The sequence below is a fragment of the Antechinus flavipes genome, chromosome 2 (genome assembly GCF_016432865.1).
Source record: "Antechinus flavipes isolate AdamAnt ecotype Samford, QLD, Australia chromosome 2, AdamAnt_v2, whole genome shotgun sequence".
Taxonomy (NCBI): domain Eukaryota; kingdom Metazoa; phylum Chordata; class Mammalia; order Dasyuromorphia; family Dasyuridae; genus Antechinus; species Antechinus flavipes.
Window position 1 is genome coordinate 432,198,257 of NC_067399.1, and position 72,089 is coordinate 432,270,345.

The window sequence follows — 72,089 nt, forward strand, 5'->3', positions numbered from 1 at the left end:
GGAGACAGGGGAGGGGGGGAAGGGGTGCATGTGTGTGTGTGTGTGTGTGTGAGAGAGAGAGAGAGAGAAAAAGAGGGAGAGAGAAAAAGAGGGAGGGAGGGAGAGAGAGATGACTAAGGGAACCCTGAAACTTTAAAACTGCTTGAAGGACAAATTCTCCTTGAATCCTGCCACTGTAAAGACCCTACCTGAAGACAAACAGCTTCATTCTGTTATCTAGATGGGGCTGGCTGAGTCCTAAACTGGAGAATTCCAACCCTATTCAATTTTAAGATTTTCTATTCAATCCAGCTCAAGCTGAAACCCAGCTTGTAGATAAAAAGAGCCAATTTGGAACCACTCCTTGCAGAGGATCTAATATGCCATTCATGGCATATTAGAAAATTTTGCCCGCTGGAATATTGTCTTTCAGTGTTACCCTCTCTTTATCCTCACCTATTTCCCTAATGAGATTTTATATCTCTCTGTCAGGATTTCTCTACTAGAAACTTACTTCTCTGCCAGGAGTCCTCCACTAAGGAATTCAGCCTTTCTATTCATGCATAGCAAAGGCTGACTTCCAAATGCACCCTTCATCAAGACTAAGTTGTAAATTACTTGACACTTTCAGTCAACTAACAAGTATTTTTAACTAGGCTTAAATTTTCAAGCTGTTTGTTTAAATTGGAATTCTGATTTTGAAATTGTATGAGATAATTATTTAACTAGTATGCACTAAAATTGTAAACTTGATTATTCTGGTATAAGATTTTAGAAATATGTGTGCATTAATATTGAAGTATTGCTACTAAAATTTTAAATATATATTTGGTTTGATTTTAAGTTAAAATTTTTTGCTTCCCTGGTAACTTAAAGAGGTCACATGTTTGTAGTTTTTAATTAGACCATGTTGCTTTCTAAATTGTATATTGGGTAATTTGTAAAAATTCTATCAGCTGTGCTTTAACATTTTGTCAGTTCTGCTGAATATGTGGTTTAAATTTTGTGGAATTTGGTACAAGCTTATTTAGATATTATCTATATTCGAATCTTAAGATTTATCTTTGGCCCTTTAACAAAGAAGTAAAAGCAAGGAAATTTGGTATACTGGGATTTGTGTAATTGCAGAACAAATTGTAAGTTCTGTGTGTAAGATGTCTAAAGATAAATAAAAAGGCATTGAGGTGTCCCTCTAGAGGGAGGGAACCTGATTCTAAAATATTCAAGTTAGGTTTTAATGAAATGATACCAGTGAGGATGGGTGGAAGCTTTCCCCTCAGTTCTGCTGCTTTAAAGGGGTATAGTGGAATAACATTGGAAGAAATTGTACCTAACTATGGATGGGTATAGACTATTGATTCTGATAAAGGAACATATTTTACTTCTAAGGCTTTATAAGAAAAAATGAGGAGGTATTACAAATTGAGTGACCATTCCATATATTTGGACATCTACCCTCATCTGGACAAGTGGAAAGAATGAATCAGATTCTTAAGAAACTAATTGCTAAATTGATATTAGAGACCAAATTGCCTTGAATCAAATATTTGCCTATTGCTTTGTTAAAGAATTAGAACTGTCTCCAGAAGTGATTTGAAACTTTCCCCACATGTGACTGGTTTGTTTTATTTGAGAGAAAAACCCTTTATTAAAACAAAGGATAAGTTTTTAAGGAATTATACATTGGCAGTGATCTAATTCCTTTTAGCCCTTAGGAAACAAGGATTGTTGGCCAGTCAACATCTTTGGAGTTTGCTGTTCCAGGAGAATGGGTTCTTACTAGGTCCTGGAAGAAGCAGAGTGGGAAGGACTTTACCAGACATTACAAATGACTGAAACTACAGTCTGGAAGCTGAGAACAACACGGTTAAAGGACCTGTGGAGAAACCTTAAGAATGGACTGTTAAGGACAATTTATAACCCCTAAAATTGACTTTGCAATTAGGACTATTTTGGTGGGAGGTGGGAATGTTTGTGTTTAGAGGAATTTTAACAATATTGGAGTTGTACCTGTTTGTTATTTATATTTCCAGAAAAGTTTATAGACTTCTCTATTGGAGGAAGTTGAATTGATATTTTTTAGGATGAAGAAATTATTGATGTTAATTTTGATAGGGTTCTTTAATGTGAAATTAGGACAGAATAGTTTATATTCTGTGTGTTTTGATTGCATTTTAAAGCTGTTCCCATTGTTTAGGGAGAGTCTGAGAAAAGTAGTCTATGTCTTTGAACCTTTGAACATGGTTAATACCCAAACATGTTTTAATATAGATTGGTTATTGAGCATCTTCAAGTAAAATGATTTATGTAATGTTGAATTTAAAACCTATCTATTTAGATATGAAGATAAATTATGAATTTTCTAGGATGAATCTCTTACTGTTATTAATGTAAGATTATAGTTAATACTTATTTAGGATATGTGATCCTTCAGAGCTAAATTCACCTAAAGCTATGATTAATGAGACTTATTTTTTGAGATAATCTCTTGGGACTAGAGCTGATATTATTTGGAGTTTTTAATTCAGGTATGATTGTCTAATGGATCATCGAGCTAATAATTTACCCTGTGAAAGCTAATTAGAGGAATGTGATCCTAAATTGTCATAGGTAGAGGTTATTATGGGCAAGAGTTGGTAGGATAATTTTGTCCTCTGTTTAAAATGGGATTCTGCTGACTCAGTTTCTGTTATGGGCCAGAAATCTGAAACAGGGATTCTTACAAGGTATTTAAGTCAGTGGAATTGATAACACAATGGTTATCTAGTTTAGCATGGTGATTAATAGTTCTCTAGTTCAGTACATGTACTTAGTACTTAATATAGTTCCACAAGATTCACACCTATGATAATGTAATTATAACTGAGTATATAACAGCCAGCAGGAATGGGAGAACCAGATTCATTCATTTCATTTCACACCACAGTGGTGGCTGGCCTTCTGGACTTCCCCTACTGAGACCAAGGTCAGTTCAGAAAGCAGGCCTGGGCACCAGGCAAGGAAACTTGATTGTGAAGGAGATAATAAAGGATTTGGGCTTTAACACCTGGTTATTCTCGTGGTAATTACTGAACTGAAACGAAGGCTGGTCTTAAACCTCCAGAAAACCAACAAGAATACTACAAATTTCCCAGTGGTGTTCCTTGGACTAAGAACCCATCATATTATTCTTGAGTTAGGCTATAAAGTGGAATTGTTACTGCATAAAATTAGCTTTATTCTGTTATGTATGTGCTCTCAGGCTGAAACCTGAAGGACCAGTTTTAATGCTATTATAATCATTTCCCTGATTTTTTTCCTCTTATAGCAAATTTCTATAATTATAGTAAGTGTTCAGTCAATCTCACAATTTTCTATCTAAAAATATGTGGTCATTATATCCTAAATAAGTAGGTAAGTTAGTATTTGGCCTAGTCATCTATCTACATGCTACATGCAAATGTCTTTTTCTTTTAGCATTTCTGTTATTGCTGACTTTCCTGATAAACATCTTTATTTATTAAAAAAAAAATTACTACTCTAATTACTGAGGACACAAATAGAGTAAGTAATTTTTCACAAATAAAGATTGGGTTGGTTGGGGTGATAAATGGCCCCAGATGGGAGTTGGGGCTACAGAATCCCAATTTGTATGCAGAATAGACTCATTAGACTCCAGGCTATGGTCAAAATAATTACTAATCAGACAACAAAGGCACTGGATTTGTTAGTAGACCAGGCCACTCAGAATAGAGAAGCAGTACTCTGGCATAGATTGGTATTAGACTACTTGATGGCTGAAGAAGGTAGAGTTTGTGAGAAATTATATTTTTTCTGTGTGAAAATTGATATAATTAACAGATAGGAAAGAAATTGTCAAAGACATCAGAAAATTGGCCCATGTCCCATTCCAGACCTGGTCCTCACTGATGTGATCTATGGTGTGGAGTTTGTCACCAAATGATTACAGGAACCAAAAGTTGGGAATTCATGAAGAGAGAAAACGCCATTGTCTGACACATAAACAGAGTTAGCTAGAAGGAAGGCATTGTAAGGGAGAAAGAGTATCTTATAGTGGCCTTAGTCCTGAAGAGAATTTAGCAAAAATTTTCATCATAAACAGATTTTTTATGGGAGAATGTAGTGTTGAGATTATTGAGGTGCAAACTGAAGAGAGAGGGTCAGGGAGCCATGTAACTGACCAGATTCCACAACTGCCTAAAAATATGCCATCAAGATAGTCTGGGAAAGCTTAACTTCTTGATTTAAGATAATAAGACCTGGGAAGGCTAAATTCCCACTGAGATAGTCTCAAAGGTTGTTGTGTCTGTCTTCAAAAATGAGAAGTAGATTGGAGACAGAATGGAGGAATTAACAATGGATTACAGACATTACTAGTCAGGATGATAAAGATAGAACAACCTGAAGAGGGAAGTCCAAGGATGGACCTGAGTAGAGAAAAAGGACAAACCAAGTCCAGAAGAACTGGAGGTGGAGAACAAGATGTTTGAGGAAATATATCAAGAATGGTATGAAAGATCTTCAAAGGTTTATAAACAAAGAGGAGGAACTGGGTAGGTTAAACTGAATGAAGACCTCTCATAAGTATGTGGCTTTACTTATGCTCTAATTGTGACTTGAGACTTTGCAATAACAAATTAATCTATAGATAAAAAGCTGCAGGTATTCAATTGTCTTGGAGGAATATTTACTTCTTGTTCCCCTCCATCTCTTAGTTAGCATTTAAATACTTAATGGGTAAAGAATTTGTTATTTACTAGTATTCTTTTGTTTCTTGGATAGATTTCCACTTTTAGAGTGTAAACCTGGACTCCTGCAGACAATGGGAGGAAAAAAATGTTGGGGGGATGTCTGCATTTAGGGTGTATGTAATTTTGTGTTTTTCAGTTTCAGCTTTGCATTCGTCTACTAAAACTTGGTCTGTTGGAAGTTGCCTTTTTTTGTGATATCACAATAAATCATTTTTTTCTTGCTTTTTATCTTTTTTTTGTCTTTTTATTTATTTATTTTATGATTCAAGCTTTTTAGTTACAAAGCATATGCATGGGTAATTTTTCCAACACTGACCCTTGGAATAACCTTTTATTCCAAATTCTCCCCTCCTTCTCCACAACCCTTCCCTAGCTGACAGGCAGTCCAATACATGTTAAATATGTAGAAATATATTGGCTCTAACATGTATGTATATATATTTATACAGTTATCTTGTTGCACAAGAAAAGTCAGATCAAGAAGGAAGAAAAAGAAAAACTGAGAAAGAAAACAAAATGCAAGTAAATAACAACAGAGACAGTGAGAATGCTATATTGTGTTCCACACTCTGTTCCCATGGTTCTCTCTCGAGGTGTGGATGGCTCTCTTCATCACTGCATGAGTGGAACTGGTTTGAATCATCTCAATGGTGAAGAGAGCCATGTCCATCAGAATTGATCATCATATAGTCTTGTGGCTGTGTATAAAGATCTTGCTCTGCTCATTTCACTTAGCATCAGTTCATGTAGGTCTCTCCAATCCTCTCTGAAATCATCCTGCTGGTCATTTCTTACAGAACAATAGTATTCCATAGCACTCATATACATTAATTTATTCAGCCATTCTCCAATTGATGGGCATCCACTCAGTTTCCAGTTTCTTGCCATTACAAAGAGGGCTATCATAAACATTTTTGCACATGTGTGTCCCTTTCCCTCCTTTAAGATCTCTTTGGGATATAAGCCCAGTAGAAACACTGCTGGATCAATGAATATGTACAGTTTGATAACTTTTTGAGCATAGTTCCAAACTACTCTCCAGAATGGTTGGATCCATTCATAGTTCCACCAATAATGTATCAGGGTCCCAGTTTTCCTACGTACCCTCCAACATTCATCATTATTTTTTCTTGTCATTTTAACCAATCTGACAGGTGTGTAGTGGTATCTCAGAGTTGTCTTAATTTGCATTTTTCTGATCAATAATGTTTTGGAGCACCTTGGTTGGATCCATTCATAGTTCCACCAATAATGTATCAGGGTCCCAGTTTTCCTACGTACCCTCCAACATTCATCATTATTTTTTCTTGTCATTTTAACCAATCTGACAGGTGTGTAGTGGTATCTCAGAGTTGTCTTAATTTGCATTTTTCTGATCAATAATGTTTTGGAGCACCTTTTCATGTGACAACAAATAGTTTCAGTTTCTTCATCTGAAAATTGTTCATATCCTTTGATATGAACAATTGGAGAATGGTTTAAACTATTGTAAATTTGGTTCAATTCTCTATATATTTTAGAAATGAGGCCTTTATCAGAACCTTATGAATGTAAAAATATTTTCCCAGTTTGTTGCTTCCCTTGTAACTTTATCTGCATTAGTTTTGTTTCTACAAAAACCTTTTAACAATATAATAAAAATTATCTAATTTGTAATCAATAATTATGTCCTAATATATGGTCAATTTTTGTATAGGTTCCATGAACTGCCAAAAAGAAAGTGTTGTCCTTTCTGTCTCCATTCAATTTTCTCTAAATATCTGCCATACCTAACTTTTTTAGTATTCTATTTACTGCCTTAACTTCTTTCTTATTTATTTTGTGGTTCAATTTATCTAGTTCTGAGAGAGCAAGGTTGAGATCCCCCACTATTATAGTTTTGCTATTTATTTTGTCTTGCAGCTCTCTTAGCTTCTCCTTTAGGAATTTAGTTGCTATACCATTTGGTGCCTATATGTATATTAATTGATATACATGGTATCTATGGTACCCTTTAGGAAGATATAGTTTCCTTCCTTATGTCTTTTAATTAGATCCATTTTTGCTTTTGTTTGAGCTGGGATCATGATGGCTACCCTTACTTTTTTTTTTTTTTTTTTTTTTTTTTACTTTGACTGAAGGATAATAGATTCTGCTCCAGCCTTTTACCTTTACTCAGTATGTATCACTTTGCTTTAAATGTGTTTCATGTAAACACTATATTTTAGGATTCTGGCTGTAAATCCAGTGTGCTATCCCCTTCCATTTTATGGGAGAGTTTACCCCATTCACATTCACAGTTAAAATGAATAATTCTGTATTCCCCCCCCCCATCTTATTTACCCCAAATTATGTTTTTCTCTTTCCTTTCCCCCTTTCCCTCCTCCCTAGTATTTTGCTTATGAGTTCCACTTGCCTCAAGGAACTCTCCCTCTTTATAGCCCCTTCCTTTTTTTTTTATATCTTTCTTCTACTATTTCTCTTTGCCCTTCTGTTAGCCTCCCCCTTTTCTTTTCCTTTTCCTCCATAACTTTCCTATAAGGTGAGAGAAGTTTCTTTGCAAAACCAAATATGTCTAATGTTCTCTCTTTGAGCCAAATCTGATGAGAGTAAGATTCACACAATGTTCATCTCCCTCTCTTTTCCCCCTCAATTAATTTCCCTCATTTTACCTCCACTTTTTCCTTTTTCCAGGAGAATCCCCATTCTACTTCTAGTTGTTTTTTTTTTAATATTATAACAGTAAAATCAAATTATACATGCACCCTCTATGTGTACCCATAACAAAGAAATAGTTCTCAATAGTTCTTTTCTTTTTAATTTTTTTATGTTTCTCCTGAGTTCTATATTTGGAGGTCAAGTTTTTGTTCAGCTCTGGTCTTTTAATTATAAATAAATTAAATTCACCTGTTTCATTGAATGTTCTTCTTCTTCCCTGAAAGGAAATGCTCAGTTTAGTGGGGTAGTTTATTCATGGCTACATTCCAAGTTCCTTTGCCTTTTGGAATATCAGATTCCAAACTCTTCAGTCCTTTAAGGTGGAAGCTCCTACGTCTTTAAGAATCCTTATTGTGGCTCCTCAGTACTTTAATTGTTTCTTTCTGGCTGCTTGAAACATTTTTTCCTTGGTCAAATAGTTCTGAAATTTAGAAGTTTTCATTTTGGGCAGTTCTCTTTGATTACCTGTAAGATAATGTCAAGGTTCTTTTTTTTTTTTAATCATGGTTTTCAGAAAATCCAATAATCCTTTTTTTTTTTTTTTTTTTTTTTTTTTTGTCTCTCCTAGGTCTATTTTCCAGATCAGTTGTTTTCCCAAATAGGTATTTTACATTTTCTTTTTTTTTTTTCTTTTCCTTTTTTTTTTTTGGTTTCATTTAACTAATTCCTGATGTCTCATTGAGTCATTCATTTTCATTTGTTCGGTTCTGATTTTTAATGAATTATTTTCTTCATTTACCTCTTTTAGTTCTTTTTATATTTAGCCAATTGAATTTTTAGTGAGTTGTTTTGTTCTATTAATTTTTTTTCCACTTCACAAATTCTGTTTTTCAGGGATTTGTTTTCTTTTTCCATTTGACAAATTCTGTTTTTCATAGAGTTGTTTTCTTTTTCTATTTCTATTTTCCAATAGTCAAATCTATTTTCTAAATTATTATATGCTTTTTTCCATTTCACCAAATCTATTTTGTAAGGATTTTTCTTCAGATGATTTCTTTGTTTCCTTTTCCAAACCTCTAATGTTCTCTGAGAACAGGTTTCTTGGGGGGGCTTTTGGGAGCAGCCTTCGTTTCAGTTTAAAGTAATCACCACAAGAGTGTAGCCAGGTGTTAAAGTCCAAATCCTTTATTATCTCTTTCAAAGTCTTGTCTCCGTCCCTTGGGGATCTGCTAGTTTTCTGGAGGCCTATCTCTCTCCTTGGTTCTGAGAGCTTGAGCTCCCACCTGCCTTCTCTGGCTCCTGAATCTCCCTGACTTCAAAGATTGGTGCTTCAACTTCCAGTCACCACAAAAGTGGACAATGGAATGAATTTGTCTCAGCCTCCGAGAGCCTCTAATGCATTTGTCCTTTTTTGACCCTGAGAGCTTTTAGCTTATACACCCCACACTGAGTATACAGCAATCATTATATCACTAAGAAATCATTATTTGTTATAGTATTAAATCAATACTAAACTAGATTTAACCATTGTCTCCTCAATTTCACTTAGTACGTTGTTTCAAGTTCTGGCCCATAACATCTTTTTATAGGATTAAATCAATCATACTGAACCATGCTAAATTAGATAACTATTGTCTCTATCAATTCCATTGACTTAGTATCCTATAAGAATCCTTTATTTGAAGTTCAGAGTTCTATCCCATAACACAACATAACAAACGTTCTTGCAAAGTTCTCATTTCTTTTCCCCATTTTCCTTCAAGCTCTCTTTTAAGATCTTTTCAATTTCTTCCAAGAGAGCCTTGTGATATGGGAACCAATTTATAGCACCTTTTGGCTCTTCATCTGGAGACGATCTGCTTTTAGTGACCTCAGAGTTTGAAATCTAATCTTCTCTTTCACCAAAAAAAAATATGGTCAGAGTTCTTTTTTCTTTTTTGCTCATTTTATTTTAAAAAGTTGAAATCTGTTTTTAGGACAAGGGAGATTGTCCAAGCTTCTTCTATAAGTGGTGACAGCAACTATGCTGAGTCAGTGCTGACTGACTTCAGGTGCTGGGTGAGCATGGCCAGATCCCATGAAATTCTGGCATTTTGGGGGTTTCACTATTTACCTTTTGTGTTTGTGTTGGATATTTTATAACTTCTCTGCTGATTTACTAGCTTGTATCCAGGGCAGAGCAGCCAACACTGCTGTATGTTCCTTCCTGTAGATTCTCCAGAGTGTGGAGCCTACACCTTCCTGGGACTGTGCGCTGCCTGTGCTCAGCCTCTGTCCTTAACCTGCTTGCACTTGGCCCATTTCTCTCCATGCCTGATTGAACAGACCTTTCCCAGAGATCATTGAAATTATCATCTGCTGGTAATTTATTACACTCTCAAGATCTATGGCTTCTGCCAGTCCAGAACTAATTCAGAGGCTGGATTTGCTAATTAATCTGAGGGTTGTGGGAAGAGCTCAGAAAAAGATGTGTGTCTTCTCTGCCATTTTGGGTCCACCTCGGGTATTGTAGTTTTTTCAAAAACTTTTTCTTCATTAATTGAGATAATCAAGTGATATGTGTGTCAATTTGTTCAATTATGGCTATAGTTTTCTTATAAGTATCAACATCACATTTGTGACCAAAAAAAAAAAAAGAATTTGAAAGGATTCTTCTTGTTTTTTCAAATAGTTTACACAGTATTGCAATAATTGCTTTTTAAATATTTAATAGCATTTAATAGAATTTTCTTGTAAATCCATCTGACCCAAGAGATTTTTTTCTTAAGAACTTCATTGATGGCAAGTTCAGTTTCTTTTTTCTTTAATGTGGTTAAGCATATTATTTTATTTCTGTTAATCTGGACAATTTATATTTTTGTAACTATTCATTTCACTTAGATTATCAGATTTATTGGCACACAGTTGGCAAAATTGCTCCTAATTATTGTTTTAATTTCTCTTCATTGGTAACAAATTCTCCCCTTTGATTTTGGTAATTGTAATTTGGATTTCTGCATTCCTTTTTTAAAATCAAATCAACCAAAAGTTTATTTATTTTCTTTTTTTAAATGAAATCAGCTCTTAATTTTATTTACTAGTTCAATAGTTTTTTTTTCACCTTCAATTTTACTAATCTCTGATTTTTTAGGATTTCTAATTTGGTATTTAATTTAGAATTTTTTTTTTTTTGCTTTTTTAGTTGCACGCCCAATTAATTTATCTCTTTATTTTTTTATTTTATTCATGTAAGCATTTATAGATATCAATTTCTCCACAAGTTTTGGTGTATTTTCTCATTGTTGAATTTTTGATGAAATTATTGATTGTTTCTATAATGTTTGTTTAATCCACTTATTATTTAGGATTAGATTTATGTGTATGTGAGACAACTGGGGGGTTAAATGACTTGTCTAAGATCACATAACTAGTAAATGTTTAATGTCTGAGTCTGGGTTTGAATTAAGTTACTACTGCCTTCAGGACCAGTGCTCTATCCATTGCATCATCTTGCTGCCCCTAGGATTAGATTGCTTTATTTCCAATTAGTTCTTTTTTTTTTTTTTTTAATTATTAAAGCCTTTTATTTACAAAGCATATGTGTGGGCAATTTTTCCAACATTGACCCTTGCATAATCTTTTGCTCCAAATCTTCCCCTCCTTCTCCCCACCTCCTCGCTAGCTGACAAGTAGTCTAATACAAGTTAAATATGTTGAAATACATGTTAGATCCAATATATATATATACATATTTATACAGTTATCTTGTTGCATAAGAAAAATCAGATCAAGAAGGAAGAAAAAGAAAAACTGAGAGAAAACAAAATGTAAGCAAATAACAACAGAGAGTGAGAATTCTATGTTGTTTTCCACATTTTGTTCCCATGGTTCTCTCTCTGGATGTAAATGGCTCTCTGGTTTGAATCATCTCAATGTTGATGACAGCCACACCCATCAGAATTGATTGTCGTATAGTATTGTTGCCGTATATAATGATCTCCTGGTTCTGCTCATTTCACTTATCAATTCATGTAGATCTCTCTAGACCTCTCTGAAATCATCATGCAGGTCATTTCTTACAGAACAATAGTATTCCATAGCAACCATATACCATAATTTATTCAGCCATTCTCCAATTGATGGGCATCCACTCAGTTTCCAGTTTCTTGCCACTACAAACAAGACTGCAACAAACATTTTTGCACATGTGGGTCCCTTTCCCTCCTTCAAGATCTCTTTGGGATATAAGCCCAGTAGAAACACTGCTGAATCAAAGGATATGTACAGTTTGATAATGTTTTGATCATAGTTCCAAACTGCTCTCCAGAATGGCTAGATCTATTCACAGTTCCACTAACAAAATATCAGTGTCCCAGTTTTCCCATATCTCCTCCAACATTCATAATTATCTTTTCCTGTCATCTTAGCCAATCTGACAGGTGTGTAGTGGTATCTCAAAGTTGTCTTAATTTGCATTTCTCTGATCAATAGAAATTTGGAGCACCTTTTCATGTGGCTACCAATAGTTTCAATTTCTTCATCTGAAAATTGTCTGTTCATATCCTTTGACCATTTATCAATTGGAGAATGGCTTGAATTATTATAAATTTGAGTCAATCCTCTATATGTTTTAGAAATTAGGCCTTTATCAGGTCCTTTGGATGTAAAAATGGTTTCCCACTTTATTGCTTCACTTCTAATCTTATCTGTATTAGTTTTGTTTGTACAACCCCCTTTTAACTTGATATAATCAAAATTATCTATTTTGTGATTAACAATGATCTCTAGTTCTTCTTTGGTCACAAATTACTTCCTCCTCCACAAATCTGAGAGATAAACTACCCTATATTCTTCTAATTTGTTTATAGCATCATTCTTTATGTCTAGATCATAAATCCATTTTGACCTTATCTTGGTATACAGTGTTAAGTGTGGGTGAATGCCTACTTTCTGCCATACTAATTTCCAATTTTCCCAACAGTTTTTGTCAAATAGTGAATTCTTATCCCCCAAAGTGAGGCTTTTGGGCTTGTCAAATACTAGAGGGTTATAGTTCTTAGTCAATTAGTTCTTAGTCAATCTTTTCATTGTTCTTTATTACAGGTAATTTTTATTGAATCACCATATGAAAAGGTTGTATTTTATATTTCTGCCTTTTTGCATTTCACTGTATAGTTTTTCCTGTCCTAATAAATGACCAATTTTATGTAATGCCATGTACCTCTAAGAAAAAAGATATATTCCTTTTTAACCTTATTCAAATTTCTTTAGAGGTCTGTCATATCTATATTTTTTGAGATTCATGGGTTTCACCTCTTTTCTGGATCTTTTTTTACTATTCTCTTTCTTCTTTTTCTATTGCTTTGCTCTTAGCTCCCTTTATCTCCTTCCTGTACCCTTCTCCTGTACCCTGCTCCTCCTTTCACCCCACTTAACTTCTTTAAATATTTTTATTCATGCCTCTCACACTTCTTCCTAGACCTCTTTTCTTTATTTCATATTCCTTCAGCCTCCGGCTAAGTTATAAATGTTGATAAAACCAGATAATCTATATATAGCCTGTGGGTAGAGAACTTGTTGCCTCTTTGTTCTCTATCCTCCCACATCCTTACTCCTTTAAGAACAGCCTGACTTCCCTCTTTGCCTGTCTGTCAGGAGATATTGTTATCAGCAAAATACCAGAGTATTTTGGTGTTACACTAGGAAAAGCGAAATAGACCATTTCCACTTCTCATCTATTTCTTCTTCTCTTTGAGGTAAGTCACTTGGAGACAGCAACTGAGACCTTGCCTATCCCCTCCAATTCTGCTCTGTTCTTTTCTGTTTAGACATCTTTTTAACTTTGACTCTTCTGCAAACTTGTCAAGGTTGTATTTCCTGGGGGGAGGGGGAAGGGAGAGGCACAAGATTGATCATGGGCATGGTATTACATATTCTACTTTACCTAATCTCCTTCCTCAGGAATTGACAGAGTATTATATAGAAAACAATGCTTATCTTCACAATTTTGTCTCTGAGGCATAGAGGAATAGTATTAACTTTTTTCTGGTTTGAAGTTCCTGGTCCGGGATTAGGAGGGAGAGTGGATTTTTTACTACAAACATTGTGGAGGTGGGAAGTGAGAGAATAAAGAATTTAATTTTTATAGACCTTCATATATGAAAGGCTTGGATAAATGTCCCATTTTAATGAAAAACTATTCTTAGATTTGTAGGAGTCTATTTTTTTTCTCTTCACAGAGAACTCAGGAACTTGTCAGAGACTGAATAATCTGCTTTCAATTCATAAAGATGGTCCTCTTCGGGCTTTTCTTCTTGATACTAACTGTTTCCTCAGGTCAGTAAATTTCTAAATCATTGGTAGGAATCCATTAATCTTTCAGAAACATTTGTGAAGAACTATTGCTACCTGCTGCTTAAAATAAATTGTTCCTTTCTTTTTTGGGACTTTTTAATGTGTAGACCAAATTGTGAAGTCTTTTTCGCTTTTAAATTGTGATTTCCTAAATTGGTGAGTTTAATGTCTTTGATACATGACATGCATCATTACATATATTGATGGCAATATTGTGTGGAGGAAAGAGCATGGGATTGGGAGTTAGCAATTGTGACTTTGATTTGCTGCTTACTTGCTATAAATTTGGGCAAATTTCATCAACTGGTTTCAGTTACCCCTTGTATAAAATGGAGAAGCAGAATAAGATGTTATGTAAGGCCTCTCCCTACTCTGATGATCTCTAAGTCAATGAAAATAATAATTCCTGTATAATGTATTAGTTAGCAGTTTTGAATAAAGTTTTATTTGCATTGAATCAAGAGAAAGTTTTAGTACAAAAGCATCCTTCTAGTTGAGAATTTTTTTTTCCTACAAAACTGATTCTAAAGAACAACATATACAGAAATCTACACTGTCTCAAATAATTTAGGGTGACCACAGGCCTCATGTTATCTATCTTATCATTTATTTTTTGCTGGTTGAGGTAAGGTTAGACAATCAGACCACATAAATACAATCTATGTAGGCCCTCTGCATAGGCCTTTCATAGATTCCTGAATACTGAAAGAGTATTCTGTTAGGTTCATTCCATCTAAAGATAAAATTACTTCATCCAAAAGTATAAAATATGATCTCTTGCATTTTGTTTTTCTTGCAGGGCTTTTTAATAAAAAGGAAAAAGATATGGTAAGTTTTTCTCACTTTCTTAATTTTTTTAATAGAGATTTAATGGTGTGAACAGAGCTCTTTAATTACAACAGCCTTTAACTTTGAAAAAGATCAAGATTTTTAAAAATTCTGAATATTTTAATATGCCCTTTCCTTTCAAAAACATGCCTTATCTCCAAAATTAGTAAAATAAAAAATCCACTAGAAAATTAACAAACTTATCCATCACAATATGCATATAATAATATAATATATGCAGTGATCTATTCCTGTGAATAATTCAGATAAGCTTGACATATTTTGAGTGAACAGAGAGCACAAAAGGCAGATCCAAGAAAAAAAAATCATTTTTTTGGGGGAGGCTAATTGCTCCTCTCTCAACAGAGGAACAGCACAACAGAAACAGAATGAAGTATACATTTTCAAATCAGGACAATGCATTGCCTAAATTTGCTTTGAATTTTTGTTACAAGAAAAGTTTCTATTGGGGTAGAGATAGTCTTTGGGAATAGATAACATTTTTTTTAAATAATAAAATGATATAGTTTAAAATGGAGATATAGAGATAACAGGATAAGTTCTGCAGAAAGTAAAAAAATATAAGATTACATATCAATTAAGAGGCTAGTAAGAAATGGAAAATTAAAATAAATATGTAGAAAATTGTCTCAAGGGTGAATTCAAGTAAATGGTCAAGCTGATAGTTAAATCAGAAACAAGCTAGCAAAATTTTTACTGTTCATACAGATTTTAGGTATCTGTAGACAATTCAAAGTTTCTTCTCACCTCTCATTTTCCACTAGGTTATGGTCCCCATTTTATGGTGAGAATGAAATGTAAGCTTTAAGTTCTTCAATTATAATCTGTAATTGTTTTCATGAATTAGTTGGAATGATTTTCTATTCTGTCTAATCAGTGGAAGAGGAATCATCCATTCATTACATACAATGCAGCTCAGCTCAGATCTATTCAGTTTAATTCAATTCAATAAATTTTAAGCTAGTGTTTTGGATACACTTAGATGTGTTTTAATTTCTTTGGAGGGAGATAGCATAGGTAGTATTGTGAGATAGTGGAAAGCCAGGGTAACTTTAGAGTTCAGTGTCTTTAGACTTAGAGTCAGAGGAGCTGAGTTCAAATGACAAATATCTCTGGACTTTGCCTTCCTTATGTAAGATAAAGAACTCTTGTCAAGTCTTTTCAACTCTTAAGATTTGGTCTAGCTACCAAATAAAGATAATTAGTAATAATTCCAAATAAAAAAATCCGAATGGGAAGATAAGACATTTACTTCTGTGTTAGTTAAATCACTAAACCAGATGATATAGTATATTTCCAAGTACAAAACTGAGTTGGAAAGACCTAAATTATTGTAGAAATTTAGGAAAAGATGAGAGGAGTTGTGGTTAGATAGAATTGAGAAGGTTTAAAATTGAATGTGGGATTTGGCAAGTTTCTAAAGGATAGGCAGTATTTAAAGGCCCAAAATGACTTGCTGACTTGCTTGAAAGATAACCTTAGGGTTCCAGATATAACCTTTAAATCCACAGCTTTTCTCCTCTTAATACTGTGATTTCTTCTCCAGAGGTGAAAGACACCTTGATATCTCAATTTGTTGTTTATTTTGACTCTAGCACGGTGGGTCTCAAGCCAAATTATTAATGATATGTCATTTGAACTATATGTTTTTGTGATTCTGTCAGCCTGACTGTACCAAGTATGTAAACCAAATACCATACCAGTGCACCAAAGAGTTGGATCCTCTCTGTGGCAAGAATGGTAAAACATATCAAAATGAATGTCTGTTTTGCAATGCAATGAGGTATGTATATAAAGAAATATGCTGACTCTTCCTAAATATAACAAAAGCATTCCCCAGATCCAATGACAATTCATGTTACTTCATTTTCATTCAGTTAAATTCTGAAAAATTTTTACTTTTTAATATATTAAAAGTTTTTTTCCCAATAAATTGTAAAAATAATTTTTTTTCCTTTTATTTAATCTTTTTATTTTCCCTGGTTGCATGTAAAACATTTTTGCATTTATTATTATATATTTTATATCCTGTAATGCCCTGAATCAATAATTTGCACATAAACTTTCCTCTTATTTATAGATTTTACAAGTAAGTTATTCAGTGCTCTCCTATTTTTTATGACATAAAATTCTATTTCTAAATCATGTATCTATCTTGATCTCATCTTGGTATATGGTGTGACATATAGGTTTATACTTAATTTCTGCCAAATCATTTTCCAGCTTTCCCAGTAGTTTTTGTCAAATAATGAATTCTTATCCAAAAAGATCTTTACATTTATCAAACAAGTATTTACTGTTGTGTTTTATGTATCTAATCTTTTCCATTAATCCACTCCCCTTTATTTCTTAGAGATATCAGATTATTTTGATTAATACTACTGTTTAGTACAGTTTTAGATCTGGAATTGTTTGTTAGTTCACCTTCCTTCATATATATGTATATATATATATATTTTTTTCATTGATCACTTAATTGGAAGAGATAGTGCTCTTCTATGCTATGAACCTTATACAGGGATCCTTGCTTTCTGGTGAACAGCCACAAGGATCATTCTACATAATAAAACAATGTCCTTTTTCTAGTGCCTGCAGAGGATTCCCTGTAATGTTATTCATAACACTTGTCTAATCCTCTACCGTCTGTAATTTATAGCAGCCAACCCCAAAGCAGAGTCAGTTCTTCCTGCACTGCCTCCCTGAGGTGATTAGTATCCAAGTAAGACAGGCCTTTCCTGCCAATCTCCTAAGTTGTCTTGGGCTACAATGTTATTTTACTCACATCTTTTGTTGTTCCTGCTGCTATTGAATTTAATTTGAGGCATTATTTTTAAAGTGCTTGGGAGGAATTGGGAAGAGTTCAAGTGAGTACCTGCTACTCCACTATCTTGACTCTGCCTTTTTCATTAGCAAGCAATTTTAAAGTGCCTACCACATACTTGAAAATATGCTGGAGCCTCAATTTACCAAAGCAAAAAATGAAATCATTCCTCACTCCAAAAATCAGAAATTTTTTTGATGGAATAGTAGTTCAATGTGTACAAAAGAAAAATACATACAAAATTCAGATAGAGCAATGAATGAGATATGGGTGTTTGATGTTGGGGGGAAATAAAGCCATTTGAAAGACCATGTGTTCTTGAATAGTCTTTGAAAGGGAAGTTTCTGTCTTCTGAAATAATCATATTTTCATAGATTATCAATATGCCCTTCCTTAATCAGAAGACTTGTAAATCTTAGATAATTCTGAATTATTGATTTTTATCTGGGCTGTGGTTTCTGTTTCCTTTTACTTACAGGACATATGTGGACAGACTTATGCTTTTGATGCTTTGGGCAAATATTTGGTTGTCTTCAATTTGCTTCTAACAATCCCTTGTGTAACCCTGAGGAATCAACTTCCCAATGGACCTATGTATCTCATATTCTATGGTCATTCTCCATATCTGTGTCTGTGTACTTAATGTCCCCATGGCTAGATAGGGAGTAGCAATTTCTTTCCACTTTTACTTTCAGAGTTGAATCTTGAAGTTTCTTCAAGGTTCAGCTGGCTATGCCATCGACATTTATTCATGTATAAATATATAAGAAGAAGCTTTTAATATTTATAAGAAAATAGAAAGTAATTTTTCCACATAAAAAATGAATTATCTTGTTTTTCTCTCTTTTAGGAATTATGAACCTCTTTCTCAATTTAAACACTATGGTTCATGCTGACTTCATGGCAGTGCACATATCTTGTGCACTGCCATGGCTTCTCAGGCTTGGTACATGCTGTACCAGTCTTGTTCTCCTCATCTGGTACCAGGAAGTCAACAGTTATTGATTCTTTTTGGTTGAATCTTGTAAGAAAAAACAGTGTACTTTGTGTTTATTTTCACAACTAAATATCATTAAACATCTACTTCATTTTTCCTGGGTTTTCTTTCTCCACAGCATGGGAATTTCCTTTCATTTTATATCAGACAATACCCTTTAGTAGGTTCGCCAAGTCAGTCCCTTATTCATTATTACCTTTAGGAATGTAGACACAATGTTTCTGCTTTCATCTGCTGAAATATAGGACAAAATAGCAGAATCTAATATCAAAGCCATTAGATTTTTTGTGGTTAGGAAACAGAAATGGAGGGAAATTAGCTTTTCAAGATAATATCAGAAAGGCCTGTCATACTGTGATGTAATCTTTATGTCAATGAAGCATGGAGACTAAAAGAACCAAGAGAGATTTCTTTGGGAAAAACATAGGAGCTCTGAAAAGTCAAATTACATGAGTGGCTATTTTTTATGTTTTGGTACTTTTTGTATTGTAATTGGAATGAAAATTTAGTATCAACTACCCCTTCCTTCCTCTAACTAAGAAATGTTCATTGTTTGAACTTACTTACAAGATTAAAAAAACATATGGAAAAAACCATATGTTTTTTGCATAACAAACAAGAAATCCTTGAAGGATAGCTTGGTGGTATAAAGATTTCACACCAGATTTTCTGGTATTTAGTGCATCCATCAAAGATAGTAGATAAGCTTGAGGCAAGAATAGAATAGAGGTTAAAGGAGAATCAAAATTTTAGCTTAACTCCTCACAGGCCAACTGAACTTTTTAACCTACCAACCTTCAGAGACAAAGAATCTTGATTGAAGCAGTTACAGGGCAAAATCAATTAACTAGAAATATAATTAGTTAAAAGAAGCCACAGAATCAGTCTATTTATTATTTTACACATTTCACAAATTTTGCAAATTTTACAAATTTTGGGAATACAAAATATATTGACCTGTTCTAGAAAGTTTCTAAGATCTTTGGTACAGGCTATATAATAGACATGAATAATAATGACTTTATTACATCTCATAGTCAGAGATGATTGCATCCTTGACATCAGGTTATCCCCATTCTCTGTATATGCTTGCATTACGGGAACTGGAACAAAAGAAGAAAGAACATTACCAAATGTGCTTTGTAGCAGAAACGCAATCTAAGAAGCTATACTATTCTGTGGCAAAATATTTATGGAATAAACCTCATAAGGGAAAGAGAATTCTCTATTCATGGATTAAAAATAATATGTTCAGATAAGTCCCTTAGGAAACTCACAGCCTCCCTGAGCCTCAGTGATATCATCTATAAAATGAGAAGTATCCAGTAGCTAGCCTTTGATATTCCTTCTGGTTCTAAATTAATATTTGTATGATTAAACCTGAGGTTATTAAATTCACAGTATTTTTAGTAAATACATAATTTTCAGAATGGAGAGAGAATTTTACTTGCTACTCTTCTGCTTAGTTCATATTTAAGTGTTATAGTTCATTTTGGGTACCATATTTTAAAGCAGTAGCCCATTAAAAGGATGATAATCAAAGCAGACATAACAAAAAATGTCATAAGGAACAGGTATAATACTTGCATTGTTTTGTTCAGAGGCAAGAACTAGATAAGAGTTTTAGAGAAATATATTTAGAGTAATGAAAAATTACTCAAAATTCAAGAGATCCAAAATGTGATGGTCTTCCTTTGTAATCATTGAGAACCCTGACACTGGAATGACCTTCTAGCAGAAGCAGGAAAAACAAAAACTTACAGAATTTAGGGTTAGTATTACAGTATTTTCCATACAAACATACTTGGGACTAGATGGTTTCCAAGAATTCTTTGAAATGTTGGAGTCTAGAATTCTGAAAAGTGACAATTTTGTTATCATCTCTCCTGTTAGTCAGAACATGTTTGCATTATTGTGTCTTCTTTATCTTTTTCTTTTTTTTTTGAATTTGTACAGTCAATTTTATTTATTTAAAAAATAATAATAGCTTTCTTATTTTTAAAAATACATGTAAAGATAGTTTTTAATATTCACCTCTGCAAATTCTTGTGTTCCAATTTTTTTTTCTCCCTCTCTTCTCTCTTCACCCCTTCCGTAGCCAGCAAGCAATACAATATAGGTTAAACATATGCAAATCTTCCAAACATATTTCTACATTTATTATGCTGTAGAAGAAAAATCAGATCAAAAGGGGGAAAATAAGAAAGAAAAAAGCAAGCAAGCTAACAAACACAACAACAATGGTGAAAATACGTTTTCCATATTCAGTTCCCATCGTCCTCTTTCTGGATGCAAATGGCTCTCTCCATTACAATTGGATTGGAATTGGACTGAATCATCTTATTGTTGAAGAGTAAATCCATCACAAGTGTTCATCATATAATCTTGTTACTGTGTACAATGTTCTCTTGGTTCTGCTTATTTCATTTAGCATCAGTTCATGTAAGTCTCTTCAGGCTTTTCTGAAATCATCTCGCTGACTGTTTCTTATAGAATATTCATTCTATAAGAATGTTATAAGAATGAATAAGAATGCTATGTGAATTTTCCATTACATTCAGAATTGTAACTTATTCAGCTATTCCACAAGGAATGGGCATCCACTCAGTTTCCAGTTTTTTGACACTACAAAAAGGGCTGCTACAAACATTTTTGCACGTGTGGGTTCTTTGGGACAACAATTTTCTGAAACATTTACAAATGGGTATGTAAATGTTAAAGTGCTACCAGAATAGATAAGGAATTGGAGAATGCACTGAAAGAATCAATGGACAACAATAGAAATACATAACTTAAAAAGAAGAAAAGACACCAAAGAAGAACATCACTGATTCTACATATCTCAATTGCCTTTGCAGAAAATAGTGATTAGATTTGAGCTATTTGGAACTCAGAGAGAAGAGCAAGAACAATTAGAATTTGAAGACATAGGGGCTTCAAGGCTATAGGCTATAAGGATAAACTGTGGCTATAAGCAAAGGAATGGAAATACAAAATTTTCCTAACAATGCTATTTGAAAATACATTAACTTGGTCAGGAGGAAGTAAGAGCTTCTTCTCTCTCTCACTGCAACAGGTCATTCAATAAACTCTGGTTGAGAATTCTTTTTTTTTTTTTTAATAACTTTTTATTGACAGAACCTATGCCAGGGTAAATTTTTACAGCATTATCCCTTGCACTCACTTCTGTTCTGATTTTTCCTCTCCCTCCCTCCACCCCCTCAACCAGATGGCAAACAGTCCTTTACATGTTAAATAGGTTACAGTATATCTTAGATACAATATATATGTGTAGAACTGAACAGTTTTCTTATTGCACAGGGAGAATTGAATTCAGAAGGTATAAATAACTCGGGAAGAAAAACAAAAATGCAAGCAGTTTATATTCATTTCCTAGTGTTCCTTCTTTGGGTGTAGCTGCTTCTGTCCATCTTTGATCAATTGAAACTGAATTAGCTCTCTTTATCAAAGAGATCCACTTCCATCAGAATACATCCTCAAACAGTATCATTGTTGAGGTATATAATGATCTCCTGGTTCTGCTCGTTTCACTTAGCATCTGTTCATGTAAGTCTCGCCAGTCCTTTCTGTATTCATCCTGCTGGTCATTCCTTACAGAACAATAATATTCCATAACATTCATATACCACAATTTACTCAATCATTCTCTAATTGATGGGCATCCATTCATTTTCCAGCTTCTAGCCACTACAAACAGGGCCATCACAAACATTTTGGCACATGCAGGTCCCTTTCCCTTCTTTAGTATCTCTTTGGGGTATAAGCCCAGTAGAAACACTGCTGGATCAAAGGGTATGCACAGTTTGATAACTTTTTGAGCATAGTTCCAAATTGCTCTCCAGAATGGCTGGATGTGTTCACAATTCCACCAACAATGTATCAGTGTCCCTGTTTTCCCACATCCCCTCCAACATTCCGCATTATCTTTCCCTGTCATTCTAGCCAATCTGACAGGTGTGTAGTGGTATGTCAGAGTTGTCTTAATTTGTATTTCTCTGATTAATAATGATTTTGAGCATATTTTCATATGTCTATAAATAGTTTCAATTTCTTCATCTGAGAATTGTCTGTTCATATCCTTTGACCATTTATCAATTGAAGAATGGTTTGATTTCTTATAAATTAGAGTCAATTCTCTATATATTTTGGAAATGAGGCCTTTATCAGAACCTTTGACTGTAAAAATGTTTTCCCAGTTTATTGTTCCCCTTCTAATCTTGTCTGCATTTGTTTTGTTTGTACAAAAACTTTTCAATTTGATATCATCAAAATTTTCTATTTTGTGGTCAATAGTGATCTCTAGTTCTTCTTTGATCATAAATTCCTCCCTCTTCCACAGGTCTGAGAGATAAACTATCCTGTGCTCTTCCAATTTATTTATAATCTCATTCTTTATGCCTAGGTCATGAACCCATTTTGACCTTATCTTGGTGTACAGTGTTAAGTGTGGGTCAATGCCTATTTTCTGCCATACTAATTTCCAAATTTCCCAGCAATTTTTGTCAAATAATGCATTCTTACCCCCAAAACTGGGATCTTTGGGTTTGTCAAACACTATATTATTAAAGTTATTACCTGTTTTGTCCTTTGAACCTGACCTATTCCATTGATCAACTAGTCTATTTTTTAGCCAATACCAGATGGTTTTAGTAACTGCTGCTTTATAAATATTATATATATTTTAGATCTGGTACAACTAGGCCACCTTCATTTGATTTTTTTTTCATTAATTCCCTTGAAATTCTTGACTTTTTGTTTTTCCATATGAACTTTGTTGTTATTTTTTCTAGGTCATTAAAATAGTTTTTTGGGTGTCTGATTGGTATAGCACTAAACAAATAGATTAGTTTAGGTAGTATTGTCATCTTTATTATATTTGCTTGCCCAATCCAAGAGCATTTAATATTTTTCCAGTTGGTTATATCAGACTTAATTTGTGTGGAACGTGTTTTGTAGTTTTGCTCATAAAGTTTCTGATTTTTCCTTGGCAGATAGATTCCTAAACATTTTATACAATTAGTAGTTCCTTTAAATGGAATTTCTCTTTGTAACTCTTACTGTTGGGTTTTGTTAGTGATATATAAGAATACTGATGACTTATGTGGGTTTATTTTGTATCCTGCAACTTTGATAAAGGTGTGGATTGTTTCTAATAACTTTTTAGTAGAGTCTCTGGGGTTCTCTAAGCATACCATCATATCATCAGCAAAGAGTGATAATTTGATTTCCTCATTGCCTATTCTTATTCCTTTAATCTCTTTCTCAATTCTTATTTCCAAAGCTAGCATTTCTAATACAATATTGAATAGTAACAGTGATAGTGGGCAACCTTGTTTCACTCCTGATCTTATTAAGAATGGTTGCAGTTTGTCCCCATTACATGTGATGCTTACTGCTGGTTTTAAATAGATGCTACTGATTATTTTAAGGAAAAGTCCATTTATTCCTATACTCTCAAGTGTTTTTAATAGGAAAGGATGTTAGATTTTATCAAATGCTTTTTCTGCGTCTATTGAGATGATCATATGGTTTTTGTTCATTTGATTATTAATATGGCCAATTATACTGATAGTTTTCCTAATATTGAACCAGCCCTGCATTCCTGGTATAAATCCTACTTGATCATGGTGTATTATCCTGGAGATGATTTTCTGTAGTCTTTTTGCTAATATCTTATTTAAGATTTTAGCATCAATATTCATTAGGGAGATTGGTCTATAATTTTCTTTCTCTGTTTTCAGCCTATCTGTTTTAGGTATCAGTACCATGTCTGTGTCATAAAAAGAATTTTGGCAAAACCAGAGACATCATCACTCCCACACCATGACTAAAGGTGGTTAAACTAATAAGTTCTCATTAAAAAACAATGAATAGGCAAAGGGGAAAGAACTCAACTACAGACATCATGGGAATAGGGAAAACCAGTGTTTATCTTCAGAGAAAAACCACGAAGTTAAAAAAAAGAAAAAAAAACCTTTCCTACTCTAAAAAGTAATGTTAAATGGCTACCTACTCAGAAAATATTTATAGAACCCAAAAGACTAAATGAGATTAATGAAAAATTAAAACTATCAAAAAAAAAACCTAAAAACTATCTAAGAAAAAAAGATTATGAAAAGAAAGTCGACCAACTAGAAAAGGAGATCCAGAGTCTCCCTGAAAGCACTACCTGAAAGTTATGATAAAAAAGAAACAAATTTTGACATAATATAAGAAATAATTAAAGAAAATTGTCCTGAAGTGATAGAACAAGAAATGAAAGTAGAAATAGAAAAAAAAATCTACTGATCACCATCATAAAGAGATCCTTAAGGAAGATATATAAGAACATTTTTGCTAAATTTCAAAACATCCAGATCAAAGAGAAATGTTTTTTTCCAAGAAACAAAACAAAATAAAACAAACAACAAAATGTTTGTGTGTTTCTGTATCTATATCTATATCTATATCTATCTATCTATCTATCTATCTATCTATCTATCTATATATATCTATATCTATATATATATATATATATATAGATATACATATATATGTGTGTGTGTTCCATGCTTAAATGTAGCCTTCATGGGGGAGGTGGTGGAGATAAAATGAGAAAAAAGACTAAAGTAAAAAGTGCACAGCAAAGAACAAAATAATAACATAAGGAAGCAAAGAAAATAATATAATGAATAAAATGAATAATAAAAAAATGAATATAATGTCATATTATTATAAATTCCACTTCATGAATGGAAATTTATTGTTTTATATGCCAAACACTCCTTGATATTCTTCTGGGCCCATGGCAGTTTTCCCTTCTTTTTCTGTCTTTCTTTTTCCATTTCTTTTCTTAATTTGTTTTTAAGTTTTAAATTAAAAAAAAGTGAAAAGGAATAAATTATTAAGACTTGAAGAAAAAAGAGATAATTATAGAAAACACATTTTGAAAAAAGATAATATTGACAGTGAATTAATATCAATACAGCACATAAACACACACAAATATAATAACACCAAATTTTTGGAGGAAAAGTTAAATAAACTACAGGATAAAATATAGTTAAAAACTACCAGTCAGGGATTTCATATTACCTCATCAGACCTAAATAAATTTAGCCATAAAATATAATTTCTGAATATTTTAAATATTTACTAATAATGCCATTTTAATAAGAGATCCTATGACACCCTGAAATACCAAAGGTAATTATGGAGGTAGTTTCATGGCTTATATGCCCCTTAAAAGAGAGATATTCCTGAGGGTGGCAATCAATCTTGATTTGTTAACAATTAATGAGAGATGGACTTCAAACAGAAGTGAGCTCACTCTAATGAGGGGTGAAGAATGACATCATATCAGTTTTGACCAGACATTACTCCTGTATTCAGACTACACCCAGCCTTCTGCATTCTAGACTATGAATCTAAATCTTACAACCAAACCTGAGCTATTTGGGTATAGTAAGAAGAATGTTAATCCTATCCTCCATTAATCCTATCTGAGAGATTGGATGAGGCAATAAGACAGGCAAACTTCCATCTCCAGTCATTCTGGTTTAAAATTTGCCATTGAACCCAGATGGCTCCAGAATAGAAAGTGAGACTGGTGATCTTTGCACAGCTCTCTCTTATTTAAACCCAATCCACATGCATGTCATTGTATCACCTCCCTGAAGCCATGGCTGTCTTGGAAAATGAAGGATAAACAACAACAGGAAAGGAAAAAAAAAGTTGTGTTTTCCCCAAATTCAATAATCTCCTTACTGAAGAATAAACAAATAAATAGACATAAGATTACTTGCTTAGGGTGAATTCTTAATGCTAAACAAGCAATGTATTTTATGTTAGATTCTAATTTATCATAATTATCCTCATAGAAGAATACATTAAGACTCCATTCTTATTTCCATCAGGACATATTCAGGTTTAACTCAAATCAAATCCAGATGTATAATCCCTAATGATAATATTTACATTTTTAAGGCCCAGAACTCTATGGACTTCAAGAAAAAATATTATCCATAATTATATATTTATATATACACACATACATACATAGTTCTTTAAGACACAGGATAACATTTTTCAGGTCCATATAATCTTTTTCTCTACTTCCTTAAAGAGTTGGATCAATTTTCATTCCCCTTCTTCCTTTACCTATCTTTGAGATTTTTCAGATAAGAACTTGCCTTAAGTATTCAGTTTTTAATTCTCGTCCTCCTAGAAATTTCAAGCTGTATATACCAAGAAATAGATATAAAGTTTTCCAAAAACATATATCTTAAAGCATAATGGGTTAAAATACATGAGATTCAAATTGTCCATCTGGTCTTGGCCCAGATAAAATAAAGAAATTTTATCTGATATTAGCACTTCAAGAGGGAGTTAAATCATTCCCAGTTTGACTAGTACAAGAAAACATTTAACTTCTTATGTAATAATCATAAAATGCATTTTTTTTACCACATCCAATATTTGTGTGGTGTTAGATTTAATAAAAACTTCCTACTTTTTGTTGTTTGTTGTTGTTGTTTGTTCTTTGCTCTTGAAGAGGACCATGAAATCAGGGGGGTGACTCTATAACATGCAAATGAGTTGGATTTAAATGAGGGAGAGCAGTGCAATGTTATCTCCCTCACTTTCCTCTCCAGAGCCATCTGGGTCCACTGGCAAAATATAAATCAAGATGACTGAAAATGGCCCTGGATGAAATGTTTCCTATAGATTTATCCTTAAAGGTGAATGGACATGATTAACCAGATAATTATCTAACTTACTCTTAAGACTACATCTGGTTCCTAAAGATTGATTTCTAAAAATCTTTTCCTTTGCAATCTCTGGTTTTTAACTAAAGTTAAATCACTGCACTTTAACCTAAGTGGATAGATACAGACATCTTAAAATGCTAACTCCCTAACTTAGTTACTAATCTGATATAATATATTAATGATTAAAAAAATATTTACTTTAGTCATTATTAAATCCATAACCCAAAAGGAAAAAAAAAAAGAGAGTTCATACTTTTAACAATATTTCTAAGAAAATAAATTATCAAAATAATGTTAGGCACATTTCTTAAATTACAAATCACATTAACTGGGGCAACTTGGCTTACTAACAAAGATCATAATAAAGATCATAGTAAAATAATAATAACAAATGCCATTTAAATGAAAAAACATATTCTATTACATATGGATCTATTTTTCTAAACAACATCATCAAAAAGGAGTATTCTGAGCCATTTGGAACTATGCTCAAAAAGTTATCAAACTGTGCATACTCTTTGATCCAGCTTATATCCCAAAGCAATTTTAAAGAAGGGAAAGAGACCTATATATGCAAGAATGTTTGTAGCAGCCCTCTTTGTAGTGGCCAGAAACTGGAAACTGAGTAGATGCCCATCAATTGGAGAATGGCTGAATAAATTGTGGTATATGAATATTATGGAATATTATTGTTCTGTAAGAAATGACCAACAGGATGATTTCAGAAAGGCCTGGAGAGACTTACATTAACTGATGCTAAGTGAAATGAGCAGGACCAGGAGATCATTATACACTTCAACAATAATACTATATAATAATTCTGATGGACCTGTCCCTCTTCAACAATGAGATGAACCAAATCAGCTCCAACTGAGCAGTAATGAATTGAACCAGTTACACCCAGCAAAAGAACTCTGGGCGATGACTATGAACCACTACATAGAATTCCCAATCCCTCTACCTTTGTCCACTTGCATTTTTTATTTCCTTCACTACTTCAAAGTCCGATTCTTTTTGAACAGCAAAACAACTGTTTGGACATGTATGCTAATATTGTATTTAATTTATACTTTAACATACTTAGCATGTATTGATCAACCTGCCATCTGGGGGATGGGGTGGAGGGAAGGTGGGGGAAAATTGGAACAAAAGATTTGGCAATTGTCAATGCTGTAAAATTACTCATGCATATAACTTGTAAATAAAAAGCTATAATAAATATTAAAAAAAAAAAAGAAAGGAGTATTCTGGGAAGATGGTGGGATAGGTCAGAAGACTTAAAGTTCTCCAGATTTCATTGATAAACAGAAAAAGATGCACCTCAGGGTGGACATAGATTGGTGATGAACAAAGACTTAGGGCAGAACAGGGATGCTACTGAAATAACCCAAGAAGAACGAAAGGATGACCTAGTACTGGGATTTAACTGGTGTAAAGTGTTCACACCTCCAGGTTAGTTCCATAAAAACATGAAGCTGCCAATCCTTGGGTTAGCTGGGTTCCTCTGAAATCTCAACCAGCCTCAACCATAGGAATGTTCACTTCCCAGGCATGAGGGAAGATGGGAATCTGAATGTGGGAAGATTGAGGGAACATTTGCTGATTAGGAATATTTAGCTCAATTGTGCTGCAGAGACATTACCGTGGGCAAGAAGGAAATAGCTCTTCAGGTGAATGCAAAAATAGTGGGACAGGGATGCTGCTGGCTGAAAACCCTTGCAAAAGGATGAAGCTTTTGATTTCAAGTTCCAGGACAGAGAATCAAAGTGAAACCAGAAGCACCCTCCTTTCCTATCCCCCTCCCCTCCGCCGCAACCAGGATTAGAGGTGATTACACTAATAAATTCTCATTTTAAAAAAATGAGTGGGTAAATGAAAAAGAAATCAACCACAGAAACTTAAAACGGGAATAAGGAAGACCAAGGTTCTCTTTCAGGGAAGTGTAATGTTCTGGTTGATTTTCTCGAGGTCTCTGGACCAGTCTTCATTTCAGTAGAGTAAATACCATGAGAATAACCAGATGTTAAAGTCCAAATTCTTTATTTTCTCCTTCACAGTCTAGTTTTCTTGCCTGGGGCCTGGGCTAGCTTGGTCTCAGTGGAGGAAATGCAGTAGGAAGGCCAGCCACCATGGTGGTATGAGATGGAGTGAATCTCTCTTCTTGGCTTCCAGAGCTTGAGTTAATGTGGTGTTCTCTTCTTTAATATAATATAATGGTTCTCTCTGGGAGCAGGTTTCTCGGGGAGGTATTCTGGAGGCAGCCTTAGTTTTTAGTTCAGATCAATAATCACCCTAAATGCAGCCAGATGCTAAAAGTTAAAATCTTTTATTGCTTCCTCCAAAATAGCCTGGTTATCTTTTCTTAGAGGCCTATCTTTCTGCTTGGTTGCAAGAGCTCTTGCAGTTGTCCTTTGCCTCTGCTTTCTTCAGCCTCCAGCCAGCACAAAGGTGGAAGATGGAATGAATCTCTCTTTCTTCCGAGAGAGGGCTTCTAGCTGAACTCACTTGACACTCTCCTCTCAATCTTTTCAGCTGAACTAACTTGATTGGCTCACTGAAGCTCTATTTATGCTCCTTCTCCAAGAGTGGGATTGTAGGATCTGAGAGTGGGATTATGGGTTTCTTCCCAGAGTGCTCTCTGGCCCTAAGAGCTTCTTGCTTATGTAAGCTCTCTAAAGATGTGGACACAAGCATTATTGTCTATCAGTTCTACTTAGAACCTTGTTTCTAGTTCTGGCCCATAACATCTCCTTGTAAGATCAGATCAATCATACTGAACCATGCTAAATTAGATAATTATTGTCTCTATCAACTCTAATGACTTAACACTTGGTAAGGATTCCAACAAGTTCCCACCTCCAGTCCTCTGTCTTTTCCAAATCTGACCCTGGCTGACTTTGTCCCAGCTTATATGCCCTATTCCAATTACATTATCATAGGTGTCAATCTTGTAGAATAGGTGTCAATCTTGTAGAACTATATTAAATACTAATACATGTACTGAACTAGAGAACTATTAATCACCATGTTAAACTAGATAACCATTATATTTATCAATTCCACTGAGTTAGTACCTTGTAAGAATCCTTGTTTTAAGTACAGTGTTCTGGCCTATAACAGGGAAGGACATTAAAGTTTAAAAAAAAAAAAGCTTTTCCTACCCCAAAGAGTAATGTTAAATGGGTCCCTGCCCAAAAAGAATTTGTAGAAGAACTCAGAAAAGACTTCAAAAATCAAATGAGAGAGATTAAGGAAAAATTTTAATAAATAAGAACTGTTCATCCAGGAAAAACAAGATTTTGAAAAGAAAGTCAACCAATTAGAAAAAAGACATCCAGAGTCTTAAAGCAAAAAAGGACTGAAAATTGAAATTAGGTGAAAGGGAGTCCATGAAGTTACAAGAGTCCAAGGGGGGTGGGGTGGGAATATGAAGAATGAAAAAAAATTGAAAGAGAATGTGAAACATCTTATTAGAAAAACAGATCTGGAAAACAGATCAAGAAGGAAAATATAAAAATAATTGGACTACCTGAAAATTGTGACCAATAAAAGAACCTTGATATAATAATGCAAGAAATAATTAAAGAAAAATTTCCTGGAGAGGTAGAACATGAGGGGAAAGTTGAAGTGAAAAAAAAAAGAAGTCCACTAATCACTGCCCCAAAGAGATCCAGCATGAAAAATACAGGAGTATTATTGCTAAATATTGAAAACCCCAGATTAAAGACAAAATTTTGTAAGAAACAACAATAATAACAAAAACAATCCAAAATACTATAGTTACAATGAGAATTATACAAATGTATCAGAAACTACAATAAAAGACTGGAGGTCCTAGAAAAGTATATATCAGCAATCAAAAGAACCAAACCTATCACCAAAAATAGCATATCCAGCAATACTTATTATAATATTGAATGATAAAAAGGACATTCAATGAAATTTCAAATTTTCACGACTTTTTCTCAATCAAATCTGAACTTAAAAGAAAATTTAATATACAACATACATCAAAGACAAATTTCAAGGGCCTCAGACATTGACAAATTATTTTTTGTTTGTTTGTTTGTTTTGTATTTAGAGTTAGAATTCATTATGAACTGACTCTAAATAGCAAAACAGTCTAGGAAAAAGTAAAAATAGTAATTACATTATGCAAAGGGGATGCAAAAGAAGTATAGACACAGGAACATCATAGACAAGAGGAAGGCTAGTAGTTCTGAAAACATTCACATTGGGAATGGATTAAATAGAGAATACTACACAGATACATGTGCACACACGCGTGCACATGTGTGTATGTGTGTGTGTGTATAGACATACATAAAAGATACAGCTCCTTCTGAAATCCATAAAGAAATAAGGAAAAAGAAAATAGGATAAAGATAAAGGAATAGGATAAGATGGAGTACAGAAGGATAAATTTATGGCAGTAGGACTATGTATGTAGATTAATGGAAAAGGGATAAGGAGGGAAAGAGTGGTAAGATAAGGTAGGGAACAGAAGAGTGTTTAGATTAACAGGATTCAGATAAGGTGTCTAGATTAATGGGAATGGGATAAAGAGAGAAGGAAAAAATGGAGCAACAAGCTAAGGGAAGGACCCATGCATAGGGGGAGGTTGAGTAAAAGCAAGGCAAGTTAAGGAGTAGAATTAAAATAGAAGAATTAGCTAGGATAGGAAATAAGAGATATATACAAACACTAGAACAAGGATCAGAGTAGAATTTATTCGAAAAAAAATGTGGAATTAGCAATCATTCATCTTAGACAAAATGAAGCTTACAGATTCAGTCAAGAGAGAAATCTTCAGCCATATTAATTTTTTTAGATGCATGTTTACATCTGGATAAATGAGTATGCATATGTACATAAATTACATAGGGAATCTTGAGTCCTTGGTATGATATATGGGTCTACTTTTGTTTTCATATCTTTCCATTTTAGTTTAGGATAAGCTACTATCAGCATGGCAACTTATTAAATTTTTGTTAACTTAACACATTATAAAAAAGAAATTAGGAAAAAAAAACATTATATTCCACCATGTGAGATGGAATAAACCTTTAATAAAATGATGGCAACAAAGGTAGAATAAAAGTCAATATCCATTAAATCACTGGAAGCCAAAGTATAAAAAACTTCATAAGCATTATTGTTAAATTAGATCCAAATTTCCTGAGTCACACAATAAAACCTCAATTTTTTTTTCAATCTTATTTTGATGCACCACATGATTTGGGGAATATCTTATAAACTTCCCTGTACTTTAAGGTTTCTAAGACCTTTGGTACAAAATACACTAATGAGATGAATGGTAATAATTCTCTATCTCCAGGTCAGAAATAACTGTATGCTTGATTTCACCTCTTTCCTGTTTTTTCATGTATACCAACATTAAAGAAATATGAGAAGGGAAAAAAGAGAAAGGAGGACAGAACCAATCTTACTTATTATTTGTACCAGAAATCCAATCTAGCAAGGTATACTATTTTTTGGCATGATTTATTTGAAGATTCAAGAATTTAAAAAAATAATAAAACACTAAAAGCTAACAGTCTGACATTCTGATATGTATTATCCCAATATTAAGAAAGAATAAACATGTCCATAGGCTTAATTTCCACATTTGTAAAATGAGGGAGAAGAATATTTTTGACTTTCCTTTTATTTTTAAATCTGCAATTGTATGATTAAGATTTTGAATATATTAGTGCAAATAATATCCAGAAAATGGAGCAGCAGAATGAGACAGCTAGGTGATACAGTGAATAGAGAACTGAGTCTTAAGTCAGAACACCTAATTTCAAAAACTTTTAATTAAGTTTTAATTTAATTTAATTAAGTGCTTAATTTCAAGCACTTACTCATTATATGATCTTGGGCAAAAACTTAATTTCTATTTGCCTCAGTTTCCTCAAATATAAAATGGGGAAAATAATAGTGCATACCCCCTAGGACTTAAAGGATTAAAGGAGATAATATTTGTAAGGTGCTTGGCATAGCACAAGTATTATATAAATGCTATTATTATTATTGTGATTAATAAAACTATTGTTTTACTTACTTCTATCCTACTTGAACATTATGTGAAATATAATTATTTCTTTCCTATTAAAAAAAAGTGAAATCATTCAGAACATATTTCTATATTAACTATGTTACAAAAAGAGAGCAATAAAGTGGGAAAATTATATTTCAAATTGTACTTAGAATTCATCACTTCCCTCTGGAGGTTGAAAGTATTTTTCATAATGAGCTTTCCAGAATTGTCTTGGATCATCAGAATAGCTCAATCTTTCAGGTGATCATCATTACAATATTGATTTTATGTTGTACAATGATCTCTTTCTGAAAGTATCCTGCCCAATATTTCTTATAGCACAATATTATCCTATCACCATCATATGCCACAACTTGTTCAGGTAACACCACAATTTTCAATTCTTTGCTACTGCAAAAAGAGTTGCAACAAATATTTTCTATATACAGGGGTTCTTCCCCCCTTTCCTTTAATTTCTTTAGGATAGAGGTCTAGTAATGGTAGTTCTCTGTCAAAAAGTAAGCACATATTCTTATAGCTCTTTGAGCTTAGTTCCAAAATGTCCTACAAAATGTAGGACTAACAGTGTATTAGAGTCTCTCTTTTTCCTACAACCCCTCCATCATTTATCATTTTCTGTAATGATAACCAATCTAATAGGTGTGAGGTGGTACCTCAAAGTTGTTTTAATTTGCATTTCTCTGATCAATAATGATTTTGAGCATTTTCATATGACTAGTGACAGTTTTGATTTCTCCTGAAAATTGCTTATTCATATCCTTTGACCACTTATCAAATGGGACCTAGCCCTTATTATTTTTTTAAATAAATTTGATTCAGTTCTATATGTGCTTGTGAAATGCATATCACATATCAGAGAAACTTGTAAAAAAATTTTATATACTTTATTGTCACCTTTTAGTGAAATGTATTAGCCTTGATTATATCTTTTGATTGAGCCTATTTTCCTTTTTTCTTTGTGTGATTTTTTTGTTAACATTCTTTTTTAGCTGAAGCATAATACATTTTGCTACAGTCTCTTATTTTAACTTTCTTTGTGTGTCTTTATGTTTCAATGTGCCTCTTATAAACAATATATTGTTAGATTCTGGTGTTTTATCCATTCTGTTATCTGCCATTTTTATAGGTGAATCTATCCAATTCACAGTCACCACTTCCTTTCTTAAATCTTTGAAAATCATCCCATTAAACATTACATTTTCAGATAATTTTTATCAGGAATTGGCATAATTTGCGAGGTAGAAGACATTCTTCTCCTCTCCTCTCCTCCCCTCTTCTTCCTGTCTCCTTCGACCTCTCTCTTTTTTCTAATTTGGTACAACATTTAATAATCTCCAGTCTTATGGCTCTTCTCCCATTCTCTATGTCCTTGTTCATTGACAGTAGATCAGCAATCATACTGTCATTTCACGCAAAATCCTGAAATGGATTTTATCCACTGCTCATAAGTAAGACTCATTAAGAATAAATGTTGCCCACTTACTATATCCTTCCCTGTTTTGATTTCCAGCTTTTGGTTAACCATTTTTGATGTAACTATGTCTGTTCAAATATACTATAGCAGGTTTTTAAATTGAGTAAATTGAGGATAAAAGAGGGAAAGGTCACATAACTATTGAGTTTTAGAGAAAGAATTAAAAAATGCAAGGAAGATGGTCTAGCCATACCAAATCTAAAACTATGTTATAAAACAGCAGTCATCAAAATGATTTTGTACTGGCTAAGAAACAATGGTTAAATCAATGGAATAAGTTAAGTATAAAAGACACAGTAGTCAACGACTATAACAAACTATTTTTTTTTTTTGATAAAGTCAAAGGCTCTGGCTTCTTGGATAAGAACTTATTAGATGTTTTAAAACTACCATGAAAACTGGAAAATATTATGCAGAAACTAGGCATTGACCAACATCTCACACCATATAACAAGATAAGGTCAAAATAGGCACATGAATTAACATAAAGGTTGAAAACATCAGCAAATCTAGGAGAGCAAGAAATAGTTTATTTGTCAGCTCTGTTTGAAAGGGAAAGAATTTGTGATCAAACAAAAGATAAAGAACTATGAAATTCAAAAAAGACAATTTTGATTATATTATTTTTTTTACATTAAAAATATTTTACACAAAGCCAATGCAACCAAGATTTGAAAGGAAACGGGAAGCAGGAAATGATATTTATCATCAGTATTTCTGATAAAGGCCTCATTTCTCAAATATATAGAAAAATGAGGCAAATGTCCAAGAATACAAGTAAATCCCCAATTGATAAATGTTCAAAGAATGTGAATAGGTAGTTTTCAGATGAAGAAATTAAAGCTATTTGTAGACATATGAATTGTAATAGGTGATCTTGTTCTTCTCAAAACGCAGCCAGGTAATAAAAGTTCAGATCTTTTATTATCTCCAATATAGTCCGGTTAACTTAGAGCCCTCCAAGTATCTCCAAATCCAAGGGTTTTGTCCTTCAGCTTCTGCCTCTGCTTTCTTCTGCCTCCATCCAGCACAAAGATGGAATGAATCTCTTGTCTCCTTCACTTGGGGCTCAGCTAGCTTTCTGGGGAGTCTTTCAGTCCAGCTGGGTCTCAGTGGGGGGAGTGCAGGAACCCAGCCACCAACCACAGTGGTGTGAGATGAAGATGAATCTGGTTGTCCACTGAACTCTTGACTCGTAGTTTCTTTCTCTGAAAACTCTTCTTCTGCCACCAGCCAGCCAAGTGGAAAATATTCTTTCTTGCCTCAGAGAGAGGGCTTCTGGCGTAATTCCGCTGAAATCTCCCAAAGTGCTCTGTGTCTGCACCAGAGTGCTCTTCTCCAACCCAGCTGAACTCTCTTCTGCCACCAAATGGAAAATATATTCTTGAATAGATCTCTCTTCACTGGCCTTATATCTTCTGAGAGAATGGGATTATGGGTTTTCTCCCATAGTGCTCTCTGGCCCTAAGAGCTTTAAGGGAGATGTGAATTTACAAAGTTACAAAGTTTACTTTGTGAAGCTGGCATACTTGTGAACTCCAATGAGTAAAGGTGTAAACACAAGCATTGTACTAATTAGTTCTACTTAGTACCTTGTTTCAGGTTCTGGCCCAAAACATCTTCTTGTAAGATCAGATCAACTCTAATTAGTTAGCAGTTTGTAAAGATTCCAACAGTAATAAATCATTATTGATTAGAGCAATGCAAATTAAAACACATCATTCTTATCAGATTAACTTATATGATAAAAAAAGAAAATGATAAAAATTAGAAGGGTATGGAAAAACTGGGACACTAATGCACTATTTGTAGAGTTGTAAACAGATCCACACATTCTGGAGAACAATTTGGAATTATGCCCAAAGTACAATCAAACTATGCATACTCTTTGATGCACCAATACCACTACTAGGTCTGTATCCCAAAGATATTATAAAAAAGAGCAAAAGACTTATATTTACAAAAATATTTTAGCAGCTCTTTTTATGGGGGCAAATATTAGAAACTGAGGGAATGCCAATCAATTGGGAAATGACTGAACAAGTTGTGATATATGGAATACCATTCTATAAGAAATGATAAGCAGGTTGATTTCATGAAAACCTGTAAAAATTTACATGAACTGATGCTGAGTGAAGTGAGCAGAGACAGGAGAACATTGTATACACTAAAAGCAACACTGTGTGATATTAAACTTTAATAAACTTAGATCCTCTCAGTAATCCAGTGATCCAAGACAATTCCAAAAGATTTATGATAGAAAATGCTATCTATATCCAGAAAAAGAGCTGTGGAGTCTGAATGCATATTGAAGCATACCATTTTCACTTTTTAAAATTTGTTGTTTTTTTTTCTTTTTATGGTTTTTCTGTTTTATTGTGATTCTTCTCTCATAAAATGATTAATATGGAAATATGTTTAACATGCTTGTACATGTATAGACTATATCAGATTGCTTACAGTCTTTGGGAGAGTAGAAAAAAGTATAGAACAAAATCTTACAAAAATGAATGTTGAAAACTATCTTTATATGTCATTAAAATATTAATAAGTGCAAATAAAATAAATCTTTGGGGGGAGATTCTGGGAAAATGACAGAGTAGGTTGGTAAATTTCAAGCTCTCCTGATTTTTCCACAAATAAAACAAATTCTCACCTCAGAGTGAACATAGACTGGTGAAAAGCCAAAAAGTTTTGGAGCAGAACAACTCACCAAAATCTGACAAAAGATTAGTGATGGGATTAATTATGTGAAGTGAAAACACCTCCTGGCTACCTCTGCAGAAACATTAAATAGATTTTTTTTTTTAACCTTAAACCTTAGTTTTATTTTTTTTTATTTAACCTTTTTAAATTTTAATAATAAATAAGCAAATAAATAAAATCAATAAATCAAAGATAAATAAATAACCTTATTTAATTTTTTGTTAACCTTAAACCTATATTTAAATAGGTGAGGCATCAAACCCCTCTTCCCCACTACATGATTAGAGGTGCTTGCACCTCACTAAAAAAAATGAACTAGCAAAGAAGAAAAAAACCCTATGATTGAAACATATCATGGGAATAGGGAAGACTAGCATTCATCTTCAGAGAATAGTTAAAAACAAACAAACAAACAACAAACAAAAATCAAAACTTCTATCCCAAAGAGTAACATGAAATGCTTCCTGCCCAGAGAATTTATAGAAGAACTCAAAAAAAGAATTCAAAAATCAAATGAGAGACATTGAAGAGAAACTAAAGAAAAAAAATTAAATCACCCAAGAAAAACAATATATTAAAGAGAGCTTTAATTGATCAATGATGAACAGAAGCAGTTACACCCAAAGAAAGAACACTGGGAAATGAATGTAAACTGCTTGCATTTTTGTTTTTCTTCCCAGGTTATTTATACCTTCTGAATTCAATTCTCCCTGTGCAACAAGAAAACTGTTCGGTTCTGCACACATATATTGTATCTAGGATATACTGTAACCTATTCAACATGTAAAGGACTGCTTGCCATCTAGGGGAGGGGGTGGAGGGAGGGAGGGGAAAAATCAGAACAGAAGTGAATGCAAGGGATAATGCCGTAAAAAAAATTACCCTGGCATGGGTTCTATCAATAAAAAATTATTTAAAAAAAAAGAAAAAGAAAAACAATATATTATTTTTTAAACAGTTAACCAATTAGGAAAGGAGGTGAAGAGTTTCAAAGATGAAAATAACTCTTTGAAATTAGATCAGGCAAGGGAAACCAGTGAAGCTTTGAGAGATCAAGGAATAATAAAACAGATTTTAAAGAATGAGAAAATAGAACCAAATATGAAACATCTCATAAGAAAAACAACAGATCTGGAGAACAGATCAGGAAGTGAAAATATAAGAATAATTGGAGTACCAGAAAGTTGCAACCAAAAAGACAACCTTGATACAACGATGCAGGAAATGATCCTAGAAAACTGTCCTGGAGGGGTAAAACATGAGGGGAAAGTAGAAATTGAAAAAAATCCACCAATCACAACCTCAAAGAGATCCTTTGTGGAAAACACACAGGAATATTATTACCAAATTTTGAAACACCCAGATCAAAGAGAAAATTTTGCAAGAAACAAGAAAAAACAATTCAAATACTTTGGAACTATAATTAGAATTGTATAAGACTTATTGGAAGCTACAATAAAAAACTGCAGGTCTTGCAATCATACTACAGAGAAGCAAAAGAACTAGGCCTACAGCCAAAAATATCATATCCAGCAAACTTATACAATTTTTAATGAGGAGGATGGAGCCAAGATGGTAAAGATAGGAACTTGCCCAAACTCTCCCCCAAACTTCTCCAAATTCCTTTAAATAATGACTAAACAAATTTTAGAGCATCAGAACATCCCCAAAACAGAATAGACCTTTTTCCAGCTGAAGGAACTTTGAAGTTCAGCAGAAAAGGTTTGTGTCATGGGGATGGGAATTCAACCTTCTATCCAGGTACAAAGTGTGGTGGTCCAGCTCTGATTGGGCCCAAGCTCTGAATCAGTGAAAATGCTGGTAGCTTCTAGATCTCTCAGCCCAGAGAGACCAAAGAGGACCTGGAAGGCCAGCAGAAAAGGTCTGTGGGACCCGACTGGGGCCCTAACATCCAAGCCCAGTACAAACCTGGCTTTGGCCTCAGCTTTGGCCTGGACCCCAACATCAGCATGGTGGGACTTCTGAATTAGTAGCAGTGCTAGAGGCTTCTATACCTCTTAGCTTGAGGACACCATAGAGACTCAGAAGGTCAATGGAAAGGGTCTATGGTAACAAGATGACAGTCTATTGTGTAGTCCTACACATTCCTGGCCAGTAGAGCCCTACCCCAAGCCAGCACACTAAATCTTACAGCTACAGTGGGGTGGGAACACACCTAACAGCTCCAGGGCAGAAAAGAGTGCTTGTGGTCAGATTCCTAGAAAGATTCATAAAAACAGATACACAAGACCCCTGATGCTTGGAACAATGCATTTTCAACTCCGGAAACAGAGCCCTACTTTAACAAACAGTTAAAAGCAGACTAATAGGCTAAGAAAATGAGCAGAAAACAAAACAAAACAAAACAAAAATGTTTCTAACCATGGAAAATTATTATGGTGACAAAAAGGTTCAAAACACATACTCAGAAGATGACAACAAAGTCAAAGCTCTTATATCCAAAGTCTCCAAGAAAAATAAGAATTGGGATCAGGCCATGGAAGACTGCAAAAAAGATTTTGAAAATCAAGTAAGAGAGAGAAGAAAAATTAGGGAAAGAATTGAGAGATGTGCAAAAGTAAATACAAAAAGCCAATAGGTAGAAGAATGCCTTGAAAAGCAAAATTGACCAATTGGGAAAGGAAGCACAAAAGCTCACTGAGAAAACTAATTCCTTAAAAAATAGATTTGAACAATGGAAGCTATTGAATTTGTGAAAAATCAAGATACAATAAAGCAAAACCAAAAAGAAAAAATAGGAAAAAAAAGTGAAATGTTTTATTGGAAAAACAACTGAGCTGGAAAATAAATGCAGGAGAGATGATTTTAAAAGTAGTGGTATACTGAAAAGTCATGATCAAAAAAAAGGTCCTGCACATAATCTTTCAAGAAATTATCAAGGAAAATTGTTCTGATATTCTAGAATCAGAAGGTAAAATAGAAATAGAAAGAATTTGCCTATTTCCTCCTGAAACAGGAGGAAAAGAACAAAATAAAAACTCCCAGGAATTTTATAGTCAAATTCCAGAACTCCCAGGTCAAGGAGAAAATATTGCAAGCATCCACAATTTAAGTATAGTGGAGCCACAGTCAGGATAACACAAAATTTAGCAGCTTATACATTAAGGGACTGGAGGGCTTGTAATATGATATTGCAGAGCTATGGAGCTAGTATTGCAACCAAGAATTACCTCTCCAGCAAGACTGTGCAGAATCCTTGAGAGGACAAGGTGGTCATTCGATGAAACATAATTTTCAAGCATTCATGATGAAAAACCATAAATGGAAAATATGATTTTCAAATACAGGACTCTGGAGAAGTATAAGGAAATAATCAGGAAATCGATATTATAAGGGACTTTAAAAGGTATATCTCTACACTCCTACATGGAAGGATGATGCTTATAACTAATTAGAACATTCTCATTATTATGATATTTAAGAGTGTATATACAATCAGAAGGCACAGATATGAATTTAATATGAATGGATAATATCATTTTATTAAAAAATGATGAAATGATGGGATGAGAGAAGAATGTATTGGGAGAAAGGGAAAGGGAGAAATGGAGTGATATAGACTATCTGCAATTAAAAAAAACAAGAAAAAGCTTTAACAGGGGGAAAGGGGGAGCAGAGGATAAGTGAGTGAACTTTATTCTCATCAGAATTGTCTCAAATAGGAAACAGCACAAATACTCAATAGAGTATAGAAATTTATCTTACTTTGTAGCAAAATAGGAGAGGAATAGGATATGGGAAAGGAGGAGGGTAATAAAAGAGAGAGCTTATTGGAGGAGGGAGTGGTTGATCTCAAAACACTTTTGAGGAAGGACAAGGTAAAAAGAGAAAGAATAATTGGGAGGAGTACTCTCCTGTAGTAACTGTAAAAAATCATTTTCAAAGCAAGCTTCTCTGATGGAATATGATTGTTCTCTGGGAAATGATGAGCAGGATGCTCTCAGGGGGAAAAAAAAGCTGTAAATTCCTCTGTGAACAAAATGAAATGTACTGTATACAAAATAATAGCCATGTTCTGCAATGACTACCTGTAAATGATTGCTATTCTTAGCAGTACAATCATCCACAACTACTCTAAAGACTTATGAAGAAAAATCCTATTCATACGCAGAGAAAGAACTGATTATGATTGAATATAGGTGGAAGCCTTTCTATCTATCTATCTATATATTTTTATTTTTTTATTAAAGCTTTTTATTTACAATGCATATGCATGGATAATTTTTCCAACATTGACCCTTGCATAATCTTTTGTTGCAAATTTTCCCCTTCTTCCACCTACCTCCTCCCCTATCTGGCAGGTAGTCCAATACATGTTGAAATACATGTTAGATCCAATATGTGTATACATATTTATATAGTTATCTGGTTGCGCAAGAAAAATCAGATCAAGAAGGAAGAAAAAGAAAAACTAAGAAAAGAAAAAAAAATGCAAGCAAATGACAACAGAGAGAGTAAGAATGCTATGTTGTGTTCCACTCTCATGGTTCTCTCTCTGGGTGTAGATGGTTTTTCTTCATCACTGCACAAGTGGAACTGGTTTGAATCATCTCATTGTTGAAGAGATTCACATCTGTCAGAACTGACCATCGTATAGTCTTTTTGTTGCCATGTATAATAATTTTCTGGTTCTGCTCATTTCATTTTGTATCAGTTCATGTAGGTTTCTCCAATCCCCTCTGCTGATTGTTTCTTACAGAAAAATAGTTTTCCATAGCATTCATATACTATAATTTATTCAGCCAATTTCCAATTGAGGGGCATCCACTCAATTTTCAGTTTCTTGCCACTACAAAGAGGACTGCCACAAACATTTTTTTTACACACGTAGGGTCCCTTTCCCTCTTGTAAGATTTTTTGGGGATATAATCCCATTAGAAACACTGCTGGATCAAAGAGGATAGACAGTTTGATAACTTTTTGAGCATAGTTCCAAACTGCTCTCCAGAAAGGTTGGAGCCTTTCACAGTTCCACCAACAAGGTATCAGTGTCCCAGTTTTCACATCCCCTCCAAAATTCATCATTATATTTTCCTGTTATTTTAGCCAATCTGACAGGTGTGTAGTGATATCTCAGACTTGTCTTAATTTGCATTTCTCTGATAAATAGTAATTTGGAGCATCTTTTGTTGTGGCTACTAATATTTTCAAATTCTTCATCTGAAAATTGTCTGCTCATCTCCTTTGACCATCTTATCAATGTTATTGAATGGCATGAACTATTATAAATTTGAATGAATTCTCTATATATTTTAGAAATGAGGCCTCTATCAGATATTTTGGATATAAAAAAGGTTTTCCCAGTTTATTGCTTCCCTTCTAATCTTGTCTGCATTAGTTTTGTTTGTACAAAACCTTTTTAGCTTAATATAATCAAAATTATCTATTTTGTGATCAATAATGATCTTTAGTTCTTTAGTCACAAATTCCTTCTTCCTCCACAAATCTGAGAGGTAAAAGATTCCTATGTTCTTTTAATTTGTGTATAATATTATTTTGACCGTATCTTGGTATATGGTGTTAGGTGTGGGTCTATGCCTAGTTTCTACCATACTAGTTTCCAATTTCCCCAGCAGTTTTTGTCAAATAGTGAATTCTTATACCAAAAGTTGCGGTTATTCAGTTTGTCAAATAATAGATTGGTATAGTCATTGGTTATTTTGTTTTTTGAACCTAACCTCTTACACTGATCAAGAAGTCTATTTTTTAAGTAGTAACAAATATTTTTGATGACAGCTTCTTTATAATGTAGTTTGAGATCTGGTACAGCTAGGCTAAATTCATTTGCTTATCTCTTCATTAATTCCTTTGAAATTCTTGACCTCTTGTTCTTCCAGATCAATTTTGTTGTTATTTTTTTTTTCTAGTTCAGTAAAATAGTTTCTTGAGAGTTTGATTGACATAGCACTAAATAAATAGATTAGTTTAGGGAGTATTGTCATCCTTATTATATTTGCTCAACCTATCCATGAGCACTTGATATTTTTCCAATTGCTTTGATCTGACTATTTATATGGAAAGTTTTATAGTTTTGCTAATATAATTCCTGACTTTCCCTTGGCAGATAAATTCCAAAATATTTTATATTATTAATAGTTATTTTAAATGGAATTCCTCTTTTTAACTCTAACTGTTGGATTTTGTTAGTGATGTATAAGAATGATGATGATTTATGTGGATTTATTTTGTATCCTGCAATTTTGCTAAAGTTGTGGATTATTTCTAATAACTTTTTAGTTGATTCTCTGGGGTTCTCTAAGTATACCATCATATCATTTGCAAAGAATGATAATTTGGTTTCCTCATTATCTATTCTAATTCCTTTAATCTCTTTTTCTTCTCTTATTGTCAAGGCTAACATTTCTAATACAATACTAAATAGCAATGGTGATAGTGGGCAATCTTATTTCATTCCTGATCTTATTGGGAATGGTTCTAGTTTATCCCTATTACATATGATGCTTGCTGATGGTTTTAAATAGATGTTAAGGACTATTTTAAGGAAAAATCCATTTATTCCTATACTTTCTAGTGTTTTTTAATAGTAATGGGTGTTGGATTTTATTAAATGCTTTTTCTGCATTTATTGAGATAATCATATGGTTTTTGTTAATTTAGGTATTGATATAGTCAATTATAATTATAGTTTTCCTAATATTGAACCAGCCCTACATTCCTAGTATAAATCCTACTTGGTCATGGTGTATAATCTTGGGGATGATTTTCAGTAATTTTTTTGCTAATATTTTATTTAAGATTTTTGCATCAATGTTCATTAGGGAGATTGCTCTATAATTTTCTTTCTCTGTTTTCATCCTACCTGGTTTAGGTATCAGTATCATGTCTGTATCATAAAAAGAATTTGGTAGGAGTCCTTCATTCCTTATTTTTTTCAAATAGTTTATATAGTATTGGAGTTAATTGTTCTTTAAATGTTTGGTAGAATTCACATGTAAATCCATTTGGTCCTGGGGATTTTTCCTTAGGGAGTTGATTAATAGCTTGTTCTATTTCTTTTTCTAAAATGGGACTATTTAAGTAATTTATGCTAATCTGTGTGATCTATATTTTTGTTGGTATTCCTCTATTTCACTTAGGTTATCAAATTTATTGGCATAGATTTGGACAGAGTAACTCCTGATAATTGCTTAGTTTCCTATTCATTAATGGATAGTTCTCCCTTTTCATTTTTGAGACTAACAATTTGATTTTCCCTTTACTTTTTCTAATGAAATTACCTAAATTTTTATCTATTTTGTTTTTTTCCCCCACAAAATCAACTCTTAGTTTTCTTTATTAATTCAAAAATTTTTTAGTTTCAATTTTATTGATCTCTCCTTTTATTTTTAGAATTTCAAATTTGGTATTTTATTGGGGTTTTTAATTAATTCTTCTAGCTTTTTTTATTTGCAAGCCCAATTTATTTATCTATCTCTATTTTGTACAAGTAAGCCTCTAGAGATATAAAATTTCACCTTATTAATGCTTTGGCTGCATCTTACAAATTTTGGTATGTTGTCTCATTATTGTAATTCTCTTGGATGAAATTATTGATTGTGTCTATGATTTGCTCTTTCACCCATTTATTCTTTAGGATGAGATTATTTAGTTTCCAATTTCTTTTTGGTTTATTTTTCCCTAACCCTTTACTGAATGTAACTTTTATTGCATCATGATCTGAAAAAAAAATGCATTTCCAATTCTGCCTTTATTCATTTGATTTTGAGGTCTTTGTGTTTTAATATATGGTCAGTTTTTGTATAGGTTCCATGAAATGATGAGAAGAAAGTGTACTCCTTTCTGTCTCCTTTCAATTTTCTCAAAAGATCTATCATATTTAGTTTTTCTAGTATTGTATTTAATTTTTCCAACATTGACCCTTGCATAATCTTTTGTTGCAAATTTTCCCCTTCTTCCACCTACCTCCTCCCCTATCTGGCAGGTAGTCCAATACATGTTGAAATACATGTTAGATCCAATATGTGTATACATATTTATATAGTTATCTGGTTGCGCAAGAAAAATCAGATCAAGAAGGAAGAAAAAGAAAAACTAAGAAAAGAAAAAAAAATGCAAGCAAATGACAACAGAGAGAGTAAGAATGCTATGTTGTGTTCCACTCTCATGGTTCTCTCTCTGGGTGTAGATGGTTTTTCTTCATCACTGCACAAGTGGAACTGGTTTGAATCATCTCATTGTTGAAGAGATTCACATCTGTCAGAACTGACCATCGTATAGTCTTTTTGTTGCCATGTATAATAATTTTCTGGTTCTGCTCATTTCATTTTGTATCAGTTCATGTAGGTTTCTCCAATCCCCTCTGCTGATTGTTTCTTACAGAAAAATAGTTTTCCATAGCATTCATATACTATAATTTATTCAGCCAATTTCCAATTGAGGGGCATCCACTCAATTTTCAGTTTCTTGCCACTACAAAGAGGACTGCCACAAACATTTTTTTTACACACGTAGGGTCCCTTTCCCTCTTGTAAGATTTTTTGGGGATATAATCCCATTAGAAACACTGCTGGATCAAAGAGGATAGACAGTTTGATAACTTTTTGAGCATAGTTCCAAACTGCTCTCCAGAAAGGTTGGAGCCTTTCACAGTTCCACCAACAAGGTATCAGTGTCCCAGTTTTCACATCCCCTCCAAAATTCATCATTATATTTTCCTGTTATTTTAGCCAATCTGACAGGTGTGTAGTGATATCTCAGACTTGTCTTAATTTGCATTTCTCTGATAAATAGTAATTTGGAGCATCTTTTGTTGTGGCTACTAATATTTTCAAATTCTTCATCTGAAAATTGTCTGCTCATCTCCTTTGACCATCTTATCAATGTTATTGAATGGCATGAACTATTATAAATTTGAATGAATTCTCTATATATTTTAGAAATGAGGCCTCTATCAGATATTTTGGATATAAAAAAGGTTTTCCCAGTTTATTGCTTCCCTTCTAATCTTGTCTGCATTAGTTTTGTTTGTACAAAACCTTTTTAGCTTAATATAATCAAAATTATCTATTTTGTGATCAATAATGATCTTTAGTTCTTTAGTCACAAATTCCTTCTTCCTCCACAAATCTGAGAGGTAAAAGATTCCGATGTTCTTTTATTTTGTGTATAATATCATTTTGACCGTATCTTGGTATATGGTGTTAGGTGTGGGTCTATGCCTAGTTTCTACCATACTAGTTTCCAATTTTCCCAGCAGTTTTTGTCAAATAGTGAATTCTTATACCAAAAGTTGGGGTTATTCAGTTTGTCAAATAATAGATTGGTATAGTCATTGGTTATTTTGTTTTTTGAACCTAACCTCTTACACTGATCAAGAAGTCTATTTTTTAAGTAGTAACAAATATTTTTGATGACAGCTTCTTTATAATGTAGTTTGAGATCTGGTACAGCTAGGCTAGATTCATTTGCTTATCTCTTCATTAATTCCTTTGAAATTCTTGACCTCTTGTTCTTCCAGATGAATTTTGTTGTTATTTTTTTTTCTAGTTCAGTAAAATAGTTTCTTGAGAGTTTGATTGACATAGCACTAAATAAATAGATTAGTTTAGGGAGTATTGTCATCCTTATTATATTTGCTCAACCTATCCATGAGCACTTGATATTTTTCCAATTGCTTTGATCTGATTATTTATATGGAAAGTTTTATAGTTTTGCTAATATAATTCCTGACTTTCCCTTGGCAGATAAATTCCAAAATATTTTATATTATTAATAGTTATTTTAAATGGAATTCCTCTTTTTAACTCTAACTGTTGGATTTTGTTAGTGATGTATAAGAATGATGATGATTTATGTGGATTTATTTTGTATCCTGCAATTTTGCTAAAGTTGTGGATTATTTCTAATAACTTTTTAGTTGATTCTCTGGGGTTCTCTAAGTATACCATCATATCATTTGCAAAGAATGATAATTTGGTTTCCTCATTATCTATTCTAATTCCTTTAATCTCTTTTTCTTCTCTTATTGTCAAGGCTAACATTTCTAATACAATACTAAATAGCAATGGTGATAGTGGGCAATCTTATTTCATTCCTGATCTTATTGGGAATGGTTCTAGTTTATCCCTATTACATATGATGCTTGCTGATGGTTTTAAATAGATGTTAAGGACTATTTTAAGGAAAAATCCATTTATTCCTATACTTTCTAGTGTTTTTTAATAGTAATGGGTGTTGGATTTTATTAAATGCTTTTTCTGCATTTATTGAGATAATCATATGGTTTTTGTTAATTTAGGTATTGATATAGTCAATTATAATTATAGTTTTCCTAATATTGAACCAGCCCTACATTCCTAGTATAAATCCTACTTGGTCATGGTGTATAATCTTGGGGATGATTTTCATCCCCAGATTTTTTGCTAATAATTTATTTAAGATTTTTGCATCAATGTTCATTAGGGAGATTGCTCTATAATTTTCTTTCTCTGTTTTCATCCTACCTGGTTTAGGTATCAGTATCATGTCTGTATCATAAAAAGAATTTGGTAGGAGTCCTTCATTCCTTATTTTTTCAAATAGTTTATATAGTATTGGAGTTAATTGTTCTTTAAATGTTTGGTAGAATTCACATGTAAATCCATTTGGTCCTGGGGATTTTTCCTTAGGGAGTTGATTAATAGCTTGTTCTATTTCTTTTTCTAAAATGGGACTATTTAAGTAATTTATGCTAATCTGTGTGATCTATATTTTTGTTGGTATTCCTCTATTTCACTTAGGTTATCAAATTTATTGGCATAGATTTGGACAGAGTAACTCCTGATAATTGCTTAGTTTCCTATTCATTAATGGATAGTTCTCCCTTTTCATTTTTGAGACTAACAATTTGATTTTCCCTTTACTTTTTCTAATGAAATTACCTAAAGTTTTATCTATTTTGTTTTTTCCCCCCACAAAATCAACTCTTAGTTTTCTTTATTAATTCAAAAATTTTTTAGTTTCAAATTTATTGATCTCTCCTTTTATTTTTAGAATTTCAAATTTGGTATCTTATTGGGGTTTTTAATTAATTCTTCTAGCTTTTTTTATTTGCAAGCCCAATTTATTTATCTATCTCTATTTTGTACAAGTAAGCCTCTAGAGATATAAAATTTCACCTTATTAATGCTTTGGCTGCATCTTACAAATTTTGGTATGTTGTCTCATTATTGTAATTCTCTTGGATGAAATTATTGATTGTGTCTATGATTTGCTCTTTCACCCATTTATTCTTTAGGATGAGATTATTTAGTTTCCAATTTCTTTTTGGTTTATTTTTCCCTAACCCTTTACTGAATGTAACTTTTATTGCATCATGATCTGAAAAAAAAATGCATTTCCAATTCTGCCTTTATTCATTTGATTTTGAGGTCTTTGTGTTTTAATATATGGTCAGTTTTTGTATAGGTTCCATGAAATGATGAGAAGAAAGTGTACTCCTTTCTGTCTCCTTTCAATTTTCTCAAAAGATCTATCATATTTAGTTTTTCTAGTATTGTATTTAATTTTTTAACTTTTCCTTATTTTGTGGTTTGTTTTATCTAGTTCTTTGAGAGCAAAGTTGAGGTCTCCCACTATCATAGTTTTGCTATCTATTTCTTTTTGCAACTCTCTTAACTTCTTTAGGAATTTAGATGCTCCACCATTCGATGCATATATGTTTAATATTGATCTTGCTTCATTATCTATCATATCATTTAGCAAGATTTAATTTCCTTCCTTATCTCTTTTATTTAGATCAATTTTTGCTTCTGCTTTATCTGAGATCAGAATGGCTACTTCTGTTTTGTGTGTGTGTGTGTGTGTGTGTGTGTGTGTGTGTGTATGTGTTGTTTGTTTGGTTTTTTTTTTTTGTTTGTTTGTTTGTTTTTACTTCACCTGGAACATGGTAGGTTTGACTCCAATAAATGTGTTTCTTTTAAACAACATATTGTAGGATTCTGGTTTTTAATCCAGTCTACTATCCTCTTACGTTTTATGGGAGAGTTCACCCCATTCACATTTACAGTTAAAACTACTAATTCTGTATTTCCTGCCATCTTATTAACCCCAAATTATATTTTTCTCTTTCATTTTCCCTTTTCCTTCCTCTGCAGTATTTTACTTATGAGCACTACTTGCCTCAAACAGTCCTCCACCTTTAGAGATCCTCCTCCTTTCTTATGCATTTCCCCTACTCTTTCTCTTTTGAAAAAATTATTTCTATTTAATTTAGCCTACCACTTCCCTTTTCCCCTTTCCCCTCCCACTTTTCTATAAGATGATAGAGTTTCTTGGTGTAACCAAATATATCTAATATTCTTTCTTTGGGCAAAATCTGATGAGAGTAAGATTTACACAATATTCATTATTCACCCTTCTTTTCCTCAATTATGTTTTCTTTGCCTCTTCCTGAGATGTAATTTCCCTCATTTTACCTCCACTTTCTCCTTTTTTTTTTTCTGTTACAACCCCTTTTCCATCTCTAGTTTCTTTTTTTATATTATAACAGTAAAAATTATATTATAACATGTATTCTCAATGTATACCCATAACAGGAATGCAGTTCTCAAGAGTTCTTTTTCTTTTTTTCAAGAGTTTTTTTTTTCTTTTTACCTATTTATGCTTCTCTTGAGTTTTATATTTGGAGGTCAAATTTTTTGTTTAGCTATGGTCTTTTCATCAAAAATAAATGGAATCCACCAGTTTCATTGAATGTCCATCTTCTTCCCTGAAAGAAAACACTCATCTGTCAATATAAAGTTATTATTAAATAAAATAAAATATTAAAAAAAAAGAAAGAAAACACTCAGTTTAGCAAGATAATTTATTCTTGGCTGCATCCCAAGTTCTTTTGCCTTTTGGCATATCAGATTCCAAGCCTTTCAATCCTTTAATGTGGAAATTGCTAGATCCTGAGTTATCCTTATATGGCTCCTTGGTATTTGAATTGTTTCTTTCTGGCTGGTTGTAATATTTTTAAATTGGTCCAATAGTTATCAAATTTAGCCACAATATTCCTTGGGGTTTTAATTTTGGGGTCTCTTTCAGGAGGCATTTAGTGAACTTTTTCAATGGTCATTTTACTTTCTGATTCTATGATATCCAGGAAGTTCTCTTTGATGACTTCCTGAAAGATAGTGTCTAGGCCCTTTTTTCATCATGTTTTTCATGGAGTCCAATAATCCTTATATTGTCCCTCTTAGGACTATTTTCCAGGTTGGTTATTTTCCCAATTAGGTATTTTACATTTTTTCTATTTTTTTTCTTTTCCCTTTTTTTTTTTTTTTTTTTTTTTTTTTTGGTTTTGCTTGACTGATTCTTGTTGTCTTATTGAGTCATTCATTTCCATTTCTTCAATTCTGAATTTTAGTGTGTTATTTTCTTCATTAACTTTTTTTTTTTTGCTTCTTTTTGTATTTGTCCAATTGAATTTCTAAATGAATTGTTTTGCTCTATGGTAATTTTTTTTTCCATTTCACAAATTCTATTTTTTAATGAGTTATTTTCTTTTTCCATTTCACAAATTCTGTATTTTAAAGAGTTATTTTCTTTTTCTGTTTCCAAATTTTGTTTTTCTGGGAATTGCTTTCTTTTCCCATTTTATCAAATCTATCTTTTAATGAGATATATGCTTTTTCCATTTCACTAAGTCTTTTTTGCATTGCCTTTTCCAAATCCTCTTGAAAAGCTTTCATTTCCTTCCCCATTTTTCTTCTAGCTCTCTTTAAAGATCCTTTTTAATTTCTTCCAGGAGAGTCTTATGTGATGGGGACCATCACCATCATCTAGAGACAATCTGCCTTTAATCTTCTCAGAGTTTGAAATCTGTTCTTCTCTTTCACCATATAAGCTGTCAATTGTTAGAGTTCTCTTTATTTTTTTACTCATTTTTTTAAAAGTTAAGTTAAGATCTGCCTTCATGGAGCGAGAGGTTTTCCAAGCCACAGCAGCTGGCTGGGTCAGTGCTGATTCACTCCTGGTGCTAGGTGGACATGACCAGGTCCCCTGAGATTCTGGTGTTTGTGGGTTCACTATTGATCTTTTGTGTTTGTGTTGGATGTTTTATAACTTCTCTGCTGATCTGCTGCATTGCAACCAGGGCAGAATGACCAACACTGCTGTAGATTCCTATAGATTCCTCCCAGTGGAGATTATCTGCCACTGTAATGCTGGCAAAGTCAGCAATGCCTAGGACTCTACTGTCTGTGCTGGTGTTTGTAGTAAGCTATTTGTGTTATGCTGCCTCCCTCCCATTTCAGATTGAAACAGACCTTTTCTGGTCTGTTTCTTCCCATAAATTCTCTGCCACACAGAGACTGCAAAGTCCAGGGACTCTGAGCTGTCTGTGCTGGCTTTTGTACTTAGCTGGTTGCTCCAGCTGCCTCCCTCCCATTTCCAATTGCAACAGATGTTTTCTGGCAATCTTTGAAATTATCTTCTGCTGATAATTTGTTGCACTCCCAATATTTGTGGGTTCTGCCGGTTCAGAACTAATTCAGAGGCTGTATTTTGTAATTATTGTGAGGGTTGTAAAGAAGTCAGAGTGAAATGTGTCTTGTCTTCACCATCTTGGCTCCTCTCTATTTATTTTTAACTTAATTTTTCTTGAAAATTTTTATTTTCATTAGGGTGAGAGATCTATAGTTTCTTTTCATAACTTGACTTTTGTGGAAATGTTTTATATAACCTCACATATAGTTTCTTCATTGTTTGTGGGGATAGGAAGAGAATCTAGAAATCAAAAATCTTTTAAAAAATTGTTTTGAATGTAACTGGGGAAGATGTTAAATAAATAAATAAAGTTAAATTAAAAACATTTAATGAGAAAAAACAGACATCCAATGACTTGCAGATTTTCAGGACTTTTTATCAACCAAACCTGAACTTAACATATAAAAGCCAATATCAAAGAGCAATTTTAGGAAAGTCAACATGGATAAGCTGTTTCAACAAGGACAAGTTGTTTATATTTATTTTGGATGGGAAACATACTTTAGGTTTAAGATTTACATCTACAATAGGCTAAGCTCAAAAGAAATATTGGCAGAGTAAAGATAAAAAATAGCAATCATGTTATACAAATGAGGTGCAAAAAAAAAATTAGACACAAACCTACTCATATCAGGAATGGGTTCAATAGGCAACAGTATATATATACCATGAGGTATAGTACCCTCCAAAGTCTATAAAAAAATAAAGGGAGAGAGATAAGTGGATGGGAAAGCAAAGATTGAAGGAAGAAGACAAGGGAGGGATTGTTGGATGAGGAGAGGTTAAGTAATAATAAACCAATTATGGATCAGAATTCAATGAAAGAGTCAGCATGGATAGGAAAGACGTGTGTATATGGGACATGTGTCTGTGTGAGTGTGTGTATGTATGTGTATATATATGTAAATATATCTTTTCTTAACTGTGGCTTGCTTGACGGTGGGGGGAATGAAAGGAAGATGTGTGTGTATGTATGTATATGTGTGTGCATGTATATATCTACATGTGTATATATAAATATTTTCTTTTTTAACAGTACTCTGGGAATAGTGGGGGGGGGTAAAAGGAGGCAAAAAGAATAAAGTAAATAAAGTGCACAGCAGAGAACAAAAGAACAATTTACAAGGAAGTAAAGACACACTCATGAATACAAATTCTCCTCATAATAAGTATACTTTCTCAAATTGTATTTGTTGTTATATATTTTGAATGTTCCTGTATATTCTGCTGGACACATGATAATATTCTCTTTTGTTTTGTTTTATGTTGTGTTGCTTTTCTCTTTTTCTTTTTGCTTATTCTGTTTCTTCAGATGAAACAAATTTGGGGAAAAAAGAAGAAAAAAAAATAAATCTTTGTTGGAGATCATTATTTTTTTTTAAATAGAGGAAGGGCTAACCTTTATCTCTTCTAACTTAATTCCCTATTCCTGCAACTAAACTATGCTGTTTCCTATTATTGAAGTGATTCCTCTTATTCAGTATGATTAATCTTTCATGTTAGGGCTTGTGTATTATTACTATTATTTTTTCTTGCTTTTTTGGTGAGTCAATTGGTGTTAACTTGCCCAGAATCACATAGTTAGGAAGTGTTAAGTGTCTGAGACCATATTTGAACTCAGTTCCTCCTGACATCTAGCTGTCCCTGGGCTTGTGTATTATTATTTACTCATTAATTCATTAATTCCTGACCTACAAATACAATTAGATTTTCTGAGGAGCCCTAAATATCGCTATGGTCTGGGACAAACATGGACTATCTCATGAGACTGAGTTATTGAGTGACTGAAATATAGCTTCTTTCTTCTATTACATAGCTATAGTAAATTGAAAAGAGTCATAAACTCTGAAAAAGAGAACAACTGTTTTATTCTAGCCCATTCCCCTCAAATATAAAGGCATACAAACAATCCAAAGGAGGATGTGGCAAAATCACAGACTTAAAGCTATTAGTCACCTTAGATGTCATTTAATTTTATAGATGATGAAGTTGTGCTCTTAAAAGATTACATGTCTTGCCCTATGTGATGTAGTGAATGAAAACACCAAAATTTTTAACAAATTCAGCAACCTTTCTGCCATAACACAAGTTTCCTCTTGTGCCATCCTTCCTTCCTGTGGTTATGGAACACAAGTATAGCAGAAGTTCTGCTTTTAAGAATGTACTACACAATCAGTTTCCTTTACATTTTCCTTGAATGGGAAGAAAGCATCCTAGTAAAGTGGAATAAATATTGCTTTGAATAATAGGAGAAATTGGTCCTGCTTTCAACTCTAAATTATCATTTAACACAAAATTTTGCAAGCATTAATGCTGAAAACTATCTTTAAATGTATTTTGAAAAGTAAAAAAAAGCTATTATTTAAAAATTATTACGTGACACCAGTTTTGTTTTTTTGTAAAATAAAAAGGGTCAGATTCAATGCTCTTGATATTTATTTGAATTTTCTATATTCTAGGTCTTCCCCATATATCCTAAAGTCTATTTTCAATAATTTATGTTTACCTATGTTACTGAAGAGCTGAGGGTGGGGTAAACAGATTGAGCATATATTTCAAACATGGAATAAACTATAGATGGATTGAATTTAGTACTGCCATGTGTAACATTTCCATAAGTTCATAGCTTTAGAGTTTGAAGTCATTCCAGAAATGTTTTAGTCCAACCTCTCATTTTACAGGTGAGGAACTGAGTCCTAGAGAGTTTAAAAGACTTGTGCAATGTCACACAAGTAATAAATACTAGAGTTGAGTTTGAATTCAAATATGTTCTTTCCAAAAGACCTAAACTCTAGATTCTAGAAACAGTCTACCAGCAAGTTGAATGGATAATCTATGGAGCACTTTTAGGAAGAAATATTTAAAACTTACAAATAGTTGAGATGGCATAGGTAGGTTATAATATTTCCATTAGAAGAAATGGAGAGGGATCAGAAATGGAGAGGGATCTCTGAGTTCCTAGATTCTTTGATTAATCATAGTAAGTAATCCTTGTGTTGAGGGGCTTCTGATGAGGTATCAATACAGATTTAGAAAGTAACATAGATGGTTGGATTGCAAATTAGTTCTACATGGTGATTCCAAGTTGAGAAATTCCCAGTAAAGAAAAGACTAGAGCCCAATATAGAGCTTGACTTTATTATCCATTGAAATGAATAGTTTTAGACAATCAGAGAAGTCCCCAAACCCTTCAATCCCCAAGTACAAAAGAAGACTCTAGGAAGCATTGAGCTAAAGGAAAGTGTAGATAATGGTTCATCCAATATTTGGCCACCTTAAAGGGTCAGCACTTTCCTTTGTGTTTCAGGCTTAGTTTTCCATTATTTTTCCTGAAAGAGTAAAGACAATGATGATAACAATGATTAATAATATAAATGCCTATATATGTATTTCCATGTACTAATGTTAAGCTTATGAAACTTCATTTATTTATGTGGTAGTCATGACCCTTTTTATTACATTTTCCCAGCAAGCCATAGGATAGGGATACTTTTTTCTCTTTCTCTATATCTCTAATACTTAGCAAGGTTTCAGGCACATAGTAAGGGCTTAATGGACACTCATGTCACATTTGATACAAATGTGTTGGAGTCAAAAGGCCTAAATTCAATATCAAGTTCTGCCATATACCAGGAATATGCTCCTGGGCATCACCTAATCTGTCTGAGCTTCAATTTTCTCCTTTGCAAAATAGAATGGGCATACTTTTACTACCTGTCTCACAATGGGTAGCATATAAAATGTGTCTTGTAAATTAAATCACTATAGAAATTTGGATTATTTTTAATTAAAAAGGCAGTATGGCATGCCTAGAAGCTTGGTCTAGAAGTCATTAAAAGTTGAGTTCAAATCCTACCTTTCTTATATAATAGTTATGTAATCAGAGACAGGTTGCAAAACTTCTCACTTACTCCAGGGACTCTCTAAGATAAAGTTATAAATGAGTTACTGATCTCCATTGGTAGTGGACATTTCCATCTTTAGAGTTTAATACCTTCATGAAATCATAGGTCTGGGTTTAATTAAAATTTAATTAATTTAGTCCTAAATGTATCCTTTTTTTTCTCCTGCTTAGTTCTTGTAAATCAAGTTGACTTTCCCTATCCCCCTTTCTCCCTAGAATAAGTCTCTAAAATTGAGTCTAGTGCTAAGGGTCCTATTCTGATAGTTAAATGATTAATAATCCATTTTTTTACTTACTTCTTTGCTTCTCCAAACAAACACATATTGTTATAGGTTTTTCCATCAGAAGCACAGACAGGGTCAGAGATTTCTGGACAGTTGGTGGGATCCTCTGATGGCTTTTTGTTGCCAATCTGGAAAGAAAATTATGATGAATGAGGTAATTCTAGAATAGCCATTTCAGCCATGTATTAAATCTGGGAAAGAGCCAGTGATAGACAAGTTGACAAATGTAGTGCCTCAAATGAGCTGGAAAATTTTATTTTTATAGGACTTTCAGTTTTCCACAGTCCAAAAGGAAAAAAAAATCTTGTAATAAATCATCGCCAAGTGTTGTTCCAGCTCTGCTGGTGAGCCTTCTTTTAAAATGGATGTTTCACCAAGTCTGAATGTTGATTGGCATGGGAGACTTGCTCTGCTTTTTTTTTTCCTACCTTTGACCAGTTTGACTCTTCTCAAGTAGCTTGATTAACCTGACTCGTGGAGATTCATTCTTCCTAAGGCAGAGGAGCTCACCAAATTAGTTCAGGTTTCAGTGTGAACTCCCAATTTATTTTGTTCTACTCTACCACAGAACCTTTAAACTTAAGGGATTCATTAGCCTCAATCTCACTTAATAATATGGATTAGAGGAGTGTGCCTCCAAGTAAGGTTTGACAAAATATATTCTAAGAACTGTTCCAATTCTGAAATTCTTTGTTCTGTGATTCCTTTTTTGATATTCTATTTTATGTTAAAAATCCACTTATTAAATAAGGAGTTGTATGGAATCTCTAGAGTCTTTTCCCCTTCTTTTTAAATTAATTGTTTTTTTTTCTGGTAATTATCCCCTTCTTTCCCCCACCCCCTCTTCTAGATGGCAGGTAGTCCAATATATGTTAAATGTGTTAAAATATATGTTAAATCCAATATAGGTATACATAGTTATACAGTTATCTTGCTGCACAAGAAAAATTGGATCAAGAAGGGAAAACAAACTAGGAAAGAAAACAAAATGCAAGCAAATAACAACAGAAAGATTGGAAATACTATCTTGTGATCCATACTCAGCTCCCATGGTACTCTCTTTGGGTATAGATGGCTCTTTTCATCACTGAACAACTGGGATTGGTTTGAATCATCTCATTATCGAGGAGAGCCACGTCCATCAGAATTGATCATTGTATAGTCTTGTTGTTGCAACGTAGAATGATCTCCTAGTTCTGTTCATTTCACTTAGCATCAGTTTATGTAAGTCTCTCCAGGCCTCTCTGAAATCATCCTACTGGTCGTTTCATACAGAACAATAATATTCCATAACATTTGCCATAACTTATTCAGCCATTCTCCAATTGATGGGTATCCATCCATTCAGTTTCCAGTTTCTTGCCACTACAAAAAGGGCTGCCACAAACATTTTTGCACAGGTAGGTCCCTTTCCCTCCTTTAAGATCTCTTTTGGATATAGGCCTACTAAAACACTGCTGGATCAAAGGATATGCACAGTTTGATAGGTTTTTGAGCATAGTACCAGATTGCTCTCCAGAATGGTTGGATCCTTTCACAGTTCTACCAATGATGTATCAGTGTCCCAGTTTTCCCACATCCCCTCCAACATTCATCATTATCTTTTCCTGTCATCTTAGACAATTTGAGAGGTGGGTAGTGGTATCTCAGAATTGTATAATAACTTTTTAAGTACACATTTCTTTATGACTCGTATTGAAAGAGAAAAATCAGGGGAAAACTATGAGAAAGGAGGAAAAAAGAAAAAAAAAAGAAGTGAGCATAGCTTGGTTTGCATTTAATCTCCATAGTTCTCTTTCTGGATGCAGGTGGCATTTTCTATCCAAAGTTTATTGGGAACCACCGAGAAGAATGAAGCCTTTCATAGTTGATTAATGTGGAATCTTGCTATTACTGTGTATAATGTATTACTGATTCTGCTTGTTTTGCTGGCATCACTTTATGTAAATCTTTCCAGGCCTTTTAAAAATCAGCTTGTTTATCATTTTTTATACCAATAACAATCCATTAACTTCTTACACAAAAACTTATTCAGCCATTCCTTAGTTGATGGGCATGTACTCATTTTCCTTTTTTTTTTTTCTACCACAAAAAGAGCTGCTACAAACATTTTTGTACATATGTGTACTTTTCCCTCTTTTATGATATCTTTGGGATACAGATCCGATAGTGGAACTGGTAGGTCAAAGGATATGCATAGTTTTATAGTCTTTTGGGCATAATTTCAAATTGCTCTCCAGAATGGTTGGATCACTTCATTACTATATCAACAACGCATTACTATCCCAGTTTTCCCACATCCCTTCCAACACTTGTCATTAGCTTTTTCCTGTTATCTTAGCCAAGCTGAGAGGTATTAAATCATACCTCAGAATTGTTTTAATTTGCATTTCTCTAATCAATAGTGATTTAGAGCATTTTTCATATAATTACAGTTGGCTTTAATTTTGTCATCTGAAAATTGTCTGCTCACACTGTTTAACCATTTATCAATTGGGGAATGACTTGTATTATAAATTTGACTAGTTCTTTATGTGTTTTGGAAATGAAACCTTTATCAAACACACTAAATGTTAATTTTTTTCCAGCTTTGTACTTTCCTTTGAATCTTGTGTTGGCTTTGTTTGCGCAAAATCTTTTTAATTTAATGCAGAGTTATTCGTTTTGAATTTCATGATGTTCTCTAGTTCTTTTTTGGTCATAAATTCCTCCCATCTCCAAAGATCTAATAAAAAAAAACCTGTCCCTTGCTCTCTTGATTTGCTTGTGGTATCATCTTTTTATGCCCAAATCATATTTGACCTTATTTTGGTATGGGATGTGAGATGTAGGTCTATGCCAAATTTCTGACATATTATTTCCCAGTTTTTCCAGCAATTTTGTGAAATAGTGAGTTTTTATCCCAGAAACTGAAGTTTGGGGATTTATCAAAAACTGGATCATTATAGTCATTGATTATTGTGTCATATATATCTAACCTATTCCTCTGATCCACCATTCAGTTTCATAGCCAGTATCAAATACTTTGGTGATGGCTGCTTTATAATATAGTTTTAGGTCCTGTACTGCTAAGCCACCATCCTTTGTAATTTTTTTTTATTACTTCACTTGATATTCCTGCTTTTTTATTCTTTCACATAATTTTATTTTTTTTTCCAGACCTATAAATAATTTCTTTAGAAGTTGGATTGGTATGACACTAGACAAGTAGGCCAATTAGGTAGAATTGTTATTTTTATTATATTAGCTCTGCCTATCCATGAGCAATTGATATTTTTCCAATTGTTTAGCTCTGACTTTATTTGTGTGTGAAGTGTTTTGTAATTGTTTTCAAATAGTTCCTGAGTTTGTCTTGGCAGATATACATCCAAATATTTTATTTTATCTATAGTTATTTTAAATGAAATTTCTCTTTCTACTTCTTGCTACTAAGATTTGTGAATAATATATTGAAATGCTGACTATTTGTGTGGGTTTCTTTTCCCCTTCTAATGCTATGTTGATTTAAACTTTATCATTTTTTCATTCTAATTTTTTTTCTGCTTAAAATCACAATTCTGACACCACCAACAAAATCCAAGAGCAAGAGATACAAAGAGAAATTCCATTCAAAATAACTGTTGATAGCATAAAATATTTGGGAATCTACCTACCAAAGGAAAGTCAAGAATTATTTGAGCAAAATTACAAAAAAGTTTCCACACAAATAAAGTCAGACTTAAATAATTGGAAAAATATTAAGTGCTCTTGGATAGGCCGAGCGAATATAATAAAGATGACAATACTCCCTAAACTAATCTATTTATTTAGTGCTATACCAATCAGACTTCCAAGAAAATATTTTAATGATTTAGAAAAAATAACAACAAAATTCATATGGAACAATAAAAAGTTGAGAATCTCAAGGGAATTAATGAAAAAAAAATCAAATGAAGGTGGCCTAGCTGTACCTGATCTAAAATTATATTATAAAGCAGCAGTCACCAAAACCATTTAGTATTGGCTAAGAAATAGATTAGTTGATCAGTGGAAAAGGTTAGGTTCACAAGACAGAATAGTCAACTATAGCAATCTAGTGTTTGGCAAACCCAAAGATTCTAACTTTTGGGATAAGATTTCATTATTTGATAAAAACTGCTGGGATAACTGGAAATTAGGATGGCAGAAATTAGGCAAGGACCCACACTTAACACCATATGCCAAGATAAGATCAAAATGGGTCCATGACCTAGGCATAAAGAACGAGATTATAAATAAATTAGAGGAACATAGGATAGTTTATCTCTCAGACTTGTGGAGGAGAAAGAAATTTGTGACCAAAGATGAACTAGAGACCATTACTGATCACAAAATAGAAAATTTTGATCATATCAAATTAAAAAGTCTTTGTACAAACAGAACGAATGCAAACAAGATTAGTAGGGAAGCAACAAACTGGGAAAACATCTTTACAATTAAAGGTTCTGATAAAGGCCTCATTTCCAAAATATATAGAGAACTGATTCAAATTTATAAAAAATCAAGCCATTCTCCAATTGATAAATGGTCAAAGGATATGAACAGACAATTTTCAGATATGAAATTGAAACTATTACCACTCACATGAAAGAGTGTTCCAAATCACTATTGATCAGAGAAATGCAAATTAAGACAACTCTGAGATATTACTACACACCTGTCAGATTGGCTAAGATGACAGGAAAAAATAATGATGAATGTTGGAGGGGATGCGGGAAAACGGGGACACTGATGCATTGTTGGTGGAGTTGTGAACGAATCCAACCATTCTGGAGAGCAATCTGGAATTATGCCCAAAAAGTTATCAAACTGTGCATACCCTTTGATCCAGCAGTGTTTCTATTGGGCTTATACCCCAAAGAGATACTAAAAAAGGGAAAGAGACCTGTATGTGCCAAAATGTTTGTAGCAGCCCTGTTTGTAGTGGCTAGAAACTGGAAAATGATTGGATGTCCATCAATTGGAGAATGGCTGGGTAAATTGTGGTATATGAATGTTATGGAATATTATTGCTCTGTAAGGAATGACCAGCAGGATGAATACAGAGAGGCTTGGAGAGACCTACATGGACTGATGCTAAGTGAGATGAGCAGAACCAGGAGATCATTATACACTTCGACAACAATATTGTATGAGGATGTATTCTGATGGAAGTGGATTTCTATGACAAAGAGACCTAACTGAGTTTCAATGGATAAATGATGGACAGAAACAGCTACACCCAAAGAAGGAACACTGGGAAACGAATGTGAACTATTTGCATTTTTGATTTTCTTCCCAAGTTATTTTTACCTTCTGAATCCAATTCTCCCTGTGCAACAGGAGAACTGTTCAGTTCTGCAAATATGTATTGTATCTAGGATATACTGCAACATATTTAACATATATAGGACTGCTTGCCATCTTGGGGGGGGGTAGAGGGAGGGAGGGGAAAAAACGAAACATAAGTGAGTGCAAGGGATAATGTTGTAAAAAATTACCCTGGCATGGATTCTGTCAATACAAAGTTATTATTAAATAAAATTAAATTAAAATTTAAAAAAACAAAAACAAAAAACAAAAAAATAAATAAATAAAATAAAATCACAATTCTGTTATAGCATGACTTGATGGTTCATTCAGTGACATTAGTGAAATAAAAACAACAAACAAAAACAACAAAACAGTGTTACTAACCTGTAACTCCATTATGTTGCCAACAGGAGATTTAACCATATTTTTCTCCTCTTCTGGATCACTAGGAGTCCCTGGTTTCATCTTCTGGTTAGAAGTAACTGGCTTCTGATTTTTACTGGATCCTCCTGCCTTTCCAACTTGGCTAGCAGCCTCTGGAGATAAATCACATATTCAAAAATTAAATGAAAACTAAAAGCTTTTTAGAATATTTAATCTAACATCTCCTACTACTAACAATTATGTTTACTTACACTATAATTATAATAATAACATCCCGGTTTCCCTTGGAAACTTGATTCTTACTTATATTTGTTAACATTGAGCTATTCTGATTTTCTTCATAAAATCCTATTTTTCCTCTGTCTCTCTTTATACCTTCCACCTATTGTTGGAATAATTCCTCAGTATTCTTTCTTAATTATCCTAGTCTGCATTACTGACCATTTTTAGCAAAATGCCTGGCACAGAGTAAGTACTAGTTGACTGACCTCACAGTATCAGACTAAAAAGTATTTAAGAAATTCCTCTAGATTCAAAAATTTAGAGCTGTATTCTTCCTTATTTTTGCAGATAAGGAAACTTAGAACAGAAAGTTTAAATAACTTTCCCAATGTCACAAGATAACAATAATGGCTCCCGTATTCAACTCCTTTGAGTTTATAACCAATATTTTTCCTATTATATCACATGTTAGGAGGAAGACCCTCTACAAAAACCACTATGCATGACCTTCTTGGTTTAATCCATTCTTTCTAGTCTGAATAGTCCTCACTGTCTTCTAGAATCACATTTCCAGCTTTCTATAGGATAGCTTCATTTCTATGTCCACCCAGTAGACTTAAGTCAGCATATCCAAGATTAAATAACATTTGAGTTAATAGATAGTAATCAAGGATCAAAAAGGTATACTTAATCCAAATGCTGATCTTAGATTGCCTTTTAAATATTTTTATGTTCTAGATTTTATTGTATTTCTTTTTTGAAATTAAATTAAATTAATTTTATTTTTATACTTGTCATGTACAAAACAAATCTAAATTTTGGATTATGGGGGGGAAGAGTGAGGGAAAGGAAGAGAAAGAGGGAAAGAGGAGGAGAAAGGGAAGGAGAAATAAAGGGAATGGGGGAGGGAGAAAGAGACTCAAATATTTAGAAGGTTCAGGTTTCTTGCTCTCTCTGTGACCTAATATGAGGGCGTATATGTAAATTAATGTTTAAATTAGCCTCTTATTAAATTCTTTTCCAGCTTTGTAATTCTAAAAGAAAATGTGTGTAAGTTTAGATATATAAATCTTCCTTTTAAAGTCAGAATAATTTAAAAAATAATTTAATATAGGGGCTTTGAGTTAAACACATACATATACAAACAATAAATGCTTTTTTCCCTTCCTTTCCTGGCCATTGGTTTAATAGACTGTTTGGTAAAGTGGCTTGTATGACTTGATCTTTCAAAGAGATCCCAGTCCTTGTCTGCCTGAAAGCAGAAGTATGGCCTGACATTATTCACAAGTGGAATGAATCTTAGAAGTCACATAGCACTAAGTAGAAGGGCCAATTTTCAACTATAGAAACCTGTATCTAATAGAATTGATTTCAAGTAAAGATTGTTTTAAGTTACCACTGACATCCCTTTCATTTCTGAAATCATTCTCTTTTCTAATTCCAAATATAGCACTGTTTTAGAGTTCATGACATTCTAAAACTTTGTCCTGACTGCCATTTATTTCCCAAATGTCCTATGATTAATCACTTCTTCAAAAATATTCTCATATTCTCATTAATAAAAGGAGCATGTTCAAATAATTGATTTATCAAGGACTCTTCCAGTTACAATAATCTATGATTCTCTGGCAAGAACAATATACTTGGCTACAGAAAACCTGGGTTCAGATTTAGAGCCATTATTTTCTGAAGCTTTATTAATCATTTCCTTTTTTTCTGGATCTCAGTTTCTTCATCACTTCTTATCAAAGTGATGATAAAACTTAAAACAATATCAAAGGAAATGAAAGTTGGAAATAACTTCAGTGGCCATTTTATACAAACCATACATTTCATAACAACATACCTGACAAGTAGTTATCCAGCTTCTGCTTGAAGACCTCCAGGGAGCAGGACTTATCCCATGCCCCACTTCTTAAGACAGCCCATTCAATTTTTACACTACTTTATTCTTAGGATAGTTTTTTTCTTAGCATCAAATGTAATTTTGCCTTATAATAAGTTTCACTAGTTGCTTCTTGCTGTATCTACTCAAGTTAAATAAAAAAATATAATTCTTGTCACATAACAACCTTTTAAATACTTGGGTTGTTTTTCCCTCCTCTCCACCCCCCCCCCCCCAATCTCATCCCAGCTAAACATTCCAACCATTTGGAAAACAATCTTTATATGATATGCACCCAAAGCCCTTCACCATTTTGCCCTCTTCTGTTACAACTTACCATTGATTTACACTGAATACCTCATAGTATGATGGGAAGATCAAATGAGATAACAGATATAAAGAATTATTTAAATAATAGTCTGCAATGGGAAGTTCTTGGACTTGAAAATAATGGGCAGGGATTCAATCCCCAATTCTTCTACTTCTTGACTATGTGAATATATTTACCTTTCTGTCACTCAGTTTTCTAGTCTGTTAAATAGGGATAAAAATATTTTTAATACCTATCTCACAATTTTTGTTGTTGTTGCAAGGAAAATAGTTTATAAACTGTTAAGTATTATAGCCATATGAGTATTACAACTGGGGTTCAAGGATCATTAGATATGACATGCCATGAGTTTATACATTTTTTTGAATGAGAATTGAATTGCTGCTGTGAGTTAGTTATTCAGTCAGCCAAATGGCATTTATTAAATGCTTATATGTTCCAGGGGGTTCAAATCTAAGTGTTTTATTGCATCACATAAATGAAATCAAACAAGAATGTAGGAATCATACTTTGACATTTTATCAATATAGGGAAATCCTTGTCTGAAAGCTTCCTCTACTGGAATTTATTTATCTTATCATCTGTAACTTAGTCTTAAAGCTGCCTGAGGGTACTGAAAAATTAAGTGACTTGTCTTGAGTAATTTAAGGTGTGTAAGAAGTAGGGACTTTAACTCATCTTAATATGGACTTAACATGGAAACTAGCCCACTATACCATCTTGCTTCTCAAGTTATTATTGGGAATGATGATGAAAATTATAAGACATTTTTCATAGTGGAGAGGGAGCAGGCATCAACATCAGAATGACCTGAGATCAAGATCTACCTCTGACACATTCTGCCTATTTCACTTTATACAAATATCTTTACCCCTCAATGCCCCAAGAAATACTCTGACTACAAACAGAAAAACAAACAAAATAAAACTTACTGATCTTCACATATGGAAGGAATTTTCATACCAAAATTTCCCTTCACAGATAAAATCATATTTTTATTACTTTTTAGCTGTAAAATTTTTCTCTAAATAATCATTAAATATTAAATATTCAGCTTTCTATAACATACCAATAAAGCATAAAATTATAGATCATTAGAATTATATGATTTTAAAGAAGAAAGTGGTAACAGTATCATTAAGTTTAGTTTCCTTTTATAAAGGAAGAAAGTGTGAAACAGAGAAGTTAAGTGTTTTGTCCACACATTTATTAACTGTAAGAACTAGGACTCAAGTCAACCCTCCTGATTTCTATGCCACAGCATAGATTTTTAGAATTGGATAGGCCTTTGTATATCATCTAGTTCAATATCTTACCTGAGAAGATGGCACCCAACACTAAGGAGAAAAGAATACATATAATTGCTGCCTTCATCGTAGGACTGGCTATACCTCTTGTTCCTTTTGGAAAGAGTGATGTTTTCTGAGGCTCTCTGGAGGAGAAAGACAGAGTGAATAATCCAGGTACTGTGTGTACTATATATTGGAAAATATTCTCCACCCAGATTTTGAAAAATTACTATTATTTCAAAACAACTCCACCTTCCCCTTCTCCTCAAAGCTGCAATAGAACTGATTTTATGAAGATACTTTCACAGGAAGAAATATTTCTGATTGTAATGCCATGTTTAAGGTCCATTTAACACCCGGAGCCCCATAAAAAACATAGACATTTACAATGGATGGCCTTGGAGTAGAATACCCTACTACCTAAATTGAATGTTGAAACAAAATTGCATGACAGCTAGATCTGTGTATGTCCTGAGGCCAGTACTCTCCTTGATATATTGGCATAATGTTTTCACTAACTAGACTCTTAAAGCATTTACTAGACTCTTTCTCTCATGAAGAATTATTCATTAAAACACTTTTGAGAGGTATGAAAAGATTTATGCAAAATGATTCACACTTAAATAGGCATACCACTAAATCAATGATCCTATGAATCAGAAAAAAAAATATTCAAATAAGTATAACAGGGTAGATGAAAAGCTTCCTAAAAGGAAACCCAACTTTGAGCAGCTGAAAAACCAATGATTGTCAAAGAAAATGAATAGTGGAAAAACATTTCCTAAAGTTTAGCAGAGAGAGGTATTATGAGTTTAGAAAACTATATATCTTGTCAGACATTCTCAAGGTATTGATTCTTTTTCAAAATTATATTCCTTTGTTACAAAAAAAGTAATTCTTGGGTGACATGAGGCTATATGATCATAAATAACATAAAAACAAGAGGCATCCATAAAACTTATAAAATATATTATTCAGTAACAAAAATGCTATGTTTTTTGCTTCAATAATTCTCAGAATTATCTATTTTAAGAGTTGAAAGAGATCTTAGAGATAATCTGATACAATCAACTGCCAACAGTTGAATCGTTGATTCCTGGGGAAATATGATTTTAGAAGTTGGAGCGAGCTTAGAGTTTGTTGATTCCAACATCATACTCAGTGATTAAATTCTCACTAAGTTTCCATAAACTTTTTTATTCAACAGTTTTTATGAAAGCATTAAAGAGAAAGGACTAACTGGTGACCATTAGATATTGGAGGGAAATATGTTAAATGACAGCAATGATGTTGATTTAACAATGTATTTTGATGTATCATGTAGACACAAGTCTTTTGTTAGATGCACGAAACCAAATTGTAATACTGGCATTGTTCTCTCCAGCCAATGCACTAAATAGAAATTTATGTGAAAAAGACCTGAAGGGTTTTGATGAGTAAAAATTCAGTTTGACTCAAAGGTGTATTGTCTCCAAAGAAAGCTAGTCTGACCTTAGGCTTAATTCATATTTGTAGTCTATATTGCATTATGGAACTAGAAGAGTTCTTTATTTTGATCAGAACATATTTTGAGTATTTTGCTTTGCTCTGTATGCTATGTTTTGGGAATCATATAGATAAGATGGAATATTCCATGGAAGAGTGAACAGAAGTAGAGCAGAGGTGAGTAGGTTAAAAACCCAGTCCATGAGAACATCAGTTAAAAAGAAATATTTACCTTGGAAAAGACAGTATATAAGGTTTTTCTTGGTTTATACTCTCTTGATATTCATTTCATAGATTCATTTATTTCAATCTTGACTAACCTCTCTTTTTTTAAAATTTTTATTTAATAATTACTTAATATTGACACTCGTTTCTGTTCCAATTTTTTTTTCCCTCCCTCCCTCCACCCCCTCCCCTAGATGGCAAGCTTGACTAACCTCTCTTAAGGAAGATATTATCTATCCCTTCCATTCTCTTCCCTCCAACTGAATGAATAAAAAAGAACAAACTCTCTGCCTCCCCCCCCCCCCTGCCCCGGCAAAAAAAAAACAAAACAAACAAACAAAAAAAACTCCAATATGTGGCTACAACTTTGCCCATCTTTCCAAAAAAATTCCCATTGATATTTGTGAAAAAGTGTATTACTTTCTGTATCTTTCTTGAAGGAAGTGAGTGGCATGTTTCATGTTCAATTTTTAAGATTTATGGATAACAATCAGCCAAAAGAGTTCTTAAAATCTTTCTAAATTGTTTTCCCTCTATCACTATGATTTTTTTTCTCTGCATCAGCTCTGAAACTATTTAATTATTCCTTATGGCACAATAATATTCTATTAATTTGAAATATCACATTTTATTATTCCTTCAACAATAGGATAGTCTCTCAGCTTTCAATGTTTGGCAACCGTGAAAACAACTCCCATAAATTTTTCTGTCAATGTAGATCTATTTCTGCTTTATTCTGGTCTCTTTGGGGGATATAGGCTTAATAATCATATAACTATAAAAGGAGATATGAAATTTTGTAACTTTCTGAGAAGAGTAACCAAATTGTTTTCTAGAATACCTAGACCAATTAATTCACAATTTTATCAGTTCAATAATGTCCTTGTTTTCCAGTTTTTAGAATTTGTCATTTAAAAAAATTGTTTAATAAGTATGGTGTAAAATCTCAAATTTCCCCTCATTTGTATTACTTTGATTATGTGATTTTAAGCATTTTATGTGGACATTAATATTTGGATTTCTTCTTCTGATAACTTATTAATCTATTGCAGTATGATTTTTGGTCTTATAAATTTGAATCAATTCTTTTTTTAATATTGGAAATAAGATGTTTATCAAAAAAATACTGCAAAGATTTTTTTATATATATATTGGATTTCTTTTGCAACTCCTCATTCTTTTCTATCTTTTGTTTTCTTTTTTAAGGCAATTGGGATTAAGTGATTTGCCCAGAGTCATAAAGTTAGAAAGAGTTAAGTGTTTGAGGTTAGTTTTGATTTCAGCTTCTCCTGATCCCAGGACTGTTGCTCTGTACACTGGGTCAGCTTAAGTGTCCCTTCTTAGTCTTTTCAGACCTAGATCTCCAACTCCCTTTAGAATATTTTTTTCTAGATATCTCCCCAGAATCAAATACCTTTTGAGTTTGCAAAGCACTTCCAAGCAACACATTTATGAGGTGTGTAATATAATATGCTATCAATCTTCTCATTCCATTCTTAAACTTCTACCCAAAATGTGTATTGTACTAAAAATTGGAAAACTCTAGTATTTTTTATCATGGTAAGGTATAGGCATGTTGAGCATGAAAAATTCTTATATGTAAAAGAGTTCTCAGAGGGAATAGCTAGGTCCTATAAATATAACTGGCAGAAATAGATATTTATGTTCACTATAATAGCAATTAGAATATATGTAGAAATTTTAGTTTTGAGAAATACTTTACATTTGCTTTCTCATTTGATCCTCACAGAGTCCCTGTTGAGTACCATTATTAAAGAAATTTTATAAATCATCAAATTGGGTCTGGGATAGGGTGTATAATATGAATTAAACATATGCAATTCTTCTATACATATTTCCACATTTATCATGCTGCATAAAAAATATCAAAAAGAAAAAAATGAGAAAGGAAAAAAGCAAGCAAACAGCAAAAAAGATAAAAATACTATGTTGTGATCCAGATTCAATCTCCACATTCCTCTTTCTGGATGCAGATGGCTCTCTCCATCATAAGTCTGTTGGAATTGTTGAAAAAAAGCCATGTCTATCAAAGTTAATTATCATATACACATGTTGTTGCTACATACAATGTTTCCTTGGTTCTACCCACTTCACTTAGCATCAATTAATATGTCTCTCCAAGACTTTCTAAAATCGTTCTGCTGATCATTTCTTAGAGAAAAATAGAGTTCCATAATATGTGTATGTGTGTGTATGTGTATATATAATAACATTCAGCTATTCCTCAACTGATGTACACCCACTCACTTTCCAGTTCCTTGCCACTACAAAAATAACTGTTACAAAAATTTTTGCACATGTGGGTGCTTTTCTTTATTTTATGATTTCTTTGGGATTCACACCCAGTAAAAACACTACTGGATAAAAAGGTATGAACAGTTTTATAGTCCTTCAGGCATAGTTCAAAATAGCTCTCCAAAATAGTTGGATCAATTCACAATTCCACCAACAATGTATTAGTGTTCTAGTTTTCCCACAGTCTCTCCAACATTCATCTTAGCCAATCTGAGATGTGTGTAATGAGTGGTACCTCAGAATTGTCTTTATTTTCATTTCTCTGATCAATAGTGTTTTACAGCATTTTTTCATATGAATGCAAATGGTTTTAATTTCTTCATCTGAAAACTGTCCCTTCATAACATTTGACCATTTGTAAATTAGAAGAATGGCTTGCATTCTTATAAATTTGAGTCAATTTTCTATAAATTTTAGAAATGAGACCTTTATTAGAATGCTTAGATGTTAAAAAAAATTCCTCAGTTTTCTATTTCCCTTTCTAATCTAGTTTTCATTGGTTTTGTTCAGACAAAAATTTTTTAAATTTAATATAATCAAAATTATCTCTTTTGTATGGCATGCTGTATTCTAATTCTTCTTTGGCCACACATTCTTTCTTTCTCCACAGATCTGAGAGATAAACTAAATTGTTCTCCTAAATTGTTTACATATATGTAAATCATTAACCCATTTCAGACTTATCTTGATATAGAGTATTAGTGTTGCTCAATGCTTAGTTTCTGTCATACTATTTTCCAATTTTCCCAGCAATTTTTGTCAAATAGTTCTTATCCCAGAAGCTGGAATCTTTGAGTTCATTAAACAATAGATTACTATAGTCATTGACTATTGTGTCTTGTGAACCCAATCTATTTTACTGGTCAATTACTATATATTTTTTAGCAAGTACCAAATGGTTTTGATGACCACTGCTTTATAACATAATTTTATGTCTGGTACAGCTAGGCCACCTTCATTGCCTTTTTTTTTCATAAAATTTTCTTATAAATTCTTGACCTTTTTTCTTGCAGATGAATTTTGTTATTTTTTTCTAGCTCTATAAAGTAATTTCATGGGAGAATAATTGGTATGGCACTGAATAAGTCAATTAATTTAGAATTGTCATTTTTATTGTATTAGCTTGCCAACCTATTAGCATTTAATATGCTTTCAATTGATTAAATCTGACTTTATTTGTGTGGAAAGTGTTTTATAATTGTGTTCATATTGTCTCTGAGTTTGACTTGACAAAAAGATTCCCAGTTATTTTATATTATTTACAGTAATTTTAAATAGAATTTCTCTTTGTATCTCTTGCTGCTGGATTTTGCTGATAACATAGAAATGCCAATGATTTATGTGGATTTATTTTGTCTACTGCAACTTTGCTGAAGTGGCTAATTGGTTCTAGAAAACTTTTTGTTGATAGTCTATCTTTTAAAAGTAAAACATCATATAATTTGCAAAGAATGATAATTTTGTTTTCTCATTACTTATTCTAATTTCATTAAATCCTTTTCTTTTCTTATTGCTAATACAATATTAAATAGTAGCGGTGATAGTGGGCAACTTTGTTTTATTCCTGATGTTATTGGGAATACTTCTAATTCATACTTTTTTCATATGGTATTTGCTGTTAGTTTTAAATAGATGATATTAATAATTTTAAGGAAAACTCCATTTATTCCTATGCTCTCTCATTTTTTTTTAAATAAGGATGGATGTTGGGGTTTTTCAAATGCTTTTTCTGTGTCTATTGAGATAATCATATGATTTCTGTTAGTTTAGTTATAGATATAGTCAATTATGCTAATAGTTTTCTTGATTTTGGTCCAGCTCTTCATTCTTTGAGTAATCCTACTTGATTATGATGTATTATTCCCAATAATAAGTTGCTATAATCCCTTTGCTAATATTTTAATCAAGGTTTTTTGCATCAATGTTCATTAGGGAATTTGGTCTATAATTTTCTTTTTCTATTTCAACCCTGCCTGGTTTAGGTATCAGCACCATGTCTGTGTCATAAAACAAATTTGGTAGAACTTCTTTATCTATTTTTCTAAATATTTTGCATAGTATTAGAATTAATTTTTCTTTAAATGTTTGGTAGAATTCACTTGTTAATTCATCTGGCTGTAGAAATTTTTGTTTGGGGCATTGATTAATAGCTTGTTCAATTTCTTTTCATAAATTGGGACTATCTAAGTAATTTATTTCCTCCTCTGTAAATCTGGGCAATCTTTAGTTTTCTAAGCATTCCTCCATTTCATTTAGATTATTAAATTTATTGGCATGAATTTGGGCAAAATCACTCCTATTTATTGCTTTAATTTTTCTCATCAGAGGTGTAAGTTCACCCTTTTCAGTTTTGATATTGGCAATTTGATTTTCTTCTTTCTTTTTCCTAATGGTATTAACTAAAGGCTTATGCATTTTTTTTCATAAAACTAACTCAATTTGTTTCAGTTATTTCTTTATTTTTTTTCTTTCAATTTCACTTTTTTGATTTGATTTCAGTTTTATTTAATCTCCCCTTTTATTTTTAGAATTTAAAATTTGTTGTTTAGTTGGGTAGTTTTAATATGTTCTTTTTCTAG

General features: G+C 32.9%; 1 protein-coding gene across 3 annotated transcripts; it reads left to right on the forward strand.

The window, feature by feature from the left end:
- Nucleotides 1–12,907: 12,907 nt before the first annotated feature.
- LOC127550242 (caltrin-like protein 1) lies at nucleotides 12,908–24,829 on the forward strand. Of its 3 annotated transcripts, none has more exons than XM_051978970.1 (5): nucleotides 12,908–13,102; nucleotides 13,586–13,682; nucleotides 14,500–14,528; nucleotides 16,214–16,332; nucleotides 24,130–24,829. In XM_051978970.1, the coding sequence occupies exons 2-5, from the start codon at nucleotides 13,637–13,639 to the stop codon at nucleotides 24,167–24,169; spliced, it is 234 nt and encodes a 77-aa protein (XP_051834930.1). In that variant the 5' UTR covers nucleotides 12,908–13,102; nucleotides 13,586–13,636; the 3' UTR covers nucleotides 24,170–24,829. The 3 variants fall into 3 exon arrangements, with proteins under 3 accessions (XP_051834930.1, XP_051834928.1, XP_051834929.1); XM_051978968.1 differs by lacking the exon at nucleotides 24,130–24,829 and adding an exon at nucleotides 18,221–18,460 and having other exon boundaries at nucleotides 12,952–13,102; XM_051978969.1 differs by lacking the exons at nucleotides 12,908–13,102; nucleotides 24,130–24,829 and adding exons at nucleotides 13,119–13,213; nucleotides 18,221–18,460.
- Nucleotides 24,830–72,089: the final 47,260 nt, after the last annotated feature.

Excerpts from the sequence above, each read along its gene's own strand:
- LOC127550242 (XM_051978968.1), top strand. The coding sequence starts at position 13,637 with ATGGTCCTCTTCGGGCTTTTCTTCTTGATACTAACTGTTTCCTCAG. Across the intron at positions 14,529-16,213 it reads ATAAAAAGGAAAAAGATATG|CCTGACTGTACCAAGTATGT; the intron begins GTAAGTTTTTCT and ends TGATTCTGTCAG. Across the intron at positions 16,333-18,220 it reads CTGTTTTGCAATGCAATGAG|GAATTATGAACCTCTTTCTC; the intron begins GTATGTATATAA and ends TCTCTCTTTTAG.